Below are 72089 nucleotides of genomic sequence, written 5' to 3' on the forward strand. Positions count from 1 at the left end.
TTGATAGCAGGGCTCTATCTCCGGTCATATGTCTTGACGATCCGCTGTCAAGAATCCACACTACCGGTTGTACCTGTTTAATGCCCTGCAATACAAATGGATTAGACCTTCTTCGGAACCCAAGCTTGGCTGGGTCCGGCATACTTGTAAAATTGGCCTTTATCAGGCAAAACAACATTCTTAATTTCAATATTCTCAACGTTCTCAATGACTGAACATTTGACCTTGTGAACAGCCTTGACAAATTTCTGTTTAGGCTTAGGCACAAATGTCTCCTTTCTAGCTTTAGGAGGACTAGCAGTCTTAGACCTATCATGCTTTCTATTATTCACATGCTGACGAGGAGTAGTCTTATCATTAGAAACATGCTTACCATTAAAATAAGCAAACAACAGATTAAAAGCACAAGACATACAATCAGGAACACCACATGCTTTATGAGAAGGATTAACAATAGGCAACTTATGCATGGTAGATATGGCACTTGTGTTATCCAACTCATGTGTGTCTGAGTTAGTCTCAGTTGCTTTCACAACCTTGACTGGAACTTTTGACACACTTGACTTGGAGACAGCTTTCCCATTAGCATTATCTTCAGCACGGATTTCTTCTTGAATAATAAAAGAGGTCTCATCAAATGGTTCAGCAATTGATTCTTTATAGAGGGGTTCATCAACACCCTTAAGCACATGTGGTACTTCCCTGCCTTTAGCACATACATGAGGAGGGGAGTTTATGCCTAATTTTCCAATAGCAGCATTGTAATCATAACCTATTCCATGTGTTTGATTAACAGCTTGCTTATTGTAAAACTCTTTGGACTTCGAACAAGAATTAAAGTAAGCTTTAACCTTAGCCTCAAGACCGGTGATCTTGTCTTTGAGAATAGTTTCGAGTTGTCTATAACAGTCAACTCTATTCTCTAGAAAAGATACTTGTTCTTTTAGTTTATCTTGATTAATGTGCACAAGTCTTAATTCATTGACCTCTTTCTCAAGGTCTTTGATTTGTTGATTTAACAATTCATTATCACGACGAGCACAATCTAAGGAACCTCCTAGATGATAAACTAATTCAGCATCAGTAAATTTTACCTCTTTTCTTGACGATGAGGTGCTTGCATTACTAGCCATGATAGCAAGATTCCCAACTTCTTCATCTTCACTGTCAGTATCATCCCAGCTTCTTCCCTTTGCCAGGTACGCCCTTTCAGATTTACTCTTCTGATTAGAATCGTAAGAGTTCTTCCTAGCTTATTTTGGCTTCCTGCATTCTGTGGCAAAGTGTCCCAACTCATTACAGTTGAAGCAACGAATGGTGCTTCGATCAACCATCCCTGTTTTATACCCACCACTGCTGGTGTTAGAGGATGAAGATCCACCTTTCAGGAATCTGTTGTAGTTGGACTTGTACTTGAACTTGGGATTCCTTTTGAATCTGACATTTGAGAATCTCTTGACAATCAGGGCCATTGACTCATCCTCCAATTGCTCCAGTTCTTCCAAGGAATAATAATCATCTCCTGATTGATTTGTAGTAGGAGAATCAAATTCTGCTACTATCACATTATCTTCAACCTTGGAAGACTGTACCATTCTTTCTGACTGTTGAGATTGTTGTTGATATTGTGGTTGTTGTTGTTGTTCATCAGCTACTAGAGCAGTAGACGTGCTGACCACTCTTCCTTTCCCGTAAACTTCCTTCTGCTGAATCTGCTCCAACTCATAAGTCTTTAACACACCATAGAGCCTTTTCAAAGAAATCTCACTCAGATCTCTTGCTTCTCTTATGGCAGTGATTCTATGTTCGAGATGAGTTGGCAGTGTTAAAAGGAACTTTTTGTTGACCTCCCTGATGGAATAGTATTTACCATTAATGTTCAGGTTGTTGATCAATGCATTGTACCTCTCAAACACTTCAGTGATTCCTTCTCCTGGATTGGATTTAAAGTATTCATACTCAGAGGTTAGGATTTCTAGTTTGTTCTCCCTAACTTCCTCTGTGCCTTCATTAATAATCTCAATAGTTTCCCAGATATGTTTGGAATCTTTACAATTCATCACATGTCTATTCATCAGGGGATTAAGAGAATCTACTAAGATTAATTGAAGGCTAGCATCCAGGAAAGCTTCTTCTATTTCAGCAGGAGAGAAGTCCTCAGGATCCTTCACATAAGTTCTCGCTTTGGTGATCACCACATCATTTTCTATTACCTCTGGTTCCATAACCATAGGAATTTTTGGACCCTTCTTCAACACTTGCAAATATTTGGGATTAGCAACCTGTAAAAACAGTAGCATCTTCTTCTTCCACATAACATAATTTTCTTTATCGAAAAGTGGAATTTTAACGGTTCCAACTTTTTGTGTAGTCATTATGAATTTTTTTGAGTGAATAAAAAATTCAAGAAGTGAAAGAAACACAAAAGTCTAGGATCTAGATTTGTACGTTAATCAGAAGGCTCTGATACCAATTGTTAGGTCCCAATTTGTTTGTAGAAGGGGGGGTTGAATGCAAACAATACCGTTTAGTCGAATAAAATGCGGAATAAAATTGTGAAACAAAATTCAAGTTAAATAAAACTTTTATTAAACTTGAAAGGTGTTACAACTACGGTATCGGTTACAAGGGATTAATCTCAAATCAATTATTACAAATCTAGAATAAATTCGACATGAACTTTTTCTATTTTTGTAATTAAAAGATCAAATGCTAAATGCGATTTGAGATTAAGTTCTAGGGATTTTAATCCGCTAGATTGATACACAAGAACAAGATAAGTATTTCTAGTTGATTGGATTTAACTTTACAATCTAGAAATTGATCTTGAAGTTGCAGATGAGATGAAATATTTTTCTGCTCCTTTTTCTTTTATTCTTGAGTTTGTGTTCTGTTTTTTCCGATTGTGAAATAATAGACTTCTGCTCCTTTTTATCAAACAGCCGAATGTAAACATGTACTGGCATGACAATCTCTTTGACCAGCAAGACTTTCGGTATGACAAAATTTACAACTAGCAAGACAATTAAAATGAGCTAGCAAGACTTTCGGTATGACTATTGATTGTCATACCGATTGTCATATTAGTTCAAATAAATTGTCTTGCTGAATTAATAACAGATTTTAATCTAAACAGAAATTCTAATAAGACAATTAAATGTATTGGCATGACTTTCGGTATGACTATCAATTGTCATACCGATTGTCATACTAGTTCAAATGAATTGTCTTGCTGAATTTAAGCAGATTTTAAACCAATTAAAATCTTGTAAATCCTTAATATTAATTCTAAATTAATTAATCAATTTAATTCAATTAATCAATAAATTAATCTTTGCAGATATAATTTATTTTCTTAATTAAATTATATGACTTAATTAATTAATAGAGAATTAATACTAATCCTGAGCAGCATCCATTCTTCTGACAATCTTCTGAAAGTCACTGAGACTTATGAATCAATTCCGCCACTTCAATGCTGACACTCGATGTACTGTCTGGTTCATGAGTGACTAACTTCCGTGACGTTTCTTCATGTCTTGACTTTGATATTCTGATTGAATCCTTGTAATAAATGATACCCTGACGAGATCTCTGTCACTTGATTAAATCCACGATCTTGATTTATATCACTGAGGCATGATCAAATACTTGAACTTCTTCCAGTGAATCTTCAAGTCTGCAGATGAACAATGTTTCTTTATTCTTTGACAGATGTTACTTTGTGAGATCTCTCTGATGATAGATCCACTATTTACTTATTACATTCTTATTTGAGTTGAGTTAAATACTCGAATAAACGAGTAGGCTATGACATATGCCTTTCAATACCCATTACCTCCATACCACAATTGATCTCCTTTAGACTAGCCATGAAAACAACCTCATACGTTCTCCACAATTTGGAAAAATAAAGAGAAAAACAAGACTCTCACAAACTGTTGGAGAATTTATTTACTATTTATTTTTAATTTTGTAGCTATCTTTTATAATTTAATAAAAATAAATAGAAGATAATTTTTAAAAATCTCGCTATAATATTGAAAATACTAAAATTCATAACATTTCACTTGGTTGTACTAGTATTTAAGAAAATTGTATAGAATTTCAAAAAAATAATTTTTAATTCTCAAACACATATTTTGAGGTATATGTTTAATATTTATTATAACTTTGATGATTCAAATAATATCCCGTTAAATTTGATGATTGAACTGATATACGTCATTCAGTTGAGTGACCACTTTGATATTTAACCCCGTCTACTACTAAAAAGTTTGGAACACGTGATGATATCATTACTATAACAAATGTTAAAATTTGACATATTTTATTTAGGTGAAGTTTATATTCTTTTTCATCTGTAAAGATTTGTGTCCCCCAAATTTTTCCGCACAAGTTTTTGAAGGGTTTTAGCACATAAACGCAGCGAAAACGTAAATTTAATCTTAAAAAAAACCGAAACCCTCCGCAGGATCCATGCAAAAAATAATATTTAATTCGTAGTTCAGTATGTTTACCTTAAGAAACTTTACGTTAATGGAAAGATGGAGGTCTTTAATAGCGATCCAAGAACAATGAACGGAGATTCTTAGCAGCTGCTCCTCAAGTGTGAAACACTCCACCGGTATCCACCAAGAAAATGATGTAATGAAGGAGGAGGAGATGGAGAGAATTAGGGTTTTGTAAATCTTTTTGGTTGAGGGAAAAATAGGGTTTATAATAGTATATTTATAGGCAAAATTTTCAGCTGAAAATTTTCCCATAAAATATTATTATTATTAACCCTTTATTATTCTCACTAATAATTAAAACCCCTTTTAATTATTAATCTTTTTCTAAACTCTTTAGAAATAATTCTCTCACTTGATTTAATTTCCAAAAATTAAATTCTTAATTAATAATATTAAGAACCTTTTTTTAATTAATTTATAATCAATTAAATCTCATTTAATCAATTATTAAATTTGCCAATTAATTATTTATTTCATAAATAAATAATTATCAGCCATTATTAATTAATTCCTCCACCATTAAATCATTCTCTTTTATGGTGTGACCCTATAGGTTCAATATTAAGCCGGTAGTAGAAATAAATAATAATAAAACTATTTTATCATTATTTATATAAATTCTCTAATTCATTAAATATGATTAATTAATTAATCATATTTATTCTACATCGTGAGGGATACTTCTCAACATATCGCGACTATCCAGATAATACGAATTCACTGCTTAGAATACCAAGAACCTATTCAGTGAGTAGTTACCGTACAATTAATTCCTTCTACCCTGCAATGTCACGATTAAATATAAGACATGGAACTTGTGTCAAGCCTATCTTATTTAATCACTTGCTTTTCCATTCACTATGCTTAGTTCTATTTAATGTAAATTAGAAACTACTTTCTAAATTCATTCACTCTGGCCAGAGATTCCTGAACTAACATAAGTGGATCAACATTGAACATTTTCTTCCTACACTGGAAGGGGTAGATCCTTTATTGATCATACACTATCTTCGTGTACAAATTCCTATACCCAGTAGAGCCCTTATAATTGTCCCTTGAGACTAAGAACTAAACCAAAGCATAGTTCAGTGTACACAAGATGACTATGATGACCTCAAGTCTAAGGATACTTGTACAACTATCACTATGTGAACAACTGCTGACACGTGAGTGAACTCCATCAGTTGTTCAGCTGTGTGAGTCATGTTCAGTGAACTTATTCTATAATAAGCACCTACATACTAGCTATAGTGTCACCACACAAATGTCTATGAGAACAGACATCCTTCATAATGAAGCAAGCATAGAATGTACCGATCTTTGTGGATTATTAATTACCAGTTACTAATCCTACGACCAGGAACTATTTAAGTTTAGAGTTATCATCTTTTAGGTCTCATTATTATGATCTCATCACAATCCATAAAAAACTTTAATCTAAACTGTGGTATATCTTATTTAAACATTTAAATAGATAGAGCCCATAATAAAAATAAAACAAGTCTTTTATTAATATCAATGAAATCAAAATAGATTACATAAAAGTTATTCCTAAATCCTCATACATGATTGGACTTAGGACATATCTCTTTCAATCTCCCACTTGTACTAAAGCCAATCACTCTGGTATCCAATACCCATCTTGTCTTTATGACGATCAAAGTGACTCTGAGAAAGTGGCTTTGTGAGTGGGTCTGCTACATTGTTATGTGTGTCAACTCTCTCGACGTTGACATCTCCTCTTTCAACAATCTCCCTAATCAGATGAAATCGCCACAGGACATGTTTGGAATTTCTATGAGACCTAGGTTCCTTGGCTTGTGCTATTGCTGCGTTGTTATCACAATACAACACAATAGGCTCTTCAACACTAGGAACAACTCCCAACTCAGAAACAAATTTCCTCATCCAAACGGCTTCTTTTGCAGCCTCACTTGCAGCTATATATTCTGCTTCCGCTGTGGAGTCAGCCGTTGTAGACTGTTTGGAACTCTTCCAACTAATCGCACCACCATTCAGAGTAAACACGTACCCTGACATGGATTTGCTATCACTTTCTGATTGAAAACTAGAGTCAGTATAACCCTCTATTTTCAACTCAGATTCACCACCAAAAACAAGAAAAATGTCCTGAGTCCTTCGCAAGTACTTAAGGATGTTTTTCACTGCTTTCCAGTGGTCTTCACCTGGATTGGACTGATATCTGCTCGTCACACTAATTGAATAAGCAACATCAGGCCTTGTACACAACATCGTGTACATGATAGATCCTATTGCTGAAGCATAAGGAATCTTACTCATACGCTCTCTTTTCTTAGGTGTCTTAGGAGATATTTTTTCGGAAAGGGACACTCCATGGCTCATCGGTATGAGACCTCTTTTGGAGTTTTCCATGCTAAACCTTTTAAGCACTTTCTGGATGTATGTACCCTGGGTAAGACCTATCATTCTTCTAGATCTATCTCTATAGATCTTCATACCGAGAATGTAGGATGCTTCTCCCAAGTCCTTCATGGTGAAGTTCTTTGATAGCCATACTTTGACTAATTGTAGCATCGGTATATCATTTCCTATAAGAAGTATGTCATCCACATACAATACAAGAAATGTTACCGCGCTCCCACTAACCTTCTCGTAGACACATAGTTCATCTATGTTTTTGATAAAACCAAACTCTTTGATTGTCTCATCAAAACGGATGTTCCATCTACGAGAAGCTTGCCTTAAACCATATATGGTTCGCAACAGCTTACACACTAGGTGTTCATTTCCCTTGGAAAGAAAACCCTCTGGTTGTGTCATATACACTTCATCCTCAAGTTCCCCATTGAGGAAGGCCGTTTTCACGTCCATTTTCCAGATCTCATAGTCGTAGTAAGCAGCAATCACAAGCAAAATCCGAATTGATTTTAACAGGGCTACAGGAGGAAATGTTTCATCAAAGTCAATCCATTGCCTTTGTTTGAATCCTTTTGCCACGAGCCTGGCCTTATAGGTCTCCACCTGGCCATCTGCTCCAATCTTTCTTTTGTATACCCACTTGCACCCAATAGGCTTAACACCTTCAGGCGCCTCAACCAGAGTCCATATTGGTTGGTATACATAGATTCCATTTCGTATTTCATGGCACTATGCCATTTCTCTGAGTCAACACTACTCATAGCCTCATTATAGGTCACAGGGTCGTCATCATCAATGATTGACAACTCATTGTCATTCTCAATGACAAGGCCATAATACCTCTCAGGTTGGCGAGACACTCTCCCTGTCCTACGAATGGGCTGTTCCATAGAAGGTTGTTCAGTCTGAACAGGTGTTTCCACTTGATCCGTAGTAGTTTGTGCTTCTTGAACTTCATCAAGTTCAATTTTGCTCTCACTATTTCCTTCAAGGATAAACTCCTTTTCCAAGAAGGTAGCATGTCTGGAGATAAACACCTGATGATCGGTGTAAAAGTAATACCCCAAAGTCTCTTTAGGATATCCCACAAAATTACATTTTACGGATCGAGATTCCAGCTTATCTGGGTCAACTTTCTTGACATAAGCTGGACATCCCCAAATCTTAACGTGTTTAAGACTCGGTTTCCTTTCTTTTCATATCTCATATGGTGTTTGAGGAACAGATTTGGAAGGCACCTTATTCAGTAAATATACTGAGGTTTCCAATGCATAACCCCATAGGAATACTGGAAGATTCGCATAGCTCATCATGGACCGAACCATGTCTAACAAAGTTCGATTTCTCCTTTCAGATACCCCATTTAACTGTGGAGTATATGGAGGAGTCCACTGGGAGACTATACCATTTTCTTTGAGATAATCTAGAAACTCTCCATTCAAGTATTCACCACCTCGATCTGATTGAAGAGTTATAATACTGTGTTTGGTTTGTTTCTCCGCTTCATGTTTATATTCTTTGAACTTTTCAAAGGCTTCAGACTTGTGTTTCATCAAATACACATATCCGAATCTAGATCTATCATCTATGAAAGTAAAGAAGTACGAAAATCCACCCATGGCTTGCGTAGACATTGGTCCACATACATCTGTGTGTACCAATCCTAGCAAATCTGCAGCCCTCTCTCCATGTCCACAAAATGGAGATTTGGTCATTTTACCCAATAGACAAGACTCGTATGTAGGATATGATTCAAAATCAAAGGGGTCAAGTAACCCTTCCCTATGCAATGTCCGCAGTTTATTTTCACTAATATGACCTAGCCTACAGTGCCATAAATAGGTCAGATTTTCATCATCTCGTTTTCTTTTATTAGTTTGTTCAATCTGAAGTAAATCATGCTCTACGTCACATACATACAGACCATTATTTAAAATGCCACGTCCAAAAAGAACATTATCTCTAAGGATAGAACATTCATTATTCTTAATAATAAATGAAAAACCATCCACATCCAACATAGGAATAAAAACAATATTCCTCACAATAGAGGGAACGTAATAACAATTATTCAAAATAATAGTCTTGCCCGTAGGCATATGTAAACTAAATGATCCTACAGATATGGCCGCAACCCTTGCTCCATTGCCCATACGTAGAATCACCTCATTTTTTTCAAGAGTCCTACTTCCCTTTAGTCCTTGCAACGAATTGCAAATATGAGAACCACAGGCGGTATCTAATACCCAAGTAGAAATTTGACCTAGTGACATATTAACTTCGATCATGAACATGCCTGAATCAGAATCAGTAGTCTCACTACCCTTCTTCTTCAATTCTGCAAGGTAAACCTTGCAGTTCCTCTTCCAGTGCCCCAACTTGTTACAGTGAAAACAAATAGCTAAATTAGGACCAGTCAACTTGTGAGCATCTAGTATGCTCCGGAGTGATAGTGCAGAAGACATGACGAATATAGTAAATCTGTAAATGATAAACACATAACAACACTTAGCAAATATTCAATTTCATTTCAAAACACTATATGAATCGGGTCTTTATTCATAAGTGTCTCCCACTAGTTTATCTAATTTTTTCAACCCCCTAAGTGAAAATTAAGCATTCATAATGCTAGTGGGAATAGAGATCCTACATTCTATCACACAACCTCGGCTGTGACACGAAACGTCATGTGATGTTCAATAGGCAGACAACTCTTGTCAATTACATCTTATGTTATTCCCTAATATAAGTTTAGCCTCTTGAATAATTGAGTCACGGCTGTGGCACACCAAACTCAATATTCTAAGTCAAGTCTAACCTAACATTTCGTACAATTGAATCAGTCTCCAACGGCCCACGGCTGTAGCACGTACCGACCTTTAGATTCTAATTCAATGTACACATCTCTATGTAATAGACAAATATTTCTTATTTCGAAATCAAAGCCCTCGGCTGTAGCACGAAACGACAATGATTTAAAAATAAGAACCACTTTCTACCATGTTGGAAGGCTATGACCGACACAAGCCCGTTGTGTCATTGGCCAATTACTACTTGATATTATTTAATTTTAGAGGGATTATATTACGTTACAGTCATAATCATATTATAAAGAGATTCTTCCTTTTAAATTAAATATTTCAAATCAATAAGCGATAATCAGATGATTCCCAGATCGGGGAGAGCATTGTCAAGAGGCGTCACTTAATACCCTTTTCTTACAGATAGAAATCTGCTTTTGACAGAATCATCCTTTCTCTCAATATTGAAAATTCATATTTAATTACGTGTTTCATAAACACAAGAATCTCATGATCGTATTCATAATATTTATTGTTAAGGCAAGAAACGATTCATATTCTAGATTTTCTAGAGCACGCCTTATATTGATTTAAGTTCACCTAAATCTATCATCGCATGGTAAACATAGGCATATATCTCATATATAAAATTAAATAAACAAGTAAATGTAAAGTGCAATAAAATAAATGTGTTTGGTTATGGCCCCATCCTATGTGATCTTTATCAAGCTCATGATAAAGATCAAGGTCAATCTAATATGGTGATGGAAATAAACACAACTACTTATTACATAAGTCTTCTTCTTTGTTTAGACTTCTTGTATGCCTCGTCTTCTTCTTTGTATCACCTCCATTGGATAGCCTTCTTGAGTCTTCAATTATATTACATGATTGAGAGTAAAACTAATCTAATGAACTTACAAGAATAACTCAAGTTACATTCGATATTTATGATTACAAAGATTGACGACATGCAAGTCGTATTTAAAACCAAAACCAAAACCATTACACTAAGGTCGAAAGGCCATAACCATCCACCATGCTCATACAACACATAAAAGCATGTTAAAACACATAATCTGATCTTAACATATCATATTATCCATGATCTAATCATAAAAAGAAAATACGACAAAAATCAGAAAAATCATAATCAAATCAGAAAAACAAGAATCACTGTTTACGGGCAGTAAACGACATCAAACGCCTTACCGACGAGTCGTTGATAGCTTTATCTATCAGTTTTGTTCAGACGCTCGTTTACCTATGGAATAGGGTATTCGTTTGCGTAAATCGGACACCAGACCCAGATTTCAGCAAATCTGCAGCAGCCAATTCAGAATCTGTATCTAATATGATTCTCATAATTAGAACAAACATAAATCATGTATATATCAGTATATATACAGATTACATAATCATCTTATGATTATACAACTCACATGAATATCATATATTCAAAACCATATATATATAAGCATATTATATCAACATCAAATCATGACGAATCACGTACATGCTCATATATTGAAAACAGTTAAACACATAAATGAATTAAAAACTTTTCGAAAGTAGCTCTGATGCCATTGAAGGGTTTTTAGCACATAAACGCAGCGAAAATGTAAATTTAATCTTAAAAAAAAAACCGAAACCCTCTGCAGGATCCATGCGAAAAATAATATTTAATTCGTAGTTCAATATGTTTACCTTAAGAAACTTTACGTTAATGGAAAGATGGAGGGCTTTAATAGCGATACAAGAACGATGAACGAAGATCCTTAGCAGCTGCTCCTCAAGTGTGAAGCACTCCACGGTATCCACCAAGAAAACGATGTAATGAAGGAGGATGAGATGGAGATAATTAGGGTTTTGTAAATCTTTTTGGTTGAGGCAAAAATAGGGTTTATAATAGTATATTTATAGGCAAAATTTTCAGCTGAAAATTTTCCTATAAAATATTATTATTATTAACCCTTTATTATTCTCACTAATAATTAAAACCCCTTTTAATTATTAATCCTTTTTCTAAACTCTTTAGAAATAATTCTCTCACTTGACTTAATTTCCAAAAATTAAATTCTTAATTAATAATATTAAGAAACTTTTCTTAATTAATTTATAATCAATTAAATCTCATTTAATCAATTATTAAATTTGTCAATTAATTATTTATTTCATAAATAAATAATTATCAGCCATTATTAATTAATTCCTCCACCATTAAATCATTCTCTTTTATGGTGTGACCCTGTAGGTTCAATATTAAGCCGGTAGTAGAAATAAATAATAATAAAACTATTTTATCATTATTTATATAAATTCTCTAATTTATTAAATATGATTAATTAATTAATCATATTTATTCTACATCGTGAGGGATACTTCTCAGCATATCGCGACTATCCGGATAATACGAATTCACTGCTTAGAATACCAAGAACCTATTCAGTGAGTAGTTACCGTACAATTAATTCCTTCTACCCTGCAATGTCACGATTAAATATAAGGCATGGAACTTGTGTCAAGCCTATCTTATTTAATCACTTGCTTTCCCATTCACTATGCTTAGTTCTATTTAATGTAAATTATAAACTCCTTTCTAATTTCATTCACTCTGGCCAGAGATTCCTGAACTAACATAAGTGGATCAGCATTGAACATTCTCTTCCTACACTGGAAGGGGTAGATCCTTTATTGATCATACACTATCTTCGTGTACAAATTCCTATACCCAGTAGAGCCCTTATAATTGTCCCTTGAGACTAAGAACTAAACCAAAGCATAGTTCAGTGTACACAAGATGACTATGATGACCTCAAGTCTAAGGATACTTGTACAACTATCACTATGTGAACAACTGCTGACACGTGAGTGAACTCCATCAGTTGTTCAGCTGTGTGAATCATGTTCAGTGAACTTATTCTATAATAAGCACCTACATACTAGCTATAGTGTCACCACACAAATGTCTATGAGAACAGACATCCTTCATAATGAAGCAAGCATAGTATGTACCGATCTTTGCGGATTATTAATTACCAGTTAGTAATCATACAACCAGGAACTATTTAAATTTAGAGTTATCATCTTTTAGGTCTCATTATTATGATCTCATCACAATCCAAAAAAAACTTCACTCTAAACTGTGGTATATCTTATATAAATATTTAAATAGATAGAGCCCGCAATAAAAACAAAACAAGTCTTTTATTAATATCAATGAAATCAAAACAGATTACATAAAAGTTATTCCTAAATCCTCATACATGATTGGACTTAGGACATATCTTTTTCAGTTTTAACATTTTAACGCGGCAATATTATAACTCACTTATACATTTTAAGTACTTTAAGCATCTCCAAGAATTTTTAGACATTCCTTAAAAATATAATAAATAATTAGATTTAAAAAATGATTATTATTCAAACAACAATCTTTATACGTGCTCCTTGTCATTACTATACTATTTAATTTAATGAAGAAAAGAGAATAAAGGGCAAAAAGATATTTAAAATGGAGGAAAATTAATATTTTATTTAAAAAATAAAATAAGGGAGAAGAATAGCATATCAAATTTTTAAGAAATGAATAGTTAGTCTTTTCGTGTGATATTTATGTCAAAATATTTATATTTTGAATTTAAGGGTTTATTTAGCTAGTGGCTTTATCCTAATTTTTTTCTATATTAAATACTTTTAATATTTTTTTTATCTCGGCCTAGGGGTGTTGGGTTCACCAACCTGATCCTCTTTTAGACCGATTAAATCGAAAAATAAACCTGATATTTGATTGGGTTAAGAATTATTTTTTTATCGTAGGTAAACCGCAGCGCTACGCTACCCTTTGGGTGCGCTGAGTAAACTCTACGGGCTCACGCAATACCCTGCAAACCATGTGAAGCAAGGTAAATCGCATTTAAGGTTAAGAATATTTCAAATCGACTTATATGGGGTGGGTATGGGTTTTTTTACGATTATAAGGCTAACCCAACCCAACCCGATATTTAATTTATGAATTTTGTTTAATAATTTATTCATAAATTATAAATAATTATATGTTACACATACTTACATTGATAAATTTGTGCTTATATTTTGTATTTATGTATGTGAATTACAACACAATTTACATTAAATTTTTAATGTTAATCAAAGTAAAATATTAGCACTAAAGCGTAAATATTACGCATTTTATTTTTAAGGTTTTTTATGAATATATCTCATTTTAAAATTCATTTATAAATATATCCAATTTATATTAGTATATATAAATATGTCCCAAGTTCAATTTTTTTTACTATTTTAATTTAATCATAGTTAATGTTACTATTTCACATTTTTAAATGACATATTTAACATTTACTTAAATATCATATTTAATTTAGTGACATTTTACTATCTTAAATAATTAGTTATTTTTATATTACCTTTTTTGGTTAAGCATTAGTAAAATTAATAATAAGATAATGTCTAAGGTTACACGACAACATTACATTCCTAGTTTCAAATCAATAAACAACATACCTGATAGAATTTTTTGATAAAGAGAAGAAGATTGAGATAAAGAATTTTAAATCACCAAGTATCACACTAAAACTCTCACAAGAAAATTGATTCAAAAATGTGGATCTACCATAATAATTGAATTTTATTGTCTGATATATTATATTATTGTGGACCTTTGAGTCGATTCAAGTACAAAAAATATAATTAGTTACATGTATATCAGTTATATAAAAGTTAAAATTTAGCATGAGACATTTTTATAATTGTTAAATAAGGTGAAATATATTTATAAAGTAACCAATTAATTTGGAACACATTATACAAATTCCCTTATTTTTACTTGAATTTTTGAAATGAACAATATTGTATGAAATTAATTTTTTTATATAAAATTGAATAACCCGTCCAAACATACTCAAACCAACCAAAATAGACGTATAAGGGTATGGTGGGGTTACAAATTTATTTTTCACGGATTGGGTTGAATTTTTTAAAATGTCTCCAACCCGATCTATGTACAACTCGATCTTGACATATGAGTAGTTTATATAACGAATGAAATAATCTTTTAAACTATGAGAGAGTGAAAGAGTAGATTATATATCAATTTTTTTTATATTACATTTAAATGTTCTTAGTTATTAACCTAACAATAATGTTATAAAAATCGGTAATTGGAAAAGATCAGTCAAGGTATCGATGTAAAATTAATCAAAATACCGGAAATTAATCGAAAGGATTAATCGGAGAAAAATATGATATATATTAATATTTTAAATTTTATGTAATTTTAATTCTTATTTTATTAGTAATTTATAAGTTAATATATATATATATTATATTATATAAGTGATATTCATCTAAGTTTAACTGAAACTCCGTTTGATATATAATAGTTTATATGTAATTTACCGATAAAAAATACATAGGGATTAATAAAAATCGAATTCTCCACACAGTCACGGATGTTACAGAAAATTAATCGGTAATTATTAAATTCGGGAAATTTTAAAAGGGAAATATTATTTTCAGAACATTTTTTTTATTTTCAGAGTAATGGAGTGTGAAATTACCAAATTACCCTGGTATAAATCTTTTCAGGAAATAATTATAAATGCAGGGGAACATTTTGATATTTTCACTCAATTTTTATTCTGAAAACAAAAAAATTACTCTAAAAATAACATTTCCCTTCTAAAATCATGCTTACCACTAACTATTTTTCATTTATACGATCAAATCAACAAACCAGCCTTACGTACTTTCAAGTTTCAACATCTATACTTTCAACATCTAATAGTACATCCAATCTAAATCCAAATGTACCTCGTTTAACATATAGTTTATAAAAATTTATTAAAAATATTATATGTTTTTAAATATTATATAAAAGTTCAAATTTTTATTCGGTTTTAGTAAAAAGTTCGGACTTTTTAAGTTTGAATTTTTATCTATACTTTATTAAATTCGGGCTTTTATTCAAAAAATTTAATTTCGAACCAGGCTGAACTTTCACGAAGGCATTCAGAGCCGGATCTAAGGTCTAATCCAGATCGTACTTTTCAGATTTTTTTCTGAATAAAAATGAATTCCATCTTCCAGTTTTTTAACATCTCTACATACATATCGTGCGAAAATGATCAGAAAAATAACACTCTCTCGCACATTTTTCTCTTACTACGGGGAAAAAACTTGTGTATTACAGCAAATATTAATATTTTATTACAGTTGAACCTCGATTAAGTAATAATCGTTAAAATAATATTTTTTTCAGGTACCAACATAATGAATACAGTGTATTTTTATTTTTTCAATAAAGTAATAAACTTGATACATTAATATTTTTTTTACGATTATGACTCTATTATTTTAAAAAGATTTAACTGTAATTTATTTTATTAGTTCAGTGGAGTAATTTAGAGTAGTTATTAAAATTATTTACGACAAATTTTGTGTTATTCCATTTTTCAACAAGCGGGTATGTAACGAAATCCCAATTGCCTTCCAAAAAAGGCTAAAACAGAAAACACCCTCTTTTAAATCTGGATCTATAAATCCCGGGTTTATACTCTCTCTCTCTCTCTCTCTCTCTCTCGGTGCAATGATGAAGAGAGGAGTGCATAATCGTAGTGGCGGAGCAGTTAAGAAGAGGCTTTTCGTAAAGTTATCAATTGCACTTATCGTGCTTTTGATCTGCACTCTCTCTTTATTAACCTCCACTAAAACTTACAATTCTGCTCACACTCCTTCTAAGGTACCTCAATTGCTCATCTTCACCTCTATTTCTTCGTATTTTTTTATCTTCTCGTTAAGCAAGCTTTAGCTTATAATTGATAATTCGATGTTTGTTACTGTTTCATTACATAAATATATGTTCTCTGCTTATTACACACACAACAACTGAATGGAGTATAGATATTAATTTCGTAATGTGTGTGTTGCGTCGGTGATAAATAAGTATTGTTAATACGAAATGAGAAGTCAAAGTGAGCTAATGGATGGAAAGACTGTAGAGCATTGTTGTTATCTATTGCGTTTTTAGAAGTGATCACTTGTTCTTCGAGTCTTTAGCTTTTTTTAAACGTAGTTAAGAATCATCTTTAAGTAATTAAAGGTTGTACTGGCATTAGAGTTTTAAGCTCGTCAGGAAAACAATTCTATACTTTTTATACCTAGTAGGATCCTGGCCTGAAAGTTAGTAATTATCGAAGGTCCAGTATACTCTTGCTTGATTTCATCTTTCTCTGCTATATTGAAGTTTCAAACACTGCCCAAATTCTGTTCGTCTTTGTTGTAGTATATATTAGCATTTAATTATTTAAAATATTAATTTACACATATAATACATGTGTGTGTGTGGTTATTTAGTTCTCGTTTACTATGTGTAAGCAGCGAAGTGTGGAGAACCTTTGGAGTACTGCTACATCGGACGGTTGGAGACCTTCATCTGCTCCACGATCCAATTGGCCCTGTATGTGGATAAACTCTTTAAATTCACATGCCTCAGTGCAGCTGCATTCTCTTTTATGTTAAAAAAATCTGCTATTTCAGATCTGTATCTTACAATCTCTTTTCATTTTCATTACATGGCAGCTCCTCCAAAGGAAAGCAATGGCTATCTGCGAGTTCGTTGTAATGGAGGTTTGAATCAACAGCGTACTGCGGTTTGTAACTCATCCTTAATATGTTCTGTGCTTAACTTGAGCCCGTGGTGGCATATTTTTATCCTGAAGTTCTTTCTGCCCTTAATATGTGATTTAGATGTGATTCTACTTGCTATTATTACTAATTTTTGGATTACCTTATATTTTTGTCATTCTTGCTACAGGAAGGTTTAGTTAATGTGTTTATTTGAGAACTTATATGCACACATGTAAATAAGTTCAACAGCTAGATTTTATATAACAAAATTAAAGTTAAGGTGTTGTCAATTAATAATCTTCATGTATAGACCTATAATTTACCGGTTCTTCGTTTTGTGTTTGTTTGGTTCATCTTCTCTCTCTTTTTTTCGTTTTGTTTCGTGGAGTTGGGTTGGAGGTCATGTCTGAGTGATTGTACGGATGTTTGCTTTCTGATGGATGGTTATTTATGTGGGGCATGACACCATATATTTGAGTTAAGAAGCAATGTACTGTGTCCATGTGAGAGTGGATACTCTAATCTTAACTTTTCTCTAGGCCCAGACTCTACATGTAAGTTCCTATATTTTCTATTATGTTGCACTGGCTTGGCATGACAAGGTTAACCTCTATGAACTGAATGACAGTTGTTTCTAGTCATAGTTACAAATTTGTTGTGGATTCTTTAATATATTAAGAATGAGTGTAGATAGTATTTCAGTTAAGAAGATTGTAAATTTATGATATATGTGACTTTAGTTTATACGCATCTGAACCGGTGTTATTTTTAGCATTGTCAAAGAATTTACTCATTAATTACTACCTATTTTGTAGATTTGTAATGCAGTTCTTGCTGCAAGAATCATGAATGCCACACTTGTACTTCCTGAGTTGGACGCAAACTCCTTTTGGCATGACGACAGGTATATTAAATGATTTTAACTTGCATTACCATTGGTTTAAATGTACTTGTCATCTTCTGCACTGGACAGGTGACAGCCACATGACTCTTAAGTTAACTATTAGTGGTTTTTAGTAATTTATTCTGCTGAATACGGAGAAGTTTCAATATGTCTCCATCACTATTCCTATGTTTTCCCAGTGGTTTTCAGGGTTTGTATGATGTCAAGCATTTTGTCAATTCACTGAAGGATGATGTCCGGATTGTAGAGAGCATTCCTGAAATTGAAAAAAATGGAAAGTCAAAGAAGTTAAAGGCTTTTCAGGTAAAAGTTTAATTTCTAATCTTCCATTATTGCTTTAGACGCTTTAGGCCCTCAACAATAGTTATATCATTTTGATTCAGATACGACCTCCTAGAGATGCCCCTGTCAGTTGGTATACAACAGATGCTTTGGAGAAGATGAGAGAGCACGGTGCTATTTATCTTACTCCTTTTTCTCATCGCCTTGCTGAAGAGATTGACATACCGGAATACCAGCGATTGAGATGCAGAGTTAACTACCACGCCCTCAGATTCAAGCCACATATTATGAAGTTAAGTGAATCAATAGTCAGAAACCTTCGCACACAAGGCCACTTCATGGCAATTCATCTTCGATTTGAGATGGATATGTTAGCATTTGCTGGGTAAGCTGTATAACTTTTTAAAGATCAGTACATAATCAGTTTTTTATACTAGCTTATAAACTCTCAGATGTTTCACAAAGTCTCTTTCTGGAGTAATGGAGTAACTTGCAAGGTAGTCTTGGACTGTGCTTACATATAACGTAAATATATAAATAATGTATATACATCATCTATTAATAATAGAGCAACTAAGGGGTTCATTGAGACATTTTATTCCTTGTAAAATTATTAAAATACCCCTCATAATTATATATGTTAATAACTTTTCATTTAATATACACATATTAATTACCATTAATATGAATGTATTAATTAGTCTAACTCATTATGACATATATTTATTACTATTTCAACATTTAAAACAATGTAACTATATATATAAATTACATCCATCTTAATATATTTTAAAAACTGAACATAATTTTAGTACAATTTTAAAAATTTATTATTTTGAGTGAATATAATAAATACAAAGACTATTTTTAAGAAAAAAATAGGTTAGTGTACTAAGATTTCAGCGTGAAAAGCACACATTATTTTTATATGAATGCTACAAGAAACTATCATAAAAAAACATAGTTGTCATCATGCAACCAAAACTAAACGTACACAAATATTAGATCGAAAGATATACGCGATATAATGCTGAAAGTTTTAAACGTATATAAATGTAACAAATATCGAACTTTAGTGTATATAAGAAAAACAGTTGAGCAAATTTGTAGGGTCATTAATTTTACAACACATACTTCTCGGAGATTATTAATCACACAATACGAAGATTTCAGGGTGACGAGCACAAATTATTTTTATGCAAATGTTATAAGAAATTATTATAAAAAAGTCATCATACGACTGAAACCAAACGTTCAAAGATATTACATCGAAAGATATATGTGATATAATGCTAAAAGTTTTAAACATATTTATATATAACAAATATCAAACTTCCATGTATATAAGAAAACAGTTAAACAAATTTGTAGGATTATTAATCGTCCGACACAAACTCCTCGGAGATAATTAATCTCACGATATATACATGTAACTTATTTATCACACAATTTATTCATATTTTAAATAAACCCGTGCCTTGCACGGGTTAAAAAGCTAGTTCATTCTTAATAATAAAAAGAAGTTTTAAGGGTCTTTACCGTATGAATGTCTCGCAAAGTCTACGAGGAGCCCTATATAAAAGTATATATCATTATTTCATGGATGGGTAGCTAGTTGTCTAAGAACTTGTCAACTTGATTCTTTCTAAGATTTGATCAAAGACATACTTCTCAATATTTCTTTAACATTATTTTCTCAGAGATATGAGAAATACAGAAAAGTAATAAAAGGAACGATACTAGAGAGAAGAGAAAGAGATTGGTAGAGACTTTGGTTTATAACTTATAATGTCTTCTACAAGTATTACAATGAGGCTAAGCCTCTATTTATAGAACAAACTGAATAATAAGTAACTATGGAACTTTGTGGCTACTCTTGCTACAGGTACCAAGTACAGTGATGATGTCATCTTGATGACAGAAGCTTGATTATGTCATATAATTGTTGATATTTAACAGATTTTAAAGGTTGGAGCTCTATAGATTCTGATATGTATTATGCAGGTGCTATGATATATTTAATCCTGACGAGCAAAGGATATTAAAAAAATATCGGAAGGAAAATTTTAAAGAAAAGGATCTTAAATATAGTGAAAGAAGAGCTATTGGCAAATGTCCGCTGACACCAGAAGAGGTACAATTTCTTAGATATTGATTCTGTTGCTCATTGCATTCCTACTTATATGCCATTCATCTTTTCTTGGTCAATGCTAAAAGTTGATTTTAAATTTATCTTATAGCATTGCCTTCGTACATACCATTCATTATGGTAAATGCTGTAGTCTGGAAGTTAGTATCAAATTCAACAAATAATCTAATATCACTGCCTTTATCCAAATATGTCATCCTACAATTTCTCGATTTTGCTTGTGGTGCTCATTGCCGTCCTACGTGTATGTCATTCATTATGGTCAATGCTATAAGTTGATATTTAAATCTGCAAATAAAGGATAATTCGGTTTTAATGATTTCTTGAGAAAACAGAATCAATGGTTACATTGGAATAAGCTGTACTAATAAGAGTTAAATAAGTAAAACCCAAATACTTTTTAAAATTTGTAAATTTGGGTTCATTGAAGATATTTCATTTATACTGATTATTGAGAACCCGAATAATTTGTAATATTTATAATTATTCAGGTTCACATTAGAGGTATTTTTAGGTTGATAATTAAAATAGTAATTTGTCTTCCTTTTCAGCTTAACAATTAAAGTCTAGTTCTGTAACATATTCTGGCCCTCTGTATGCAGGTTGGTTTAATCTTGCGTTCGATGGGATTTGACAATTCCACAAGGATATACCTTGCAGCTGGTGAACTATTTGGTGGTGAGCGATTTATGAATCCATTTGAATCCATGTTCCCACGCCTTGAAAACCACAATACAGTTGATACCTCTGGTGAGCTAGCTGAGAATACACGGGGCTTATTAGGCTCTGCTGTGGATTACATGGTTTGTCTTCTGTCTGACATTTTCATGCCAACATATGACGGACCTAGCAACTTTGCTAATAATTTAATGGGCCATCGCCAATATCATGGTTTTCGCACCACACTCCATCCTGATAGGAAAGCTCTTGCTCCAATCTTCATTGATCGAGAAAAGGGGAGGACAGCAGGTTTTGAAGAAGCTGTTAGGCATGCAATGCTCAAGACAAACTTCGGAGGTCCTCATAAACGGGTGTCTCCAGAGTCCTTCTATACAAATTCTTGGCCCGAATGCTTTTGCCAAACAGCTGCACATAATCTTGCTGATAGATGTCCAGCAGATGATGATACATTGCAGAAACTAGAAAATCAAATGGACAGCAAAGTAACAAGTAACTCAGACGCCACCCAATCTAATTTGACGGATATTACACAAAAATAAGAAATTCCACAACACATTTATGTCAATCAACTGGCTACCTTCTATGTGATAGTATGTCACCGAACAAGCTGGAGAGAAGGTTTTATCAGCAGTTCTGGCCGCAGGTAATGTATCTTTAGTTCTTTTTCTGCAAGGCAGTCATTAGTTTACATTTGATGTTGTTTAATTAATGTTAATAGCTACATAGTTAGGATACTCTTTTATTATTTGCCAACAATTTGTGGATCACTAAATGCTGTTTTCAGATTTTGATAGAGCCTATGTACTTCGATACACAGATCTGATTATGTTTTTCATTTCCAGATACTAGTTTTGTGGAGGCTCCTGATGAATGTGGAAGCAATTAAGGGAGAAAAAGTAACTTGATAAATATCCTCGACGGTGTTGTAAATTATATGCATGAGGTATTCGTGAAGGAGTTGCAGATTATATGATACGAAGTTAATTGTGTACACCAAAATTTTGTTGTTTTTTCATTAGCTGGTTACTGATAATGTCCATCTGTAGGAGTGAAATACCTTAGCAAGACTACTTATGTTTCAACTGAAGATGTAAAATAAGTAATACTCCGATTAGAGTTGTCAACACCTAACTGTTATTGATGCCTGATGTCTGGTGTTCAACACAGAACAGTTATCAATAATGTCCGTGAAGTTGGTTGTAAGACTGTCTATTATATTTTTCTTGTAAAGTTTGACGACCATCTTTAAGAATCAATACATTTTGGAATGTTTATCTGGCTGTTGTGATTATTCACAGTTCAGAATATCTACACGGTCGTGGTACTCAGTTTCTCTGGCCATAAATATTAATTTCAGTTCAGAATAATTTTATTGTGGTAGTACTTAGTTTGGAAAGTTTCTTGGGCTGCAGCGATTATTTTCAGTGTGGAATAATACTACCGGTCCTTGCTGGCTGTAATGAAGTTTTACTATAAAATACTTGTAGCATTTTCATGTTGCTCGTACTAGTCGCCCGTTTATCGAATATTTGCTTTGTTGGACAATGTACTTGTTTGAAAACGATCGTAGGCCGGTTGACATAACCGTTTGCACATAAAATAGGTTAAAAATAGAAAAAGAGCAAAATTGAACTTCAATGGTCTTAAAGATACGTGAATGCATAGTAAAAACTTTGTACTAGAGTTATAAATATACAGAGAATTGAATCTTCGAGAGAGAAGCTGCTTATCGGAAATAACCCTACACTAAATTAAATCAAGATATTCAAAGACTTGGCTAAAAAAAATGTAAAATTAAGTTATAGAATACAAAGAAACATCGAGAGGATCGACATAATCTGATAATAATAAACACCAATTTTCGTCATTTCGGCGTGTCATTACAATGAGAAAGAAAGTAACAATCAGGATTCAGATAATTTGATAATAATAGGATATAATCCGATAATAATAAATATCAAATTTCGTCATTCCATCATGATGTCATGATAATAAGAAAAAAAAACAGAATTCAGATAATTTGATAATAATTGACACCAAAATTCATCATTACGGCGTGTCATTAAAATGTGAAAGAAGTATGACGGTCTTAAAGAATTATTATTTTAAAATTGTAGATGAAAATTTTAGGACAGAGTACTCCAAAATTTTAGTTATCTTTACGAATGGAAGAGTGTAAATGTAGAATTTGGTGGACCGACTATCAAGAAGAATGTTGCTCCAATATGATAACTACATCAATAAATTGGATTCAGTATATCATGTTTGTCAGATCAAAGTGCTCCTGCTTAAACTATTTGGTGATAATGATAATAATTCGTCGGTTTAAGAACTCTACATGTATTTTACAATTTCGATATTTTTGATTCAAAAATTTAACTCAAATATTAATTATATAATTTTTGTTCTAATGATTATTAACGGAAAGAGTTGTACCTGATTAAACTATTTAAGTGATATTAATCAAAGTCTGCCTGACACGAGAGCTCTGTATTAAAAAAAATTGCATTGAATAAAAAAATAAGCTAACAAATATTATCTCTCCGCCTATTATACCAAAATTAACGTTGTATTCTGTTGTACCAAGATTAACATTGTATCATGAATCATGATAAGAGAGCTTATTATACCAAAACTAATATTGTATCGTGGAATTACTAATAATTCCTTAATTCCTCCCTCCAATAATATTAGTGTCTATTGAGAAAAAGTTTTTTCCCATAATTTTTATCCAAACTCCTCTTACAAAACAAATAAGGGCACCTTTCTTAAATTACCCATTTTGAAAATTGGACAACAATTAATGGCGTGCGAGTATTAACAGAATATTTTATATTTTTATAAGATTAATACAATATGATGAGTATAAGTGAAAACAGCTCCTTTTTCAAAGAGACTTTTATTATAGGATGGAAGGAGTAAATTATTATGAATACGGGTATATTATTACCCAAAAAACAGGCAACCTGATTAAATTTTCAACCAAAAATTAAATTTCACTAATATTTATATAGGATTCTACTAAAACCTTCCTCTAACCTGTCAGACACCTTAAAATTTTAGGAGAAAATCTTTAACCAAAAAAACTAACAGCGCCTGAACAAAAAAATCTCTTATTTGATAAATAAGGAATTGATATCCGCTTATAACCGAAGTTAATTTTCCTTTCCACTAAAAAACAGAAGTGAAGAATAAAGCGAAGTCATGGAACACCAAAACATGAACGTTTAATACTGATACATCATACCGACTAATATCCCAATATGAAGAAAAAAAAATTAGAAAATTGTTACTCTGGTAGTTCTCAAGACATGATGAAAATCATTTTACATATGGAGCTGTAGGCTTGATAATTAGAGTACTCCAAAGAAGGGATTGTTTATTGCACTATTTAATTCATTCCCAGCAGTATGGAGCACTGGAACGTCAATTTTGTCCCGAGGTAGATACAAAAACTCGCCATTATCAATCTTCTCAAAACCACACAGCTCAAGAAAATTGATGCCGCCCACCAATTTGCCGACTCTTTCCTGTTATTATGATTAAGGATGACATGAGTCACCAACTCGGAGGACTAACAATCATGTCAAAATAAAAAATGTTCACAGTATATTCAAACATGTGAGAATTATTTTTGATGACAAATAATCATCATCTCAGTATGGGACAGGATTACTGAGAAACAAACAAATGTATTTACTTCAACATACAATATATAGAAAATGTTAAAGCCTCAATAAGTGCCTTAGACCGGGGCAATTGTATATAATACTGCAATATAACACGGAATATACAATTTCTGAGGTAAACTTATTAGAAGGCATCTCAATCTTACTGCAGGAGTGCAGGGATCATCAGTGGTAGGAAATCTATACATCAGTTGTCCTATAAAAACTATAGATACATGTAGATTACTGAAAAATGCAAAATCAGTTGTCCTATAAAAACTGTAGATACATGTAGATTACTGAAAAATGCACAAGTACAAATATGATTACAATGCCCAACTCAGATGATTAAATTGTTTGCTAGAAATTATATGTTGGAGCTCTTAAAAGTGTTCCAATAATAATATCAAATTAAAATTGAAATTTTAAAAAACAATAAGAAGGGCAGAAATTTACAAGATATTTGTGTACCCAAAGTCACAAATGCAGCTTAGACAAAAATTTGCCCATGGAAGGTTTATCCGGTCCCTGACTGAAATGTTTGAAGTTGAGAAGATAATTCTACCAAATAATATTTCTAGGTGGTATCTGTAACCACCTGCTATGAGACAGGCAAAATGTTGATTGCCAGAAAAGTAATTAGGGCCTGAAAGTCCTAACAGGTTCAACATAGTATAGACAAGAGCAGGTTAAGATAAAATGAGCCAGTTCAATGCATGATAAAAAAGATTACCTGGAAGGTCGCATTACTCAGCCTAATTTTGCGAAATTTCTCTTCATCAGGCTTTGTGGCAACATTCTTAATGTAAGTTAAAAGAGTATTAAATGCAGTCTTTACTTGTTGATCATTATCCTGCACCAAACAATTGAAATAAAGGTTACACCTAAATGATGTGTAGCTTCCATCTAGGTGAAAATGTAGATGTAGGTGCGGATTTTACTATTTATTCGATGCTAAATAAAAAAAGCGCAGCCTCAGCCTCAAGAGGCTTTGATGGGTAGCGAATCCAGGGAGTAGTGATAGAGTTATATAGGCTTTGATGGGTAGCGAATCCAGGGAGTAGTGATAGAGTTATATATGATGACTGACTGGTGCTATAGGGATAGCAAGGTGACGAATTTTACAACTAGACCGGTAATATATCATACATATAAGTTAACTAGTTTTGACCTCAATCAGCTTATATAGTGCTCACAACAATATCAAACATATGAAAACATAAGGTTCTACAGAATCGACTTTGTACACAATATATTTAAGGATTTTTGGCCCTTTTGGGCACAATTTGGAGCAAAATGGCCTAAAATAACGATATTTCAAAGTTAAAAACCTAAACACATCAAAGATTTATATCTGGCTTACTGAGTCTATTTTTGGCATCTAGACTGGTATATCACACCTGTCTATGTTGACTAGTTTTGAGTTCAATCAGGTTATAGTGTACATAACAACGTCAAACAAATAAATATAAGGTTCTCCAAAATCCAATTTGTTCACAATATATACTAACCTTATATTTTTTTGCATATAGATACTAAAAGTTAAGTTTGTGATAATACTGAAAATTTGGACAACACATTCTCGCATCAAGTATCCAGTTACCTTATGGGCCTGTTTGAGAGATCGTAAGCACTCTCTCATTTGTTCTGCCTTCGTAGCAGGCCTGATGGGCAACATGGGCTGCAATACAAATATAAAATGTTTTATAAACTTAAAAAAGCTTGATCAATAAAAAAGAAGTATATGACAATATTTTTAGTGGTAGTCTTCAATTAGAACGTGATCAACAAATGAAGTATAAGAGAGTAAACAAGAAACATGTAGTTCAGTAAACACTCAAGTTTGGATGCCCTATCATCCAATTTACGAATTTACCAACAAACCAAATATATCAAGATTAATTAAGTTTGGTATACAAACTTTGATAGATTTGAATGTAAACAAGAAATAAAGAATAAGAGAGTAATGAAGAAACTTGTCAACAAAAATGTATTTAGGTAAAACATAACTTTGGGTACCCCGTAACTGCAATACTAACATCCCAATATTTCAATACTTATTTTTCGATATCCACTTTCTATATGGTATTAAAACTTTGATTAGATGTTGTTAACTCTTCAAGTAAACTTGCACCTGAATATTAAAGTGCATCGATTTACTTAATATCTAATTTATATATAGATTTTGTTCAATACTATCTACACAGAAATATGATTTTCTATATATTACCAGATATCAATTGTCTCTGTCTAGGAAGGTTGTTTATTGCATATATGTATCTTGTCTTCTATACATCTACCGTATTTTGACTATTTTCTTCTAATAATGAGAAATATCACATTCAAAAACTAAGATTTTTCTTAATGAAATTTTAATTGTAAGCACGTCAAAGAACCATTTAGGTTATATTTTCTCCCACACACAATTCTAACAAACCAAGAAGATTATTCTTATGTTGTTTCTTGAAAAACTAAACTAAAAAGATTTAAAATCAATACAATATATGGAAAAATAATACTTAAAGCATACATAAGATTTCAGTAAAATTAATAGTCAACTGGAGTAAATTGATAGAGTGGTGGAGGGAGATCTTAACTCGTGCCAGTTTGCTAATCATAAAAAAGTGTTACGCGCGCGCACACACACACACATTAAAAGAACAAGCTTTAAACATCCAATGCCAAGATGACTTTAGGTCCATACACAACAAGTACAAGAATGTACCTTCTTCTCCTCTACAGGCGCAGCAGGCTTTGTAGGTTTTGGATCTTCTGGTGGCAATCCAAGCTTACGTCTTCTTTCAGCCTGTATTAACAGATTTTTTTATGAAATTGATACTTGTTATCTACAAGCTAATATGTGAAGTAGCCTTTATATGTATAATAAAATGGCAACAAGGGTATGATGAACACTGTCCACCTTAATTATAAAATCTTAATGATCTCGAAATCCATAGAGGACAGTGGACCACTATCATCTCTAAGTCCTACGTTTCACATTCAGCGTAGAAGAAAATAAAACGTGACGGACATGCTGTTAAAAAAAATCTGCCAACGCTGTAGTTTGAAGCCAAAAGAAGATAATAACTTACTGACTTACTATTTAACAACCTATCTCTAGGAACCCAAGAAAATGGAAGTTATATGTACAAAATTAAATATGAAGTTATAATCTCTACCTGATGCTAACAGAGGGCAATAGTTCAGCTCACAATCCTACACCATTTTCTAGTCAAAATTGATTTATGGCAATTTTTATTCAGTCACGTGTGCCAGTATTTGGGTGTAATAGAGATGCACGTAGATGCTACATCAGCAACTTTGTACCTTTCTAACATCAAATTTTATCCGTCTGTCCATTTATAGAATAAAACTGTCTAATATTCTCTCAAATTCTTCTGTTTTTTATTAAAATTTCCTAACTATCTTCTTTTGAAGTATCCTATTTCTCCTCGGCTCAATATAAACAACAATTTAAGAATGGCATGTATTTATTCATTGCTAATTCAATTATAAAGAGAAGAGTCAGCACATCAATAACTTTTTTACACAAGCAAATCAAAAAAAGAATCAAGATTAGCAATGCCACAGTATTATCATTTGTTTAAATTCACCGCAACTGTTGAGTGTGCTTTGGATAAGAGGATATACAAGCAGTTAAACATAGTTAGACAGTGGACCTATTACAAAAATTGAAGTTTTCAGAAAAAAATGGAAACTGAAATATCACACTGAAGATATTACTAACCTTGTCTTCTTCCAATTTTTGTCGAATTTTTTCTCTAGCCCTTTTCTCTTCTTCTTTCTCTGCTTTCCGCAAAGCCATTATGCTGTGATGGCAGACCACGACATTAGACATTTAATTTAAGCACATCCATAACAATACAAAACAAAATTAAACTATAAAAGAGACTAGGACTAAGACAAACCGCTTTCTTTCATTGTCCTCCTCAATTCTCTTTGCTTCAAGGAGTTCCTTACCCACTCTGATTCGCTCCTGTAAGACGGTTGCATCACTATGAATTATGGAAGTGATAGTATCTCAAAACAGATGCATGAAAACTATTTCATTTTTCTCAGAAGTCAAAAATCATAATTTTAGGTAAATTTAGGGTTTCAATTGCATTTAATACATAAATCTTCCTGTTAGAATTAACATTTATGCTTCGAAAGTACAGGGGCATCATAAACCCAAAATCCCAGTTAATTTACATAATAGTATTCTTTAACTTGGTCCATCAATCAATTGTGAAAAGACAGTAAATGTGACATATGAGCTCATTAATTACCTTCTCTCGCTCTCTTTCCATTCTTTTTTCTTCCTCTTCCTTCTTTTTTCGAGCTCTCTCCCTTCAAGAAGTAAAGGACAAGGATTATAAGGACTTGACCAATATAGATACCACTAATTGTATGGTCAATGGTGCAATTTTAACTTGAATTTTTGTATCATACACTTTATCTCCAGGAAAAAATCAGAAAATATGAGAAAATCAGACAAATAATTAAAAACAAAGTTAACAGTCTTGGAAATGATACATTACATCATACATATGAAGATAGGAAAATGATAGCCTTGTAATATTATACTCATAATCATTCTCTTGATACCAAACCTTTTAAATATGTTTTTAAATTTATTTTAGTAGCAAGCACCACATTCCCATCCGGGAGATAAAAATGTAATTGATTTCCAATAGTGTAAGCTAAAGACTTAATGGCAAAAACTAAGGGTACTATCAGAGCTCAAAAAGCCTGCTTTGCTAAACAACTCTCATCCCCCATTTATACAGAGACGACCCCTAGGCCTAAACTACAACTGACTGCCGTTGAGTTGATGCATCTTCTATCTTTAATAGCAGATTCCACGGATATTCTTCAGAAATTTCAAAAGACTCCGCACTAAGTTCAAGGCAATATAATATGAGATTTTAAAGAATGGGATTCCTTTATAAAATTATAATCATGCCTGTTATGTCATAATGGCATTAATTTTTTTAGATAGGAAAAACTAAGAAAAAACAAACAGATGTAGAAGGCTCAGTGAAGATATATACAGTTCAATCCTTCAGCAAAAACAATGTTAACACTTAACAGCAGCATGGCAGAAAGATTAGGCAGGGTACATTAGCAACAGCCTCACTTCTACCAAATAGTAGGTCTTTGCAATACCAGTAAAAAATTAATGAATTCAATTTTACCATTGCATTGATTAATTATTGTAAGCTGACTACCTTCGGAATAGATTTAGCAAAAGAGAATTACTGTGGAAACTTGTGGTTTATTTCTCACTAGAACAGAAACTTATCTTTAGAATATCAGCTTTGATTAGGGCCTCTCAGGCATTCAAAAGGAATTCAGAGTATAAAACTCAATGAATCAGGAAATGCTACCTCCTTTTTTATGGTGTGTCATGTTACTCGGACTCGGCTAGAAGTGTCTAACATGGACACGTGTCCATGTATCGGACTCGGAAACATTTTGAAAAATATACACGTTTTTGGCCTAAAATAAGTGTCCGAGTCTGAGTGTCCATGTCCAAGTGTCGAGTGTCCGACACGGGTACTCGAAGGTAAAATGAAGAATCCGAGTAACATAGCTAGACACAAGTACATGTGCTTCTATCACCTCAAACTAACAAAATTGACTTACTTGAGTTCTTGAGCTTTTATTTTTATTTCCTCAGGAGTCAAAGAAGGCTTCGAAGCCTCAGATTTGCTGCTGATAGGTACCTAGAAAAATAAATATGGTTAATACATGGAATCATATGTGGATAAATCATATAAATTTGAAATCTGACATGAGCATCCGAACTTTATATCAAAGGAGTAAACACTAAATAAAAATATGTCTTCCCACTCAAGCATAACAGGTATGTCCTAAAGTGGTTCCAACTGTAAGAAAATTTACCAGCTCATCTATTAGCATATGCAACACATATTTGAATGTAAAAGCCAACTTATTTGAAATATAAGGCTCCTTGAGTTTGGGCCACAGCCCACAAATATTTACAGGAAAATGACGGGGTCTAGTAAGTAGTAACCCCTCAACTGATTAGATACATCTCTAATTGACAGGTCTTTTGCTGCCATCACCTAGCTATCATTTTAATTACTTGAGGAGGCAATAATATGCCAAGACATGTATTAGTTTGAAATGTAGTTTGACAGCACTAGAGGCGATTTTTTATCAGCAGCTAAGTTTTTTCTCAATTTGTTTCTCCACTTTTCTGTGCAAAATCCCTCTGATAAAGCCAGCCAACTCTAGGCATCTCTTATTCCTTTAGTCAGTTCACTTAGGTACGGAAGAGTTCTTCATAAAATTCAAATTAAAAAAGACATAAATAGGTTCATTTTAGTGACAGTACTCTTTTAAAGTTTCTGTATGACCAAACAACCCAGGGGTCTATGGCAGAAGATCAAAGCAGCAAGAGCCTGTGAAGAACACTGCTTGCACCTAAACTACTGTGAAGTAGAAATATGCAGCCACTTTCAAGTCTGTACAAAAAAAAAATTATGATCCTTGTTTCTCCAAACCACCGGAACAGGGTGATACCTTTCTTGCTCCAAGAGATAACAATTGTAAGCCATTACTAATTTATCAAGTCTTATACATAACACATCAGAAGATTCAAACCACAAGCTAAAATGACATAAAAATATAAAAAATGCATTGAACGAAATTAAAGATATTATACCAGTGGCATCTCATCTATGTTGGAGTCATTCTCATGTTCAACTATCCACTCAGTAGCTACCTCGAGGCTACTATTACCTGAAAATTTTACAATTGTTTGCAAGTGAATATGTTTGCATGCTGATTCAACATCAGATCATAAGTATGACCCTTTGCATGAAGTATGAACAATTACTTGAACTCCATAGAAAAGAATGTAATAATATACGAAATGCCTTGAGAATATAAAGAACGAAACGTTAATGCTTCTCAAATGCAAACAAAGTGTTTCTCTATCAAATTTTAGAAAACTTATTTGAGCTATGGAGGGTGGGAGAGGTAGAGAGGGAGGGGGGAGGGGGGAATTGTTATCAAGCTTTTGTTTCATACTAATGCACATTAATACATATGAACACAGTACTATTGTGGTTGTTTTGTAATACTGACCAGAGTAATGAAGTGCACGAGTTGCCCTTGCTTTAGAAAATCCCATTAACTCAAGATTCTCAAGAAACTCCTGATTAACTTCCGGAACAACCATTTCTGAGAACAAAAAATCAGGTATATATAAGTGCACAACACATAATGATGAGATCCTGCAAATCAAACGACATATGTACCACAATTACACAACTCAAACGACACATGTATCCCAATTACACTATAACATCACAAATCACAAACTTTATAACTAAATTTATAATCTTTAAAAATATAATTGATTTTTTTAAGAGGTAATCTTTACAAGTAAAATTATAAAAACATATCAATCTATGACTATTATCACACAAACTAATAAGCACAAAAACCTTCAGTTTGGTCACCACTAGCAGTAGAATCACCAGCATCTACCATATCCACATCTGAGTTCTTCGGAACCTCTAAAGCAATCGGCTTGGCAGACTCAAATGTCTTATCTACAAACTCATCATGCCCAGTCCTCTTCGTATGCAAATCAGTCTCCTTCATAATTCAATGACATATACACATACAACCAAAGTCAGAAGTCAGATTCAAGTAAACTATAAACTAAACACATACAACCAAAGTCAGGAGTCAGATTCAAGTAAACTATAAACTAAAACATTTTCTCCATCCCACATAAAAAATAACATGAAATATAATCTCGATAAATTACTAAAATTCTCCAATGTAAAGGCTAATAACTTATAATCCGGATAAATTAATAAAAATCCCCGATGCGGAGCTCAATAACCTAATTCAAATAACTGACCTTCACAATTCAATTACACACACACATATAACCAAGATCAGAAGTCCAATCGAGTACAATAGAATCTCATACAATAGAATCTCAACAAACTAATAGTCAAAAACTAACAGTTATCCGGTGCAAATACGATAAACAAATAATCTGGATAAATGAATAAAATTATCCGATCCGGACAGAAAAAACAAAAAATAATGAGGAAAATATAGACAAACGGTTTTAGAGCGACAAGGTTTGGCACAAGAAGCGCAAACGAGATTGAGAACAGGTTCAGTAGATTCGGAGAAATTAGAGTGATTAGTGAGCTCGGCATGCTCCTGAGCTTCTTCTACTGATTTCAACAACAATCCGCAGTCTCCGCATTGGAGCGATACGCCCGCCATCGTAATCGTCGATTATCTTCTCCGTCAATGTAATTGATGCGTGCAGGTCATTGAGGGGAAACGTTGTTTCGGCAAGTCAAAATACTCGGGCTGCTCATTATATCCTCTTTTTACCACGGTAAAACTCATTTCTAATTCTACCAATTTTATTTTTTTATTTTAAGATATTTTTATTATTATTATTCTTAAATTAATATATTATAAATTTATCAATAAATATCTATTATTTTATTTTCAGACGCATTGCACAAAATTATTAATTATATGACTTATAAATGTGTATGGAAGTTATTAATTACATCAAATATATGCGTATATAATAGAAATATAAATATATTATTTGAAAATTAGTTTTTTGTACATTTATATTTAAACATCGCATATAAAGACTTGGAAAAATTATTTATTCAATAAGTTATTCATTAATTTCTGTTGTCATCCCTCTGTCCCTCTCATTTGTTTACACTTTCCTTTACATTTCAAAATTTTCCAAAAATAGTAAAGTTTTTATAATTTTTAAATTAACTACATCCTCTACTTTCCTCCACTATACCCACTTTATACATATAATATTAATCGATCCCACTACTTTACTCATTTTTTCAACTTTTCTCCACTACTTTATCATTTTTCTTAAACTCCGCACCCCAGGGAGACTTGTTTTTGTTTTAAAAAAATCGCAAATTAAATTACTACTTTCATTAAACCGGAATAACATTGAATACGTAAATGTAGCATTATAAAAAAGAGATAAAGGAAGATAGTTAAATTAGCTCTTGTTATTGAAGGCTATGGCTCCGTTTGGGAGTGCTGTTAAAAACTGCTGTAATTTGAGAAAAAGTGCTGGTGGAAAAAGTGTTGTCAGAAAAATTAGATGACTGTTTGATAATTTTTTTTAATTTATGCATATTTTGAGATATAATATATGAAAATAATGTTTTTGAGAAGGTTTGATGGTGAAACTGATAACTAATTCTTGAAAAAGCTGAAAACAGGTTTTTTCAAAAATATAGGGGGACATCTTTTCCAGACAGCAGCTTTTAGACCAAAAGCGCTATTTCAAACATCAGCTTTTAGAATTTACCAAACACTTTTCTACAGTTTTTCAGCAAATAGCTGTTGTAACTGTCTACAACAGTAATAAAAAATAGGGCCTATATTGAAACTTATTATTCTGGTTCAGACACAAGTGGCGAGGTCAATTCTCTTAATTCCAAATTACCTAATAATAATTCTATTTTAGGTGATCTAATCGGGCATGATAAATTTGATATATCTACGATGGAACTCATGAAATTAAAGAACGAGGATTATGAGTTCGAGAAAGAGAATGTTTATCTTCAAAAGGTCAATTATGATTATATGACTGAAAAGAATTTTAAATCAAAAGTGGAATTCATTGCAAATCTTAAAAAAATAGATAGTTCAACTCGATGAAAACAAACAAGCAAATTCTATGAAGAAATGACACATTGATGAAGGAACTCAACTTGCTAAAAGCAGATATCAAAGCTCGAGAATAGGGCTCCTAATCAGCAACTTTGTTGTGGTGATTCAGGATGTCTGTAAAAAGTGGGGAAAATTTTCAGAATATACCAAGCACCGAATGGGCCAGCTAAAACCTCTTAAGCCGGCCAGCTAAATAGGTGCTTGACGCCGTTCAAAGTCGCCTTTTAAAATTCCATAAACGATAGTCAGGCCCCCGGATTTTTCCCTCGTGCTGACTCGAAAACTTTTAATCGTTGTCCTAAAATTATCGATGACCCCATGAAATATGTCCCTAGAAAGCGAGGTGGCCTTTGACTATGGATAGTCAGCCGGTGAAAACGAGGGTGCTTTCTTCGTATCCAAAATAACTCGATTCTTTTCGATTCTGAAAAAACATGGCTGGTTAGGCGGGGCTAGTATTATGACGCAATTGTTTGAAGATTTTTGAAATAACTAAAGGGTTAAATATCAAAGTAGTAACTGAAATGAATGTCATATATCACTTTAGTCACCGATTTTAACAAGGTATCATTAAATCACTGAAATAATAATAATAAATATCAAACAAATTACTCCAAATATGTGCTCGAAAAGTAAACGTAATATATTTTTGGGTTGCAAGCATTTTTATTGAATGTTATCCAAACCAAGTGAAAAGTTACAAATATTAGTATTTAAGATAAAATATTTACATTTTATAAAATTTATATACTAATTATCTTTATTTAAATATAATAAAATTATTATAAATTTTAAAGTAAATAGTAGATAAATTTTTAAAAATTTAAATTTTAAGAAATACTAGAATGCATAATTTTTTATTTGTTCGCAATAGCATTCAAGAAAAATGTATAAAATTCCATAAAATTAATTTTTAATTCCCGAGTACATATTTAGTGATATTTTTTTGATATTTATTATGAGTTTAGTTATTCAAATGATATCCCGTGGAGATTTGTGATTAAAGTGAAATATGATATTTACTTGAGTGATCATTTGAACTAGAAAGCTTCATCGAAATATTCAAGCAAGCTTAGAGGATAAAGGAGCTGAAAGATAAAATCAAGAATCTTAATAAAGGAATGGGAATGTTTGTTCAAGAATAATAAGTACTCAAATTTATGATGAAACAAACTAAAGTTACATTTGATAAATGGGGTCTTGGATTGGCATCTACATCTAAGGATCACTCTATGAAGAAAAAATGGCATTTTATATGATTATATCATGCCCTGAAAGATTTTCCACAAGTGTGAAAATAATGGTTATCTAACTAAAAACTACACAGTTAAAAATACAATATCGGCAAGCTAGTGTTTGCTACAAATTTCTGGGTTCTTAGTATGTTAAGAACTCAGCTTCTCTCTTGAGAGTTACAAGAAATTTTTGATCTATTTGTTACCTTTAAAATAAAGCATTTAGTGTTTATTTTATAGAACAGTAAACACTGGTTTTTACACGGCATGCAATGGCATGTACTAAACCCTACTTTTGGATAACTAAATCTTTCTAGTTCTGACTTAATGTATCTTTGCAAATCGTGCATGTCCGTTAATCTTGGCCCTTAATCTTGTACTCTTCAAGCTGCTTTTGTATACTTTTCAAATCAATGATTGATTTGTTTGTTGATTGATAATCTTGGATAATAAACTGATCTGCATTCTGTACTTGAGCTTTACATCGAGATCTCCAGTTAGTCATCTAGAGAACTCGACATCTCGATAAGTATAATAACTTATCGAGATCTCTAATTACTCTATAGTTGTTTGACTTATCGAGGTCTCTGAGTTCTCTATAAGAGAATTTGACTTATCGAGATCTCTAATCTCCATGTCTTCATTTTGGCTTATCGATATCTCTGAGTTCTCTAGTGAAGAAATGACTTGTCTATATCTCTGAGATTTCTTTATAAGCTTTCCTTGACTTTTTAATAAGTCATTCTGGAGTTCTCGAATGACTTATCTATAATACATAATCCGTGACTTGTAGATTTCTTGACTTAGAATGTTTTTCCCAAAATAGATTAATTCAACTCCAAACTTCTTCACACTTTCTCTAAGCCATTATCTTCATGATCTTCTTCCAGAGTTTATTCTTAGGTTTGAAACTGTTTACAGAAAAATATTCCAGTCTAATCTTATTACACTTTTACAGACTTAAGTGATACAATACAAAATGCAAACTTAGATGATCATACAACTTGCTTAGGGTTGTTAATTTGACTTAGTCTTGTTATAATACATGCATGTCTTGCACAACAATCTCCCCCAATTTGTGAGAAGATTGATTATCACAAATTCATGTCTGTTAACAAGACTAACCCCAAGTTATAATGGAAAATTAGACTTATCCATACAAATTGACACAAATACAACATTTATACATTAGGTGATTTCTTGAGTTTAACAGATACATACATCAGATAAATGTCTCATCTCCTGTTTCTTCTCTAATGAGGTCCTTTAAATTTACAAGTATTTCCAGTTCCTCAATGATTGGTGTTCCTCTTAAAGCTTCCACAAGTTTGAGTTTGTCATGTATTGAATAGTTTATCAGTAAATCAATCCTAAATCTTGAGAATGTGCAAGCTTTGACATTTAGAAATTTCCCATATTTGGTAACTCTGCTCATCCCTTTTGCCTTGAGATCTTCAGATCTTTGAATGTACATTTCTATTTCCTCATCATACTTCCTCTTCCTCTCCTCATATTTAGCTTTGTTTCTTGCTCTTCTTTCTTCCATTTCTATCAAGCATTCAGCTAAAACAGATCTCCATGTCCTGGTTGCAGTATCCTTAACCTTCAGTAAACTTATCACTCTCTTTATTTCTGTGGGTGAAAAGGTGTCCATTAAGTTGCTGCCAAGAAATGTGAAGGACACATTATGATAGTAGATTCTTACTTCCCTTAGTGTTACAACCCAAACTGTGACCATTTCCCCAGCTAGTTGTTGAAAATAGTCTTCATATGAGATGTACCAGTTTAGAGGTAGAAAATCACTTTGATTATAGCAATTCCAGATGGCCCTCTCAGTGACTTAAATTTTCTTAGGTTTTCTCCCAACAGACTTGTAGTGAATTTTGTTTGATGGCTTAGCAGAAGGTAGGTTTGAGATTTTCTTGAGAAATATTTGATTTGAAGTGATTGGTTCAGAAAGGTGTTAGCAGTTTATTTGTACAAGTATTTATGCTTTGAGGTAGGAGGTGGTTCAGTGTATGAGTTTGTTGGCTTAGAAGGTTGAACTTGGTTAATTTGGATTTTTAGGGTTTGTTGTTGTTGTGGTTCTGAGCCATCTTGCCTTTTTTTTCCTTCTTCTTTCATCCCCTTTCTTTTTTTCATCTTCCTTTTTCTCATCATTTTTCTTATCCTTGCTTCCAGTTTCTTTTGAAGATTGACTTGGATTTGACCCAGAAGGCTTTTGCTATCATGCTTGTAACGCCCCCAAATCCGGGGTCAGAGGATTTGGTCGTCACTATGAAACCTTAATCCAAATCAACCCGTTTAATCAATAACTAAATGCCAGCAGAAGATATTTAGCATCTATGACCCCAAATTACTCCAAGATCTTTTAAGGTTACAGTTCTAGAAACAAGATATCCAAATTTCCACAAATAAATTTTTCTCTTTTCTTTTAAAACTCCTTTTCAACAATTTCAGAACTCAAAACTAAACCCGCTAGTATATCTTCGAAAAGAAGTGTACTAGGCTCAAATACACGATAATACAACTATAATATATAATATAATATAAACAACTTTACATTATAGAACTTACACTAGTCCGCAAACCCTGGGCCAACCACTTTCCAAAAGCTTATTATTTGCTTCCTTGACTTACGCGGCTAAACAACGCAAGCTAATCCTCACTGGAGGTTAAATTTGAAAACTGGAAAGTATGAGTGAAAGAAATGCTTAGCAAGTTCATTATATCATATATATGGTCATTTTGATATAAAACTGACATCTGCATTAGAGCGGAACATTTAAAATCATAATTGTTGAATCAGAAATTTTATTAAAGAATCGGATAATTGTTTCTCACTGTATTCAAAACCATTTTGATATTTTCAAGCGAAATACTTCAGCAATACTTTGAATCTTGACGAGAATAAAACTCGTAAAACTGTATTTACGAAAATATCGTAAACAACAATAACATGAAACAATGATTATGGACCGAATCATAAACTTTATCAAAATCGAACTCTTGATATTAATACTCATTTTGATGTCATATCAAATTAGATAATAGTACTAACTTTGATGCTCAGAACATCCCATACTGAAGTCAACATCAATCATATATACTTGTTAGGTCACACACACTGTAGAAGGGGGTTGAATACAGTGTTTACTACAATCAAATCAAATATAAGAACTTAAGTAACATAATACAGACTCTGTTACAAAGAACTGTTCTCTCTCAGTGATGAACAAATTATCACGAGAGCTGCTAGGGTTACAATGAATAATAATCTCGATTAAGATAACACATATAGTGTAAACCCTATATCTGTGTTTATATACTACACAATTACAAGATAATCTTCTAATTGATATCGAATATAATTCTGCTTCCTAATTTATATCAATCAGTTATCTTCTCTTCCAAGTATTCTATTCTTCATAGAATTCTTCTCCATGCATATCTCTTCTTGTTTCAGTCTCGATCTTCTTTCCTTTCAATCAGCCGCCTTCCTTATCTGAAAGTCTTCTTAAGTCCTGATATTATCTCCTGATAAATATCTCCTGATAACTTAAGTTCTGACAACTTAAGTTCTGATATCTTAAGTTCTGACTTCAGTATAAGTACTGATTTCCAGTTAAGTACTGATTTGTCTTGTTAAGTAAGATCTGAAAACTAAACACAAATCATATTAAACATGACATCACAAATATATCTAACAATCTCCCCTAACTTGTAAATTAGCATAATATACAAGTTTAACAGATATTTGATGATGTCAAAACAATTAAGTACAAATGTATGGGAATTTAACTAGATAACTACAACTTATAGTCCTAATAGCTTTACCATCCTCAAAGTTTAATTTCAGCTTCAGTCTGTATACACTTCAGAATTTAAGCAGTTGTAGATCTTTGACTTGGCTTCAATTTCTAATCTCTTTGATGTCAGGAGTTGTTCTGAGATAGTTCTTCAAAAGACATCTCTCAGCATATTCAAGTTCATTGACCATCCTCCTTTTAGCATTTTTCAGTTCAACTGTATCTTCACCGGTTTGAAAAATAGCGTCCCTGAGATCATTTATTTTAGCTTTCCTTATATCCTGATCTAGTCTGATGATATAGGCTTTATCAGACTCTAGATTGAATTCAAGTCCCTTAATACCAGAAAATGTAGAGATGATTTTTACAGTATTAGGCTTCATTTCAACAATTTCTCCACTGTGAGATCTGTACTTAGGACAATATGAGATGTCAGACTTTACAGAGTAAAGCTTCTTCTGTCTTTGAATATTTGATTTTAAATAACCTGCAGCACCATCTGTTGATCTGTTTTTCACTTGAAGTAAAAATAGAACATGTTCCATTTCTTCAAAATACTTCAATGGAATAGAATTCTCCCTGATCTGGAATACCCTCCCATTTGTCATAAAATATAACATGATATCTTCTTTCAAAACAGAGTGATAAACCATTTGTACATATTCAAGTTAATTCAATCTCTCAAGAGTTGCTCCTACTCCTGGTTCACTCAAGGAAGTTGGATCATTGGTAGTATTGTTTACTCTCCTTTCTTTAGAACTACCCAATCCTGATTTGTCTCTTGCTTCCTTTCCTGTAATAACTCTTGCTTCAAAACCACTTGATGTAGTCTTCAAAGGTTGAGTCTGTTGAGCTTTTGTGAATCCTGGTAGTAGCATCTTTGAAGGTTTAACATGAGCAATGTCAGAGGTTTACTTTTCTTTATCATCTGATATCAAGCCAACTTGAGCTATGTCAGAGGTTGCTTGCTTCACTGAAATATCAGAATTTACTAAGTCCTGATCTTGAACAACATGAGCTATGTCAGAGGTTGTTTGAATATCTTTTTTCTTCAAAATCAGACTAGCATCTTCATCAGATTTTTCTTCCAGATCCATGACTGGCATATATACCTTTACAGGTTCACCAATTTTTTCTTTGCCCTTGGATCTAGGATCTATATCCACTTGTGATTTGGCTTTGGTTGCCTCAGAATTTGTCTTTTCTTTTATCACAATGCCCTTAGGCTTATGTGGCTTCTTTTCCATGACTTGAGCTTTAGACTTGACATTTTCTGCTTTAAGTCTGGCTTCTTCTTCCTTCAGACTTTCAATATCCATGCCTGGATTGTCTTTTAGGAATAGTCTTTTGGAAATCTCTTCATCAAGTTCCAGATATTTACTAGAACTTATCCTTTTACCAGTATCAGAACTTATTCTTCTCCCAGTATCAGAACTTGTTCTTTGACTTGTAGTTCCAGCTTTACTTGATGAAAAACCTTTGCCTTGACCATGACCTCTACCCATTCCAGAGTTTCCCTGGTCATCATTTCCATCATCCTTACCCTTCAGTGGTTGAATAGATTTGCATTTGGACTTAATCACTTTCTCCCCCTTTTTGGCATCAGTAGGTAAAAGAAGAGAGACAAGCAATTCCACTGAGGATTGGATCTCATTGAGTTGAGTTTGCTGAGAAGCTTGATTCTTTAGAATTTCATAAATCTGATCTTGTTGCTTCTCCGGAGTCTTTTCAATATACCCAATTCTGTCAAAGGCTGGCTTGAAAAATCTGTTCTTTTATAATTTTATATTCATATCTTGCTGGATCAGAGATTCTTGAATTTTATTCACCTTGTCATGAGTTATTGAGTGTTGACCTTGAAGGTGTCTTGTACTCATTGCAGTAACTCTCACCTGTGCCTTGAAATCATCATTTATCAGCATTTCATCAGCCTTGGCCAGGTGCTAAGCAAGAATTTTTTCAGTAGAAACAAAACTAACTGTGTTCCATTCCTTAGTCCACTCCTTTCCTCTAGGAGTTTCACTCCAAGGTACTGGTGCATCCTCTCTAACAAACTTCTTGATCAAATCAACTTTATTAACTGTTTGTTGAGGTGCATGTCCTGAAGGACCAGCTATATCAACATTTACATTTGTAGCAGCTTCACTAAATCATATATATATATTTATATATATATGAATAGTTTTCAAAACCATTAATCGAATAAGGTTTATTCGATAACTTTATTTTAATTAATGAATATTAGTTTGAATATTCATTCGAGGACTTATGACTCCGTTTATTTTATTTAATGAATATTATTTTGAATATTCATTCGAGGACTTATGACTCCGCTTATTTTATTAAATAATATTCTTTATTTTATTAAAGAATAATGTTTTGATAATCAAACTTATTTTTGATTATTTAAATAAAGATCGTATATCTTTGGTTATTTATTATTCATTTCAAGTATAAGTTTTAAAACTTCTACTTCAATTATTTTTATAAGGATTATCCTTTTGGGAATATTATTTAAATAATAATATTCAGATATTTTCTAATATATCGGGACTGATTTATTTCATTAAATCAGCATTACTCCAAACATTCTTAAAAATATTTTCGAGTCTTCAAAATGATTTTTAAAAGTTAGAGCGGATCCTAAAACTCATTTTTATATTTAAGACCTTCCTTTCGAAGGGGATTTAAATACTCGCTCAAAACCTGAGGGATCCGGCTCAGTGGTGTATTTTACATTCGCAACGAGGTTGTTGTTTTGAGAAAACATCTTGATTACTTGCCCATCGTTCGGGAAGTAAGTTCATCTATTTGAGTCGGCATAAGCAACATGGGCTCCGCGGGCGTCCGTGAAAGTGTAAGTGGCTCAGTGGGAGTCCATCAAATGCGTAAGTGGCTGAGTGGCAGTCCATCATAAGGTCCTATTGCGGCCAGGGTGATGACCAGTGGGGAATTCGTCCATCTACTAGTAGAAAAGGTTACTTATTGGTATCTTTGCCTGATCAACAAGATATCAGGTTTATGCTAAGGTTTTCTCATTTCCAAATTTATTGGATATTACAACTCTGTGTATAATTTTCATAACAGAGGTATTCAAGGAGTGTATGAAATATATATATATAGGTGTATATATATATCAGGACTTAATGAAGTATCTCTTAACTTCATTATTTATCATGATATTTCAAGGATTGAATCTATTCAAATCTTATCTTGTAGTCTCATCTATGTGATGAACTTTTGGAAACTAATTATAACTTGAACGGTGGTAGTTCAAGTAGTATTCGGAAAAGATATAAGTATATTGGAGTATCTTGTAACTTCATCTTTTAAACTTATATCTAGTAAATGATTATCTTATGCATGTCAAAGATTTTCAGAAAAATGTTGAGACAAGGTTAGATATATGAGATCACCTTGCAACGATATTTTTTATACAGTTATAAACTAGAACTCTGTGTATATTATACATGTCGGAGGATTTCAAAGATTGTGAAAAGTATACATGTACATATATACTAAATATTTTGCGACTTGGTCACATTAAGAGGTCAAACTTGGTTCATTCTTTCTTGACCAAGACTTTCATGATTACTATGAGAATGCTCATATATTGTTAATTCTTATGCATATTATTTCGGTGGGCTTGTTGCTCACCCTTGCTTCCTTCTTTCATCACACAACAACAGATAGACAAGATGATCAGGACCAAGCTCCCAACTCGTGAGCGGATATGAAATGTTTCGCAATTTCCTGTAGGCGTTGATGCCGTTGTAGCTGAGGTATGATCTACCAATAGGCTAGGCTTTCAACTTTTGATGTACCAGACTTATGTATATTTATGAATTGTAATAATGGCAAAGAATATGTAAATTATTCAGAAACCCTTTTATGGTGAAATGGTTTATAATTGTGGAATAAAATGACTTGTGTTATTTTTGGATATTCATCTCTGAGACTATAACTTGTTGTGTGTGTGTGTATATTGTGGGGTCACAGTACGCAGTAGTTGGTTGACTGTTAAGATTAAGTATTGATAAGGGAAATGGAACTCGTAACAACCCGAATCCCCGACCCCGGATTTGGGGGTGTTACAGAAATGGTATCAGAGCCAAGCGTTATAAACCTCAGAGATGAAGTGACGTTAAAATAATAAGTTCACTAAGATAATAAGAACTCTTGCCAAGTTCATAGTCGGACTACCTAATGTAGTACTGACAGTTAAAACCCTTATGGGAACCCTTATAAATATCGTGATAGAAGCGTAGTTCGTTATCGTATATGGTAGCGGGACTCCGAACCGTGAGGTTGAGGAGCAACAGTGCGATGATGTTTTATTACTTATTGGAGATCATATTGTGGATCTGATAGAGCGTCCTAACAAGGGACCGGATGATGTTCATATTAAGGATGTAGCGGTTGAGAATGTTGTCTTAGAAGGGATTGTTGCTGAGGAGGATCCCTTGGAGGATCCTGACAAGAATGAATAAAGGACCACTGAGGAATTGATAACCATGGTTAGGGCGACTACCAGAGGTAGGATTGGCCGGTCACTACCGGAGGTTCGTTCAAGTTTGTAAAGATAGTAGCCCCTTTAACGCGGCTTACTCGTAAGACTGAAAAGTTCGAATGGACAGTGAAATGCGAGAACAGCTTTTAAGAACTGAAGCAAAGGTTGGTGACGGCCCCTATGATGGTGTTGCCGGATGGAAAAGGAGATTTTGTGAAGTATAGTGACGCTTCGCATAAGGAATTAGGGTGCTTCTTATACAGCACAACAAGGTAATCGCGTACGCGTCAAGACAATTAAGGGAATATAAAATTCGATATCCCCACCCAAGAGCTTGGGCTCGTGGCAATAGTTTTGCCCTAAAGATTTGAGGCACTACTTGTATGGAGAGAAGTGCGAGATTTACATAAGCCATAAGTGCTCTAGTACATTTTCACGCAAGAAGAGCTCAACATGCGCCAGAGGAGGTGATTAGAGCTAATCAAGGATTATGATTATGAGATTCTTTATCATCCAGGGAAAGCCAAAATGGTGGCTAATGCCCTTAGTGTAAAGGAGAGACTCAAGATGATAATGTCTTTGGGAGAGTTGATAAGAGATTTTGAGGAAATGGAAATAGGAGTGAACGTAACCGAAGCCGGTACGGAAAAGCTGTTTGAGATTGCAATACAACCCGAATTATTGGAAAAGATCATATTGTGCCAAGAAAAAGTGATGAATGAAGGCAGAGAGCCAACAAATAGAGAAGAGATTAATACCGAGAAAGATGATAAGGTAATAGTGAGGTATTCCTACAGAATTTGGGTTCCAAACGTTCAAGAGCTTAAGGACGAGATCTTAGATGAAAGCCATAGTTCGAGGAATAAGATTTAGGGCAAACCCTGAATGTGATAGTCAGGGAGGTCGCCATCAAGAAAGAAAGAACCCATAATATAATGAAATGAAAAACAAGGATTTTTAACGTATAAGATAACCACGATTATGGGAGAAGGTTGAAACATTTCATACTGAGAAAACAGAAGTCGAACAAGATAGGGAGAACCAGGATGGTACTCCTATTGGGCAATTCATGGACCTGTCTAAAAAAGAACTTAGACTATTATCCCCAACCACCACCCTGAGGAGACAGTGCAGTGGGAAATTCTTTCAGGATCTTTAAGTCGCTAAGCTCTCAGAGTTCCAAGGAACAAGCGAACCCAGTAGAGGCGAGAGCCTGGCTAAAGGAAATATAGGAATCATTTGAGATTCTAAATGATGGACGAATCACAAAAGACTATTTTTGTCACTTACCCTCCTAAGAGAGAGGCCACCCGCTGGTGAAGACCAAGAAAGGCACGGAGCCAGAGGTTATGATAAACTGATTAAAGTTCAGTCAATTGTTTTCGAGAAAGTAATTCCCAAGGTTATGGAGATAATGTAAAAGCTTTAGAGCCAGAACAAAGGCGGACGAGTATGATGAATTATGAATATTAGATTGTAGAAGCTGTCAAGATTCGTTCTGAGGACACGAATCCCAGAACGACGTGATGTTCGAAGTCAATGATTAGTGGGTTCATGAAATGATTATAAGAGAAAGGAAAATAAAAAGAAACTGAAGTGGAAAGGAATATAAAGGTAATAGAGTTTGAGGAATGATAAGGGAGTTGGGTATGAGGAAACCCTAAAGACTCATAGTAATAGAAATAGAAAGGTATGTAATCATCAGGAGGAGGGTGATTCACCATGGGTTAAAATTGATGGTTGAAGGCATAAGAGATACATATATTTTATCCCCTTTAAGTTGGGAGGATTCGAGGAAACCTTGAGATAGTTCGAAGGATAAACAATGAGACGCGGATAGACTGAGGAGACAAGAAAGTAAGAAATTAGGAAAATTGGATGAAGGAAGTGACCTTCAAGAATGTGAAGTGTAAGACCAGGGGCATGATACCCAGAAAGGGAGACGCCAGGTATGAAAGATATCCCAACATTGAGATGACTGTTGAGATAAATAACAAAAGTAAATAAGGATTTATTAAGAAGAAGTTCACGTTGAACACGACCAATATCTTTCAGAACATTCATGTGATCATTACCAAATCAGGAAAGAAAAGCGGATAACTATTTTTATCTTTTGGAGGCCATATGGATTGACCTTAACTTGAATAAGGATGCTATTGTGAAATCGGTATAGACTATCGAGGTGGAAATGATTGAATAAGATACCCTTATCAGGGATATATGACTTTATTTATCCATATAAGGATGCAAGTACCTTTTTAAAGGTGGAATTAAGGATATAACCTCAATAACTTGAGATGAACCTTAGGGGAATGTATAAGGGTTGGCATTTCACCCTTAATAGGGACATCATGAGTTTTGACAATATGAATTCGAAAAGATTAAGGTAACAACAACCTTTAAGGATCAGTGGAGAAATTTTTAGAAGTATATAGACAATGGTTCTACTATTAGTAATGGTATCTTGATATACCCTGTACCTAGGGAGTACATGATGAAGGATTTAAGTATAACCTTAGAGGTTTTACAAGGAGAAAGGTAATATTCGAAGTTTTGAAGAATAAAAATTTTGATAAAGAAAATATGATGTAATTATAATAATTCCAAGTGGGCACGTGTTGAACCATAAGAAAGTATAGATCAACCCAATGAAGGTGAAGATTGTGAAAACGAGAAGGACCCAAGGTAAGAGACATCCTAAGTATGATCGAGAGTCAGTCGTGACAATGTTTACATCTAAAGACTAAGGCAATGACTTATGGAAAAATGGTGATGTTTTTTTTTCTCACCGGGACTTAATAAAAGCGTTTTCACATATGCAGTAATTGAAATGAGGTAGAAAACTTAGTTGGAGGTGGTTAAAATGACATTGATTGTAAGGAAATTTTACTATCAGGAAAGGCCAAGGAGGTGGCCGACACTCTAAGTGTAAGAGAGCAATTATAGGCGCTCGTGCCAAAGGAATACAGTGACGATGGTTAAAGCCGTGAAGGTTGTATTATGGTTTGAAAGATTGACATTCCTTCTGATGATTGTGCGATACTCAACCGTAATAGTAGTTTGGTAAAGATTTAATTCATGTAATCACCGTGAGTGGGCTATCTATCTTAGAAGGTCCTATCTTGAGAATAAGCCAGGACCATGTTTCAAAAAGGACTAAACGAACCTTTGAGTTAAGTCTTCTATTGAAGGCATATGATTAAGAATGGTATTAACCTGCTATCGTTGCTTTGATTGAAACTCTTTTGCAATTTTATCTGCTTCATGTCATGAATGTACGTCAGGATCAGGAGTATTTTTCATGAATCATGAATGGTGATTATGTTACCTCCTTAGAAGAATTTGATACGACAGGTATGGACTCTGTATGGTTAGCTATTAAGATTTCGAGGAAAATGAATGACTATAGTAGGTCAGTGGTGGATTATGGTAATGCATCGACGATTCTTTGAATAATGAGCCACTTACAACCGTGAGAGTTGTATTGTAATGGATATTGAGATTGAGTACCACTAATCGGGTCGCGGTGGTGTATAAGTTATCATTGATAGACTAATTAAGTCGATTATCTACCTATTGAATACTTATTCCTTCTTATCAATAGAGAGTCGTATTACTATACGAGGAAGGTTGTTGTGCAAGCATAGAATTCTAGTAACGATGATGTTTAGAATGAAATCCAGATTCGATTTTCGATGTCGAGGGAGTTTCAAAGGTGATTGTGTATAAGCTCGTGCAAGAGCATGGGTCCATAGAATGATGGACGGAATAGCAAAAATATTTAGGCATGTGAAATACGATGCTATAATACCTGATGTTGATATATATACGTATATGTTTTGTTCTCCTATGACAAACCTCTATAGTTCAGAGGTAGATTCCAAGCCAGATATTTTGTGGCAGTATATTATATATATATACAATTCTCTTCAATTCGTTCTTTTCTCTCCTTTTCATTTCATGTAAGCTGAGAAGAACAACCCTTCCAGAAGGGGAGGTATTGCCGAATGACTATCCATCTGTGTGATAGAAGCCTAGTAAGATACCACATATTGTTTAATTGCTTGTCAAGTACTAAAGGTTGGCCACCTTCTGCACTAACTATGCGATATAAAAAGTGTTCATGATCATAGTGATCTCTCAATAAATTCTTTTACTTCTATACAATGGATCAAGCTTTCAAAGATAGAAGCAGCTAGAAAGGAGTAGTATCAATGCGGTGGTATTCCGAATCTAACACGTTCGTGATACTAAGGTTGATGTGGTTATTAAAAGGTTATAGAACGCTAACGAGCAAAAGTATAACCAGTATAATATTAGGAACGGAAGATAGTAACGATTACGAACTAGAAAAAAATGGGTATTGAGAAGCAAAAGCTATAACGCTAGAAGTTATGATGAGGGTCTGTGCAATAAACTTGAAAGAATTTGGAACGATCACTTAACACGGATTGAGTTTTCTTACAACGATAGATGATATGTCAGTATTGAGATGTCGCCTTATGAGATCCTTGAGGGAAGACAATGTCGATCTCCCTTATGTTAGGATGAAGTTGTAGAGCGCAAGATGCTCGGACCCGCAGTAGTCCAAAGGACCAAGGATATAATAGATCTAATCAGAGGATGGCTGGTAGTAGCCCAAGAGGGACATAAGAAGTATGTTGATTTGACATGATAGGACAAAGAATAGGAAGTAGGGGACCTAGTGTTGTTATAGGTATTCCCTTGGAAAGGATGGATGAGGTTCCAAAAGAAAGGAAAGCTAAGCCTACGAATTGTTGGACCCTTGGAGATATTAAGACATATTGGGAAGTTAGCATATGAGCTAGCCCTACCCCCCGAAACTGTACCAAGTTCATAACATGTTCCGCGTATCAATGTTAAGAAAGTGTAATCCGGATGGCAGACAAATAGGGGCATATGAGCGCATAGGCATGCAACCAAACGTAACCTACATGGAGCAACCAGGAAGGGTATAGATCGAAAAGGAACAAGTGCTTAGGAGAAAGGTTATCGTGCTAGTCAGGGTTTTGTGGCAGAACCACAATATGGGAAAATTGACTGGAGAGTTAGAAGGCCCAATGCTAGAAAAGCATCCCCAACTGTTTTCTATCTGATTCTGGGACGGAATCCTTTTAAGGAGGGGAGATTGTAATAACCCCAAAAATTTTGGACTTTTTGTAACCCTTATGAATAGTGATTTTGCTGATTATGCTGAATGAGAAAACTTTTCATGCCACACTTTGTAGAGGTTCTTTTATTGATATTCTGAGATCTTATTAGTACTCTATGTGGTATATAAGTGTATGTAAAGATCGTCAGAATCCAAATTCGAACACTTTGATTTTTCCCGAAAATCCAACAGATACCAAAAGAATTGAGTATAAGGTAATAGGATAAAGAGGATTTAAATTTAAGGATTATAAGAGAGGATTATAAAAGGAATATAATGTATTGAGAAAGGTTAAGGAAACCCAAGTAATAAGATCCCGAGTATGATCCCTCAAACAATAAACGAAAACGAAAGTTAAGCGAACCGTATAACAGATCAGCGGTCATTAGCCAAGTAATTAGGAGTTAATCAAAGAGGTTAGGGATGATGATGTCATCACACCAACAAGAAGAAGACAAGTGTGGGAAGATGACATAGGAGGATGACATAAGCATGACCAAAAGGGAAGGAATTGTTGGTTGATTATAAGCCACACAAATTTAACCATGGTTAAAAGGTTAATTAACAAAACAAAAGGATATCAACCAAGCCTTTTTATGCACAAAGATCAATAAAACAAAGCAAGCTTCTCCCCCCCCTTTTCATCTTCTTCACTTCGAATTTTTCACCAAAATGGCGAATTAGAAATTCAAAACACAAGCTATACTCCATGGAAAATTATAAGGTTTGTTTCTTTGGATCCTATATTTCATAACTAAGAAGAGCAAGTAGTTTGAGTGCTTGAATCAAAGGTTTTCTATCTCAAACAAATCATTCTAGTAGAGGGCGAATAGTGTTTTCAAGAACTTGAAACTTTTTATATTGTGTTTTTGTTTAGATATAGCTTTGGTAAGGATTTTCAAGGGTTGTTCCAAGCTCCTTAGTTACTTCTACTCACCAAGGAAGGTATAATATCATACCCTAGCCCTAATTTTGAATATTTAGAGTTTTTATGCTTGGTTTAGTTCTTGGGAAGTATGATTCATGTATATTTAGAGTTGAGTTGGATTTATAATGAGTTTGGAGTTGTAAATCTTGATTATTGGTTAATGAACTTAAGTATAGCTTTAGTTCATGTTTAGGGGTAGTATAAATTGGAAAATCTTGAGATGTTGGGACTGTTGTAATGAATTATGGATGGAGTTTGGTTGTATTGGTGGTTATGGGTTGATTTGTGGTTGATTGTGGATTGATTTGGAGTTGTACAAATTTGGTAATCGCGTAAACATGGCCGTCGTAATGCCCGATTTACCTTAGACTGCTTTTGTTCTTAACATCAGGACCCGTGAACTCACTGTTAGGTTTTGACCATTGCCATGTTTAGATATTTCATGTTATGAGCTTCATTTTGATATGTGGTTCGCTTGAATCCGATGTACGGTTTAGGAGAAACGACAGTTTTAAGTAACGGCGTTCGCGAACGAACCATTACCCCTCGCCTTACTTTAAAACCTTGGTTAAGGTCTTTAAATGACTAATTGGAGTATGAAACAATTATGTAAAGTGGATTAGGCAGTTGGTAGGGTACTCGCGAAAGAATCGCCTTAAAATTCTTAATGGTTAATTTATTAAAAATGGTGGAGCCGAGGGTACTCGAGCGACTTAAGTGAATCGTTAAGCGCAAAAACAAGCGTTAGAGTCTAATTGGTTAAAGTCTAGTTTCTTAAGCGACCGGGGTTTAATTCCGACTTATGTTGTTGTTCATAGGTTATCAGACCCACTCTAAGCTTAAGTCTATCCGGGAACACTCAGGCAAGTTTTCTACCCGTTATACTGTTATTGTGATGTAAATATATGTATATGCATTATCTTGTGATAAGTGCATGATTGTTATTAGCAAATTTTGCGATATATTGGAGCATGATGATATGGTATATATGCATGTCTGTTTCGTAATCTTGATATCTAATTGTTGATTCAATTTCTTATAAGTTGCATAATACCTATGCTAGAGATAAGCAGTAGTTGCGTATACCCTTAGTATAGGGGACCCAAAGTTGAACATTTTTCTAAACCGGGAGTCTATGTTCCCGAGTATAATATATATATATATTTATATATATATGAATATTTTTCAAAACCATTAATCGAATAAGGTTTATTTGATAACTTTATTTTAATTAATGAATATTAGTTTGAATATTCATTCGAGGACTTATGACTCCGTTTATTTTATTTAATGAATATTATTTTGAATATTCATTCGAGGACTTATGACTCCACTTATTTTATTAAATAATATTCTTTATTTTATTAAAGAATAATGTTTTGATAATCAAACTTATTTTTGATTATTTAAATAAAGATCGTATATCTTTGGTTATTTATTATTCATTTCAAGTATAAGTTTTAAAACTTCGACTTCAATTATTTTTATAAGGATTATCCTTTTGGGAATATTACTTAAATAATAATATTCAGATATTTTCTAATATATCGGGACTGATTTATTTCATTAAATCAGCATTACTCCAAACATTCTTAAAAATATTTTCGAGTCTTCAAAATGATTTTTAAAAGTTAGAGCGGATCCCAAAAATCATTTTTATATTTAAGACCTTCCTTTCGAAGGGGATTTAAATACTCGCTCAAAACCTTAGGGATCCGGCTCAGTGGTGTATTTTACATTCGCAACGAGGTTGTTGTTTTGAGAAAACATCTTGATTACTTGCCCATCGTTCGGGAAGTAAGTTCATCTATTTGAGTCGGCATATTCAACATGGGCTCAGCGGGCGTCCATGAAAGTGTAAGTGGCTCAGTGGGAGTCCATCAAATGCGTAAGTGGCTGAGCGGTAGTCCATCATAAGGTCCTATTGCGGCTAGGGTGATGACCAGTGGGGAATTCGTCCATCTACTAGTAGAAAAGGTTACTTATTGGTATCTTTGCCTGATCAACAAGATATCAGGTTTATGCCAAGGTTTTCTCATTTCCAAATTCATTGGATATTACAACTCTGTGTATAATTTTCATAACAGAGGTATTCAAGGAGTGTATGAAATGTATATATATATAGGTGTATATATATATCAGGACTTAATGAAGTATCTCGTAACTTCATTATTTATCATGATATTTCAAGGATTGAATCTATTCAAATCTTATCTTGTAGTCTCATCTATGTGATGAACTTTTGGAAACTAATTATAACTTGAACGGTGGTAGTTCATGTTACAACCGGTATTTTCGTGTAATATTATTTGTGGATTTGGTATAATATTAAAGCCGAATGAAATATATTCAATGATTGTACGTTTGTGTGAGTGAAAATTTCTGCATTATAAATTTGCTTTATGTAGTACATGATTTTTCAAAACAAGAGTTTATTTAATTTCTTTATTTTTGATTTATAAGGAATACTCTAAGCCTTGGAAATTTTTTCTTTTAAAAGGTATTTTGTTCACAAATTTTGAAAATGATTTTTATAAAGTCTTTAAAAATCCAAGTTATTTTATGGTATAAATTTTATAATTTTTGAACTTGTATTTTATTTTATAAAAATAAATCATTATAAATTTTAGTTGTCATATTTAGCAAATTACAAGAAAGCCCTTGCATGCAAACCACCCTCTCATTCTTTTCAAGGACAAAGAGGACAATTCCCACCCCACTAACTCTTATTTCTCTAGCCAATTTCCTTCTTTACCCTTGCATGCAAAATGCACCAAGTATAAGTGGAGGGATAGACTTGTCAATTCTCCTTTCCACTCAAATCTTTGTCAAATCAAATACCATAAAAACAAGCAAATGTTATGATCATTCTCATACTCCACCCACACCTCGCTCTCCTCCCTCCCTTCTCCCTCCTCTCGGCTCTCCCCTCTCACTCTCGGCTAAAAGCCGAAACCCCCCTCCCCATTTTTTTTCTTCAATCCTCAGCCAAGCTTCCACTCTTTACACAAGTAAATGTTACTTCCCATACCATGATCACTCATATTTCAAAGAGTTTTGAGTAGAAAGTTTAAGTTTAAAGGTTGCATGTAAAGGTTTTAGTGAAACTCAAAATACAATCTTGATTCTTATGGATTTAAGGTTGTTTTTGAGAGGACTACAAGGAATGGATAAGTGCCAAGTCTTGAGAAGGAAACTCTTGATGATTAAATGGCCATTCCCTTCCAATTCATTCGGCCATGACCATATGGGATCCGAATGAATGGTCCTTGAGATCATTCTTGTTATTTTGCTCAAATTTTGCATGTTTATGTGATAATGACTTGAATTTTGTGGTGAAAATTTGATAAAACTCCTTGTATGCTAAGTGATCATCTAGGTATATCTTATGCTAGGCTTGCATGTCAATTTTATGATAGAACATATGTAGAAAATGTGTTGTTTTGGATTGAAAAACCCGAAGGCATGCATGCATGTGGATTTCTCTTAGAATGTTGTAAGATTTTGATCATTTGAAAAGATTTTGTTAGTGAGCCTAAATTTCAGTAGGAATAATGTGTTAATATTAATTTATGCTTCTTGTTGCATGGTAATAATTCATGGTTATCTTTTATAAAAATATATATCTTGTTGTTTCAAAAGCATGAAGATTTGTGATTTGTGAAGTGTAGTCTCTTTTATTTTGCCATAATTGTACCTTAGGTAAGGATGATCTCACCAAGGTTATTTTGAGAATAAGGGAGTTAGTTCAGTAGAATACCATGTATAAGTCTTGGTTTAAGTATTGAGTTATTGTTAGTTGAGTTTGTCAAGTCAAAACCTTGGAAAATGAGAGTTATAGTTTCTGCAGAAAAATCAATATAGCACCCTGAGGTTTAGAGTAAGTTTTGACCATGTCATTGATGTGCAATTTGAGGTCCAAGCTACCAGAAGTTAGTATTGGGAGTATATAAAAGGTTTCAAGAGTTGGTTGGAGATTTGCATGTCATTTGGTTAGGTGCACAAGTAGAATAACAAAATCTGTCCAGCAGGGGACAATTTTGTTGCAACTTAGAAATAGGGAGATTTGACCATGTCATGAGTAGGCCCTCATTAGGCCCTATTGGGCCTTAGTTAGAGGGAGTGTCAGAGAAGTTTTTCCAGCCATAGTTCATAGGATATGAGTTAGAACCATATGTCACAAGTTAATTCAAGTCACGGTGTTTTCTGCCCAGAAAAACAGGGGAACCTTGGACTTTTAGCTTAGGCCCAAGAAGGCCCAAGCCAGGCCCTTGAGCCACATCAAGCTTGTGAGATGCCCTTAGGTCAGGAAAGTCTTGTGTAAAAGTTTTGAAGGAAAACTTGTAGTTTAAGAGTGTCTAATGCACTCAAGAAACTATAGTTGTCATTCTGCAATTTGCACCAGTGAGCACCTTCACTTATTACATAGTTTTAGAACACTTAGAAGTGAGTATTAGGTCGACCACCATAGTTATAAGATAGTATAAGGTCAGTAGAGCAAAAGGCACAAGTGAGGGTCAATAGGTTTTGGATAATTTAGGAAAGGCACATCGAGTTAGGAAGCCAAAATTTGAAGACTTTGTCTAGTTTAGCGACCAAGTGACTTAAGTGGTGAGTCGAGATCATCCAAGCCTAGTGTTGCATTATGGTATCTATATGGTGTAATTTGATGTTAATATATGATATGTGATTATGTGGCTATGTGTGTACGTTTGTAATTTAAAAGTGAATATAAAATTTGGTGCGTATAGGCCTAAGTGCCATCCGTGTTAAATTTCGAGTTGCAAATAGGTTAAGATGGTAAGAATATATTATAATGAGGATTATTATTATTTATGTAGGATCTCGAGACGAGGAAAAACTTGCCATAAAGGTCGAGTGAAGCTCCAGTTGCTCCCACCAGTCAGACCAGACCAGCCTTTCTCAAGGCAAGTGATTCAACTTGACCTTCGTACTTACTGTAAACAGTTCATATATATCGATGTAATTATCCTGAGTCATTTTGATATATTTAAATCAAGCGTATCTTTTGTTTATCTTTGAGTTACATAGAGATGCCATGAACCCTCGAGTACGTATTGCAAGTAGTTCAAAAGTCTTTCATGATAGTTTAATGCCATGATAAAATGAAGAGTTGATATATTACTTGATTGATCCTCTTGATTAACATGTTGATGTTTCCTATGTATTGATATCTCATCCTGATACTTGAATCACTATAGAACCTTACCTTGAACCCTGCAAGTCAGAAACTTATCAACGTGAACCCTCATCGATTGATACCCCTCTTTCTTATCCTAAAATTTGACAACTCTGATACATCCTGAGCTAAAGAATCATTTCTTCATACCCTAACACCCATAATATTCATGAAGCTTATCTTCTTGATGATCCAACACCTGTACCTTGATGAGAAACCATTGCTTTAAGCCCAGTTTGGCATTACCCCTTTATATTATCCATTAGTCTCACTAAATTTTCCTGTCCAAGTTCTGACATATGAAAACCTTTTTGGTTACCCTAATAGAGTAAAATTTTGTAAATCATGGCCCTGAGGTTTAGTACCATATTTCCCATGTTTCGAGTTGATCTATAATCCCTTAATAAAAATGTTTACTGTTAAAAGAGATTTTGTTATAATTCGGCATCAGTTTTTGAAATAAATAAAATATGGGTTTTTAGTCCCAAAGGGGGATAAATGTTTTCTTTGAATAGTGGATCTGGACTGAGACGCGAGTCCTTTCCACACTTATATTAGGCTTAAAAGTTGCCTAGGGATTCCCGTTAATGTTTTTAGAACCCAGCGAGGTTCGGGATTACTTCGCGGCTGATCACCGGTTGTAATCCGTAGCGTCATAAAATGATTTTGATTAAGACATGATTTTAAGATTGTTTTGATACAAGTCAAATGATGCCATCTCTCATAGTTTTATCTCTCGATATCATTGGTTATGTCTTTCCATTGTCATTCTTAAAGGTATATCTCGATTTATGTTTTGTGTCGTACTGTTAGCACTTGTTGAGCATTTGGCTCACTCCTTGCTTTACCCTGATATTACAGCTAGCAGCTATGGTTAGATTCAAGCAGACTGCCCGTAAGACCTGTGATGCTGATGCTTATGTTTGAGCCCAGGTAGAATAAGTAATAATAGTTTGTGTGAGGACTCGGTATTTATATTCAGATGTAATAGTTGGTAGTGTCGGGCTGTTCCAAACCCTAAACTGTAAGATCTTGGAGTTGGTTGTGTATTCTTATTTTAAAATGTTGTAACAGTTATATTTAATTTTGCTGTTTAAGTTGGGGGTGTGACAGTTCAAGTAGTATTCGGAAAAGATATAAGTATATTGGAGTATCTTGTAACTTCATCTTTTAAACTTATATCTAGTAAATGATTATCTTATGCATGTCAAAGATTTTCAGAAAAACGTTGAGACAAGGTTAGATATATGAGATCACCTTGCAATGATATTTTTTATACAGTTATAAACTAGAACTCTGTGTATATTATACATGTCGGAGGATTTCAAAGATTGTGAAAAGTATATATGTACATATATACTAAATATTTTGCGACTTGGTCACATTAAGAGGTCAAACTGGGTTCATTCCTTCTTGACCAAGACTTTCTTGAGTACTATGAGAATGCTCATATATTGTTAATTCTTATGCATATTATTTCGGTGGGCTTGTTGCTCACACTTGCTTCCTTCTTTCATCACACAACAATATATATACAAGATGATCAGGACCAAGCTCCCAACTCGTGAGCGGATAGGAAATGTTCCGCAGTTTCCTATAGGCGTTGATGCCGTTGTAGCTGAGGTAGGATTTACCAATAGGCTAGGCTTTCAACTTTTGATGTACCAGACTTATATATATTTATGAATTGTAATAATGGCAAAGAATATGTAAATTATTCAGAAACCCTTTTATGGTGAAATGGTTTATAATTGTGGAATAAAATGACTTGTGTTATTTTTGGATATTCATCTCTGAGACTATAACTTGTGGTGTGTGTGTGTATATTGTGGGGTCACAGTTGTTGGATTTTAATCGCAGCGGAGGCATGGTAAAACACTTTTACACATATAAAATCCAAATAAAAGCATATAAATCGTGGTAAAAACATAGGGATCAATTACTAACCTTTAATATGCGATCCAAGAGCAACGATCAGAGATCCTTAGCAGCTGTTCCTCAAACGTGAAGCACTCCACCGGTATCCACCAAGAAAACGACGTTAAGGAGGAGGAGGAGGTGGAGAGAATTAGGTTTTATAAAATTTTGGGGTTCAAATAAAAATAGGGTTTATAATAGTATATTTATAGGTAAAATTTTCAGCTGAAATTTTCCATAAAATATTATTATTATTAACCCATTTATTATTCTTATTAATAATTAAAACACCTTTTAATTATTAATCATTTTTCTAAACACTTTAGAAATAATTCTCTCTCTTGATTTAATTTCCAAAAATTAAATCCTTTAATTAATAATATTAAGAACTTTTCTTAATTAATTTATAATCAATTAAATCTCATTTAATCAATTATTAAATTTGCCAATTAATTATTTATTTTATAAATAAATAATTATTAACCATTATTAATTAATTCCTCCACCATTAAATCATTCTCTTTTTATGGTGTGACCCTGTAGGTTCAATATTAAGCCGGTAATTGAAATAAATAATAATAAAACTATTTTATCATTATTTATATAAATTCTTTAATTTATTAAATATGATTAATTAATTAATCACATTTATTCTACATCGTGAGGGATACTTCTCAGCATATCGCGACTATCCGGATAATACGAATTTACTGCTTAGAATACTGTTATGGATAAAATACTAAGGTTATTATTCGCTGTATTTATTACTAAGATTCGGTAGCTCAAGACCTTTAATGGATGCTCTCGTATTTCGTAGCTTAATTCTGCCTTTACGAGATGCCTACGTATCTCTGTGAATTAGAGAATCAAGCCAAAAAACGTAGTTCTGATCTGTGGGGTGAGGCCCGTTATATAGATGTTGGGAGTCCTTGAATTGGACTTGATATAGGAGACTTGGTGGGCAAGTCTCATAATTAGAATGGACTTTGGAGTCCTAGATAGTAGGAAACTGATTTCTTATCCTTTTAGGTCCCCTTGAGGCTAATCTATAAGGATTTATATCCTTATCGGGATTCTTCTCAATAGCTGATTTTTCCCTTATTAATTAATTATGAAATTAATTAATAATCAGGGCTTTTGGGCCTTCTTTATTCCATCAGGCCTGATGGAATCTGGTCCATCAGGCCTGATCAGTATGTTAACCTTTCTGGTCTGAATGTCATACATCTTCTTATTGGGCCTAGCAGTCCATACCTTGTACAATTAATGCAGTATTTAATTATATTATCATAATTTATTTATCCCTATCATTTGCCCCCCAACTTTTGGGAAACATTGATTAGGTTTTGCAGAAGTTAAGTCTATTCATTCCCTTACAGGGTTTCGTTTTTGCGTAAAGTGTGGAGCGACCTACACATTTACAATGAATTTTCCTTTTATTCAGGAATTATCTTAATTTTCAGGAATTTTTCCCTTATTTCCGGGATTTTTCCCTTAATTTTCTGGATTTTTCCCTTAATTTCTGGATTTTCCCTAATTTTCCGGGATTTATCCTTAATTTTCTGGGATTTTTCCCTAATTTTCTTAATTTCTGGATTTTTCCCTAATTTTCTTGGATTTTTCCCTAATTTTCTGGATTTTCCCCAATTTTCTGGGATTTATCCTTAATTTCTTGAATTTTCAAATTTCCAGCCCTTTTTCGACCAGGATCCTAGTCGAAATTTCGACCTGGATCCTAGTCGAGATAGGGCTCAGCCTTGCCATCCTGGTTGAAGGAATTCGACTAGGATCCACGACCTGGAATTCGACCAGGATCCTAGTCGAACTTTCGACCTGGATCTAGGTCGAAAACTCCCCCACTTTTTTAACTCCTGGTCTTGAGCCTAATCGACTAGGATTTCGACCAAGATTCTAGTCTATATTTCGACCTGAATCGTGTTCGAAAATTCTTTGATTCTCTTGCTTCCTGGTCGAAAGATTTCGACTAGGATCCACGACCTGGAATTCGACCAGGATCCTAGTCGAAATTCGACATGGGTTTTTAATCCCCATTTTTGAAAGATGCTTGGTTTATTCGACCTCATTCCTGGTCGAAGTTTCGACCTCAATTCAGTCCCGTTATTCCAGCTATTTTCGGGTGTCTGCTCAAAAAATCTCGGACAGGATTAACGACCTGGAATTCGACCTGGATTCTGGTCTTTTTTACCCGTTATTTTCGGGAAATTTTTTGTAATGGAGGATCTATTCTCTTTTCTCATTTTTTTTTCCAAAAAAAGATCTTGGAGATTGTGTAATGCTTACTCTCAAACTTTTCGTTTTGTCTGCTCCAAAAATTTCGGGCAAGATTCACGACCTGGATTCGACCTGGATTCTGGTCTTTTTTACCCGTTATTTTCGGGTGTCTGCTCGAAAGATTTCGGGCAGGATTCACGACCTGGATTTCGACTTGGTTTCTGGTCTTCCACTAGGCTTCTTCATTTAGCTTTAATTTAGGGTATTGTATTTTCCAAATCCTAATTGGATTTGGGCCTGGCCTTTTTTATTGGGCCTTATTAAATTTTACTGAGCCTCTATTATTGGGCTTTTCCAAATCTTACTGGGCCTTTTCAAATCTTATTGGGCCTCTTTTATTGGGCTTTTTCAAATTTTAGTGGGCCTCTTTTATTGGGCTTTACCAAATATTACTGGGCCTCTTTTATTGGGCTTAATACACCCTGTTTAGAATGCTCTAGAATTCCTAGGAATATTCTGGAATATTCCTTTTTCTGGGCTTTTTCCTATGGGCCTTTGTCCTTAATGGGCTTTCGTCCCTTCAACTTCCTTTTCCTCTTATATAAAGGAATGAGGAAAGGCTACTACTCCTCACCTTCTCATTCCTAAGTTTTCTTCTTTCTCCTCCTGCTAAGATTCTCAGAGCAATAACAGCAAGTCGGAGCTCAAAGCCTTTTTCAGGAGTGCTTCTTCAGGTAAAATTCCTCCCTTTGCTTTTCGTGTCTATTTTTCCATTGTGTGCCATTTTAAGATAGCCTGCTTACGTGCCCCTTTCTTTTTTCAGATGGCTGACAAAAAAATGACTCGCTTGGCCAAGATGAACGTGGCTAGAAAGTCCAACGAATTTCCTATTCGATCGAGGTATACTTCCTTAATCGACATGATCAACACTCGAGGGGACGAGTACCCGTCTGATGCGCATCTGGACGCGCACGATCATATTAGTGCTTTACGGGATCCCAAGGAGCTGGAAAAGTTGAGCAGCTGCTTCAAAATCAAGGAGCCTTTTAAGCTGGTTCTTGCGGGTCCGGCCGACAGGGCATGCCAGTGGAATGCATCTATAGGGATACTCTAAGGGCAGGTATCAGACTCTTTTTTCATCCGTTCATTCCCTTGTTACTGGCTGATGTGGGCATCAGCCCTTGCCAACTCCCCCCCAACTCTTGGAGGCTTATTCTGTGCTACCTGTCACAATGTACCAAGCACAAGGTCCCTACTTCTGTTGCTGTTTTCAGGAAAAATTTCCAGTTCAAAAACAGCCCTGATAAAAGTCCGGGTTGGGTTTCTCTAAACCAGCGCCCCACTATTCCCCACATTGTGAATGGGAAGTCCATCCCTGACAACAACTTGGGGTGGAAGAAAGATTTTTTGTTCGTTGTTCGGGAGGGTGGAGATTGGGGCACCCTGTTTCGATCGTCCTTCGGGCTTGCCGTCGATGGGAGCCCAAATGACATAACTTTGTCTGAGGAGGAGGCTAGAGCTTTCAACCTCCTTACACAAGATAATGGGACTTCCCATTCTTGGGATCTTATCCGGGAGTCCGTTCTTGTAGAACGCGGCCTCTCTCCCGTCCCTAAGAAAAGTAAGTTTCCTCCCTTATATCTCGCTCTTTTTTTTATTTTATTTTCTATTCCGCTGAGTCTTCAACTTTTCTTGTTGCAGTGGCTGAGAAGATTGAGGAGGCTACCAAGCCTAAAGACCTGGAGACAACCAGGATGAAGAGGGCCGAAAAGGTCTTTAAAGACCCACGCCTTGGTGACCGATTCCCTGAGTTCCTCCTTCAAGCAATGGAACCGGGCGAGGAAGGCCCCAACCAGGTTTTGCGCACCAAGCAGAGGCCAGGGGCCTATTTTCAACCTGCTTGGGGGATTCGGGGCAAGGATTCAATATTGGGCAGCACGGCCCTGTCCAAGGAATGGTCTAAGCACTCCATCTCCCCGGTGGACTATCAAGATTTTGTCCTTCAACAGGACTTAAAGGGGAATGAGCTTGTCGGAGCCCAGGCTTTAGCGACGGTATGTCCTTTTCCTATTGCCCTTTATACTTGCCTTTTCACGTTTCTTTTCTCATACTTCTGCTGCTTCTTTTGCAGGCTAACGCCCATTTTCAAGGGGCGATTCACCAAGCTAAGGCTTGGAAGGTTGGCCTGGAGGATGCTAACAAGAAGTTGGAGGAGGCCAACCAGAGAATAGAGACCCTTGAAGCTCAACTGGCCTCTTCCACTTCTGACCTAGAAACGGCCCGGGCTGAAAATGTTATCTTGAAGGCACAGAAGGATAAAGCCTTTGACGGCTGGATGGACACCCAGGAGTTCAAGGACTTGATGGTGGAGCACGATGCCCTCCTGCACCCAGTTAGCTATAGAGAAGGCTGGGATGCTGCTGTGGAGGCCATACAAGATGAATTTCCAGAAGTCCTCGAGCAGTCCTCCTTTCCTTGCCCTGTGCGAGTTCCAGAGCTTGGGGGTGTTACTGAGAAGCTTGCTGATATGATCAAGGACGGAGAGGAGGAAGATTCTTCCGAAGAGGAGTTTGAGCCTGTCACTAAGAAGGCCAGGGTGGAAGAGCCTCCAAGAGCAGTGCCTCAACAGCCAGCATCTCCCGCAGAGGGAACCTCTACAGGGACTTCGAAGGGGACGACCGAGACGTCCGAAGGAACGACTGAAACATCCGAGGAGACTTCGGATAGTGGTTCCGAGGAATCTCAGCCTTCCAAGGCCTAAGTTTTTTTTTGTATACCTTCTTTTTGAACTTTATTCATATCAGAACTTGTTACCCTTCGGGGTTATATTTCATATGTTGCTTTTCTTGCCTCTTTCTATTTTATCTTTACAATCTTAATATGCATTTGAACTTCAAACATCCTTAGATTGAAATAATTTCAAACTCTTTAATATGAAGTCTGGTTTTCCAAAACCTTACACAGCATGGGTTCGACCCTAATCAATAATAACTAGACAATGTAAATTCTACTGGAATATAAAATCCTACACAAGCAAAGCTTCAAGGTGCTTTTAAACCTACTTATCACAATGACAAGTGAGAATCGTACTTCTCCTATCTTACACGTAGTAAACCTTCAGGTTTTGTGCGTGCTAGGTTCTCGGGACTTCAAAACCATCCATAGTCTCCAGTTTGTAGGTTCCTCTACCCTGAACGCTCTTGACTCTGTACGGCCCTTCCCAATTTGGGGCTAGTTTTCCTTTCTGTCCTACACCTGAAGCTTCCACTTTCCTTAATACCAAATCTCCTTGCTTGAAGAATCTCTCTTTAACCCTAAGGTTGTAATAAAATGAAGCTTTTTTTTGGTATTCCACTATCTTTGCATGTGCCTCATCTCGCACTTCATCAATTAGATCCAGGGCTAACCTCTGTCCTTCCTCATTTTCTTCAGCATTGAAAGCCTGAATCCTTGGAGAGGAATGCGATATCTCCACGGGAACCACTGCTTCTGCCCCATATGCCAACATGAAAGGAGTTGCTCCTGTCGTGACTCTACAGGTAGTCCTATAGGCCCATAATATGGGAAGTATCTCATCCACCCAATTATTTCTTGACTTCTCGATCCTTTTCTTTAGTCCATCCAGGATTATCCGATTTGCTACCTCCGCTTGCCCATTGGCTTGCGGGTGAGCCACAGAGGTGAACCGTAACTCAATTTCATTTTCTTCACAATACTTCTTGAATTCCTCATTGTTGAATTGTGTTTCATTGTCAGTGACGAGGATACGGGGAATTCCATATCGGCACATAATGTTTTCCCACAGGAATTGTGCAACCTGCTTAGTTGTGATCTTGGCCAAGGGTTTGGCTTCGATCCACTTGGTGAAATAATCAATAGCTACAATCAGAAACTTCCTTTGTGCTGTGGCCATGGGAAAAGGCCCCAAAATATCCATTCCCCACATAGAAAAAGGAATGGGCGAGTTGATAGAGGTTAGCATCTCGGGGGGTTGTCTAACAATAGGTGCATGCTTCTGACAGCGGTCATATTTCTTCACGTATTCTTTGGCATCAGCCATCATTTCTGGCCAATAAAAACCTAAACGAGTTATCTTATGAGCCAAGGCCCTGCCCCCCAAGTGTTGTCCACAAATACCTTCATGCACTTCTTCAAGAGCCAAGCGTGCCTCATCGGGCCTGAGACACCTCAAGTAGGGAACCACGAAGGATCTTTTGTAAAGAATCCCATCTATCAAAGAGTACCTTAGTACCCGAACAATTAACTTCCGTGCTTCAGTTGCATCGCTTGGCAACCAACCGGTTTGAATATGAGCCTTAATGGGATCAATCCAGGATGTCCCCAGGCCTATAGGAGCCACAAGCTTAACATCTATGCTTCGTGTTTTCAAAACACGGAAGTACACACTTCCTGAACTTTCTTCTATCTCAGATGAAGCAAACTTTGATAGCACATCTGCTTTAGCATTTTCTTCCCTTGGAATGTGTTCAATATGGCATTCATTAAATTGGGTCATCACAGCCCTTACTAGGCGAACATACTTAGTCATCGTATCATCCCTTGCCTCAAATTCTCCCTTTACCTGGGATATGATCAACTTCGAGTCTCCACGGACCTTTAAGTTTTTGACTCTAAGTGTCCCAGCTAGACCAAGGCCAGATATCAGGGCTTCATACTCTGCCTCATTGTTTCTGGTTGGGAAGTCTAGCTTCATAGCATACTCAATTAAGAACCCATCAGGACTTTGCAAAACCAACCCTGCTCCACTGGAATTTGTTTTTGATGCTCCATCAAAATAGAGAACCCAATATTCTTTCTCCTTATCATCCTTCTCTCTGTCCCCCCCCTTATCGACTCCCTTGTCTTGAGGTATGGTATCTTCCTGCCCCCCGACTTCTTGGTTGGGTATGGTACATTCCACCACGAAGTCTGCTAGTGCCTGGGCTTTTATGGCCGTACGTGGCTTATACTTGAGATCGAACTCTCCCAACTCTATTGCCCACTTAATCAATCTCCCACTTGCCTTGGGACTGTGAATGATATTTCTCAGTGGCTGATTCGTTAGCACCTCAATCTGATGAGCCTGAAAGTAAGGGCGCAGTTTTCTTGAAGCCATTACCAAGGCTAGAGCAAATTTCTCAATAGTTGAATAATTCAACTCAGCACCATGCAGAATTTTGCTGACATAATACACGGGTTTCTGGACTTTTAGCTCCTCCTTAACCAACACCGCGCTCAAGGCGCTATCTGAAACAGCCAAGTACAAGAATAAAACTTCACTCAGAACTGGCTTGGCCAACAACGGGGCCTGGGCCATATACTTCTTTAACTCTTCAAATGCCTTCTGGTTTTCCTCACTCCATACAAAGTCTTTGATGCTCTTTAGCGACTTGAAGAATGACAAACACTTGTCCCCCGACTTGGAGATGAATCGTCCTAGCGCAGCAACCCTCCCTGTAAGCTTCTGAACATCCTTAACAGTTTTTGGTGGTTCCATGTCCAGGATCGCCTTTATTTTATCTGGGTTAGCCTCAATTCCCCTCTTTGAGACCATCAGTCCCAAGAATTTTCCAGATCCTACTCCGAAAGCACACTTCGTAGGATTCAACATCATCTTGTGGCACCTCAGGACCTCAAAAGCTTCCCTTAAATGGGCTATATGATCAGTCTTTACTAGACTCTTGACTAACATGTCATCAACATAGACTTCCATAGTCTTACCAATAAGATCCTTAAAAATTCTATTTACCAACCTTTGATAGGTGGCTCCTGCATTCTTGAGACCAAACGCCATAACAAGATAACAATAAACACCAAAGTCAGTGATAAATGATACCTTTGGAATGTCATCCTTATGTATTTTGATCTGGTTGTATCCGCTAAATCCATCCATGAAACTCAACATCTCATGTCCAGCAGTGGCATCAATCAAAGTATCAATTCTAGGCAGCGGAAAACAGTCTTTGGGGCATGCATCATTCAGATCAGTGAAGTCTATACACATCATCCACTTTCCATTAGCCTTCTTCACCATTACAGGGTTTGCTAACCACTCCGGAAATTGAATCTCCTCAATGAAACCAGCCTCTAAGAGCTTTTCTACTTCCTGTTTTATAGCCTCTTGTCTTTCCGGGGCAAAATTTCTTTTCTTTTGTTTCACTGTCTTCCGGCTTGGATCCACGTTTAGCTTGTGAGTAATTAACTCCGGGTCTATGCCTGGCATATCAGCTGCTGACCATGCAAACACATCACTATTTTCTTGCAAAAATTTCACTAACTTCCCTCTAAGGGGCTCCTCTAATGTGGCTCCAATGAAAGTCATCCTCTCAGGATTCTCGGGGTCTAAAGGAACCGAAACCAATTCTTCTGCTGGCCTTCCTCTATTCTCATCATTTTCTCGAACATCCATATCTTCAATAGGAAGAACCTGCCCCCCGACTCCATCTGCCCTCAAAGAGGCCACATAACAGCTTCTAGCCAGTTTTTGATCTCCTCTCTCTTCTCCAATCCCGTTTCGGGTGGGAAACTTCATGACTGAATGGTAGGAAGAGGGGACTGCCTTGAAGGCATGTATCCCTGTTCTCCCCATGATAGCATTATAAGTTGAATTAGCCTTTACCACCACGAAATCCAGCATCTGCGTTGCTTGCCTTGGTTCCGTACCTATGATGGTCGGTAATTTGATTATCCCTTCCACAGGACATTCTACTCCAGCAAATCCATATATCGGCATGTCGGTTGGTGTCAACTGGGAGTCGTTATACCCCATCCTTAGAAAGGTGTCGTGGAGCAAGATATCCACAGAAGCACCATTATCCACAAGGACCCTCTTAACCGGGCTATTTCCTATTATCGGTGTTATGACCAGCGGGTCGTCATGGGGAAACTTCACACCCTCTAGGTCGGAATCATCAAAAGCCAATGTTACTTCTATCCTGGCCCTCTTCGGGGCTTCTCCAACAATATGCATAACCTCCCTAGTATATGCCTTTCTGGAATTTTTGGACAATCCAGCAGCAGTTGGACCTCCAAAGATCGTGTTTATCACAGGTCCTCGAGGGCGTCGCGGTCCTCCAAAAATCGCATTTATAATCGACCCTCTGGGTTGGGGATTTCGCCCCTGATCGTCTTGGTCCCTCCTACGATCTTCAAAGTTCTTCCTTCCATTATTATTTCTGTCCCCTCCATCTCCAGTATACTGGTTCAATCTTCCTTTTCGAATCAAAAACTCAATTTCATCTTTCAATTGCCTACACTCATCGGTGTCATGGCCAACATCTTTGTGAAACCTGCAATACTTGCTCTTATCTAGCTTGGCGGGATCAGCCTTCAAGGGCTTAGGCCATCGAATATCTCTGTCTTTCTCAATCTCCATCAAAATCTGACTTCTAGGAGCATTCAGCTTAGCGTATTCAGTGAACTTTTGCCCAGGTCCTCCCCTCTTGGGGGTTGAATCAGGGTTTTGTTCGGTTCTAGGATATTTGTCCTTTGCAATATATTCTAAATCAGTTTTCCGCTTCTTGCCTCCAGTGGGCTCATTACTTACTACAGTCTTCCTCATACTTTCTTCAACCTTGATATACTTCCCTGCCCTATCTTGGAGCTGCAACATGCTTTCAGGGGGACGTTTGGCCAAGGACATCTTAAAAAACTCGTCCCTAGTTCCTTGTTGCAGTGTTATCATGGCTACCTTATCATCAAGGTCCGGGACTTTTAAAGCATCCTTTGTGAAACGATTCAGGTAATCTCTCAAGGATTCCTTAGCTCCCTGCACAAGACTCATAAGAGATGCTGAACTTTTCTCATGGACTCTTCCACTGATGAATTGCTTAATAAAAGCCTGACTTAATTATCTGAACGATCCAATAGAATTTGGGGGCAGGCGATTGTACCATCTTTGAGCCATACCCGACAGTGTTTGAGGGAAGGCCCGACACTTTATAGCATCATTCACGGGTTGCAGCAGCAGTGCATTAGAGAATGTCCTAACATGATTAGCGGGGTCTCCCGTGCCATCATAGGCTTTGATAGTGGGCATCTTGAATTTCCTTGAGATATGGGCATTCATTATCTCTTCTGTGAAGGGTGGAGTTGGATCATCAGGATCTCCAAGGGGAAGGAGATTGCTTGGATCAGTTCTTGGGACAGCAGCCCTTCTTCGTACCGGACCATCCAGGTCTATGACAGGAGGAGGATTTCTCCCCCTAGGAGGTATCTGGGGTCTGGTGGCCTGGTGAGCCTCCAAATCACGCCTCAGCCTTTGGATTTCAGCCTCATGAGCCCTGATCCTTTCCTGCACTTCTTGGGGATTCGCCCCTGGGGTGCTTTGGGGGCGTTGCCTTCCATCGGCCATTGGCTCTTTTCCAGGACGCCTCCTTCTCGGGGCCACTTTATCATCCGAAGATTCGGAGTCTCTCTCAGTGTAAGGACCAGAAAATTCCCGATCTTCAGGGATAGGACCCAAACCTCGTATATAGGGGCGACTGCCCTCGTGCTTCGCTTCGCCCAGCATATCCGCTTCCTCCAACCTCAGGGTGAAGGGGCATCCCATAAGGGGGGTTAGTAGTAACAATAGTTGAATATTCATACCCGACGGGTCAAGAATTCACAGGTATATGTACTTGTTGAACTTGAGGATTCGTACCTTGAATAGTCGGGGGAGTTGTCCCTTGTGGCTGAGGTTGAGTTGCCCCTATCTGGGCTTCCCCCTGAGTAGATGCATAAGTTGAATGGGGAGGAACCTCCACGGTTGACGAAATCACCTGGGTTGTCTCTGATGGTGTTCCTTCCTCTAGAGCTCTAATTGTTCTCCATGTTCTCGCCATGGTTGTTGTTGTGCTTTCCCACAGACGGCGCCAAATGTTATGGATAAAATACTAAGGTTATTATTCGTTGTATTTATTACTAAGATTCGGGAGCTCAAGGCCTTTAATGGCTGCTCTCGTGTTTCGTAGCTTAATTCTGCCTTTACGAGATGCATACGTATCTCTGTGAATTAGAGAATCAAGTCAAAAAACGTAGTTCTGATCTGTGGGGTGAGGCCCCTTATATAGATGTTGGGAGTCCTTGAATTGGACTTGATATAGGAGACTTGGTGGGCAAGTCTCATAATTAGAATGGACTTTGGAGTCCTAGATAGTAGGAAACTGATTTCTTATCCTTTTAGGTCCCCTTGAGGCTAATCTATAAGGATTTATATCCTTATCGGGATTCTTCTCAACAGCTGATTTTTCCCTTATTAATTAATTACGAAATTAATTAATAATCAGGGCTTTTGGGCCTTCTTTATTCCATCAGGCCTGATGGAATCTGGTCCATCAGGCCTGATCAGTATGTTAACCTTTCTGGTCTGAATGTCATACATCTTCTTATTGGGCCTAGCAGTCCACACCTTATACAATTAATGCAGTATTTAATTATATTATCATAATTTATTTATCCCTATTAAATACCAAGAACCTATTCAGTGAATAGTTACCGTACAATAAACTCCTTCTACCCTACAATGTCCCGTTTAAATACAAGGCATGGATCTTGTGTCAAGCCTATCTAATTTAATCACTTGCTTACCATTTACTATGCTTAGTTCTATGCAAATTAGAAACTCCTTTCTAATTTCATTCACTCTGGCCAGAGATTCCTGAACTAGCATAAGTGGATCAGCCTTGAACATTCGCTTCCTTCACTGGAAGGGGTAGATCCTTTATTGATCATACATTATCTTCGTGTACAAATTCCTATACCCAATAGAGCCCTAATAATTGTCCCTGGAGACTAAAAACTAAACCAAAGCATAGTTCAGTGTACACAAGATGACTATGATGACCTCAAGTCTAAGGATACTTGTACAACTATCACTATGTGAACAACTGCTGACACGTGAGTGAACTCCATCAGTTGTTCAGCTGGGCGAGTCATGTTCAGTGAACTTATTCTATAATAAGCACCTACATACTAGCTATAGTGTCACCACACAAATGTCTATGAGAACAGACATCCTTCATAATGAAGCAAGCATAGTATGTACCGATCTCTGCGGATTATTAATTACCAGTTAGTAATCCTACGACCAGGAACTATTTAAGTTTAGAGTTATCATCTTTTAGGTCTCACTATTATGATCTCATCATAATCCATAAAAAGCTTTACTCTAAACTATGGTATATCTTATTTAAACACTTAAATAGATAAAGCCCGTAATAAAAACAAAACAAGTCTTTTATTAATATCAATGAAATCAAAACAGATTACACAGGGAGTTATTCCTAAATCCTAATACATGATTGGACTTAGGACATATTCCTTTCAATCTCCCACTTGTACTAAAGCCAATCACTCTGGTATCTAATACCCATCTAGTCTTTATGACGATCAAAGTAACTTTCAGAAAGTAGCTTTGTGAGTGGGTCTGCTATGTTGTTATGTGTGTCAACTCTATTTCAATACAATACAAGAAATGTTACCGCGCTCCCACTAACCCTTTTGTAGACGCATGGTTCATCTACGTTTTTGATAAAATCAAACTCTTTGACTGTCTCATCAAAACGAATGTTCCATCATTCGAGAAGCTTGCTTTAAACCACATATGGTTCGCAGCGGCTTACACACTAGGTTTTCATTTCCCTTGGAAAGAAAACCATCTGGCTAATTGCCAGATCTCATAGTCGTAGTAAGCAGCAATCGTAAGCAAAATCCGAACTGATTTTAACAGGGCTACAGGAAAAAGGTTTCATCAAAGTCAATTCATTGCCTTTGTTTGAATCCTTTTCCCAAAAGCCTAGCCTTAAAGGTCTCCACCTGGCCATATGCTCTAATCATTCTTTTGTATCCCGTATACATAGATTTCATTCCGGATTTCATGGCATTATGCCATTTCTCTGAGTCAACACTACTCATAGCCTCATTATAGGTCACAGGGTCGTCATCATCAATGATTGACAACTCATTATCATTCTCAATGATAAGGCCATATTACCTCTCAGGTTGGCGAGACACTCTCCCTGACCTACGAATGGGCTATTCCACAAAAGGTTGTTCAGTCAAAACAGGTGTTTCCACTTGATCCGTAGCAGTTTGTGCTTCTTGAACTTGATCAAGTTCAATTTTGCTCCCACTGTAACCTTCAAGGATAAACTGCTTTTCCAAGAAGGTAGCATGTCTGGAGACAAACACCCGATGATCGGTGTAAAAGTAATACCCGAAAGTCTCTTTAGGATATCCCACAAAACTATATTTTACGGATCGATATTCCAGCTTATCTGGGTCAACTTTTTTGACATAAGCTGGACATCCCCAAATCTTAACATGTTTAAGACTCGGTTTCCTTTCTTTCCATATCTCATACGGAGTTTTAGGAACAGATTTGGAAGGCACCTTATTCAGTAAATATGCTGAGGTTTCCAATGCATAACCCCATAGGAATACTGGAAGATTTGCATAGCTCATCATGGACCGAACTATGTCTAACAAAGTTCAATTTCTCCTTTCAGATACAAATAATATTCCTCACAATCGAGGGAACAAAATAACAATTATTTAAAACAATAGTCTTGCCCGTAGGCATATGTAAATGAAATGATTCCACATCTACAGCAGCAACTCTTGCTCCATTTCCCATCAGTGGAATCACCTCCTCTTCCTCAAGAGTCCTACTTCTCCTTAGTCCCTGCAACAAATTGCAGATATAAGAACCACAGGCGGTATCTAATACCCAAGTAGAAATTTGATTTAATGACATATTCACTTCTATCATGAACATACCTGAATCAGAAGAGGTAGTCTCACTACCCTTCTTCTTCTTCTTCAATTCTGCAAGGTAAACCTTGCAGTTCCTCTTCCAGTGCCCCACCTTGTTACAGTGAAAGCAAACAACTTTGCTCTTGGGGTCTTCAGCTTTTGGTGGAACCGGAATTTTCTCACCTACTTTCTTCTTCTTGGAAGAGTTCCTCTTCCTTTTCTTAGGATTGGAACCTTCACCAATTAGAAGAACATAACTCTTCTTAGGGGGAAAATTCGATTCCGCAGTCTTCAACATGTTGTGGAGTTCAGGCAGGCTGACATCCAACTTATTCATATGAAAGTTCACAACAAACTGCGAGAACGAACTCGGAAGCGATTGCAAGACCAAGTCTTGGCTCAGCTCCCCATCCATGGCAAAACCAAGTTGTCCAAGACGTTCAATCAAATTGATCATCTTAAGTACATGGTCATTCACAGATGATCCCTCAGACATCCTACAACCGAACAACTCCTTCGATATCTCATATCGAGCTGTCCTCCCTGCCACATCATACAACTCTTGTAG

General features: G+C 35.3%; 2 protein-coding genes across 4 annotated transcripts; one reads left to right on the forward strand and one right to left on the reverse strand.

Moving 5' to 3' along the window:
* Positions 1 to 16248: 16248 nt before the first annotated feature.
* On the forward strand, positions 16249 to 22652 carry LOC141725044 (O-fucosyltransferase 1-like). Its single transcript, XM_074527420.1, has 9 exons — positions 16249 to 16475; positions 17114 to 17192; positions 17315 to 17385; positions 18178 to 18266; positions 18446 to 18569; positions 18650 to 18933; positions 20553 to 20682; positions 21300 to 22021; positions 22221 to 22652. Exons 1-8 carry the CDS (start codon positions 16323 to 16325, stop codon positions 21915 to 21917), a joined length of 1548 nt encoding a protein of 515 aa, XP_074383521.1. The 5' UTR covers positions 16249 to 16322; the 3' UTR covers positions 21918 to 22021; positions 22221 to 22652.
* Positions 22653 to 24563: 1911 nt separating this feature from the next.
* On the reverse strand, positions 24564 to 33414 carry LOC141725045 (uncharacterized). Of its 3 annotated transcripts, none has more exons than XR_012576987.1 (13): positions 33165 to 33414; positions 32528 to 32681; positions 32166 to 32261; positions 31741 to 31817; positions 30696 to 30775; positions 29336 to 29396; positions 28976 to 29043; positions 28795 to 28876; positions 27772 to 27852; positions 26650 to 26727; positions 25780 to 25899; positions 25537 to 25644; positions 24689 to 24908 (listed from the first exon to the last, which is right to left on the reverse strand). XR_012576987.1 is itself a non-coding variant. In XM_074527421.1 (12 exons), exons 1-12 carry the CDS (start codon positions 33330 to 33332, stop codon positions 24732 to 24734), a joined length of 1242 nt encoding a protein of 413 aa, XP_074383522.1. In that variant the 5' UTR covers positions 33333 to 33413; the 3' UTR covers positions 24564 to 24731. The 3 variants fall into 3 exon arrangements, 1 of the variants encoding a protein (XP_074383522.1); XR_012576986.1 differs by having other exon boundaries at positions 25503 to 25644; XM_074527421.1 differs by lacking the exon at positions 25537 to 25644 and having other exon boundaries at positions 24564 to 24908; positions 33165 to 33413.
* Between the last annotated feature and the right edge of the window lie 38675 nt (positions 33415 to 72089).

Source organism: Apium graveolens, chromosome 5 (assembly GCF_009905375.1).
Source record: "Apium graveolens cultivar Ventura chromosome 5, ASM990537v1, whole genome shotgun sequence".
Lineage (NCBI taxonomy): Eukaryota > Viridiplantae > Streptophyta > Magnoliopsida > Apiales > Apiaceae > Apium > Apium graveolens.

Bases quoted from the DNA above. Each gene is read 5' to 3' on its own strand.
- LOC141725045 (XM_074527421.1), bottom strand. From the start codon at position 33,332: ATGGCGGGCGTATCGCTCCAATGCGGAGACTGCGGATTGTTGTTGAAA. The intron at 32,262-32,527 runs GTTTTTGTGCTT...TTTTGTTCTCAG, and splicing joins TAGTGGTGACCAAACTGAAG to AAATGGTTGTTCCGGAAGTT. The intron at 24,909-25,779 runs GTAATCTTTTTT...TCATAATAACAG, and splicing joins TGAGTAATGCGACCTTCCAG to GAAAGAGTCGGCAAATTGGT.
- LOC141725044 (XM_074527420.1), top strand. From the start codon at position 16,323: ATGATGAAGAGAGGAGTGCATAATCGTAGTGGCGGAGCAGTTAAGAAG. The intron at 18,570-18,649 runs GTAAAAGTTTAA...ATTTTGATTCAG, and splicing joins AGAAGTTAAAGGCTTTTCAG to ATACGACCTCCTAGAGATGC. The intron at 20,683-21,299 runs GTACAATTTCTT...CTCTGTATGCAG, and splicing joins GTCCGCTGACACCAGAAGAG to GTTGGTTTAATCTTGCGTTC.